Here is a 72,089-nt window from a genome sequence, read left to right on the forward strand (position 1 = left end):
CTAAGACAATCAAGCAAGCTTGTCTGCTACCTACGAACAGACCTCATGAATGCCGACTTCAGCAGTGTAGCCTGACAAAAGCCATGAAGTAGATTTGCCTTTACTTCGAAATAAGGCAAGAAATATACATCAGGCTTCAACGTGTCCTATCCAGGCTCTCGAATAGCGTTGAAAATCGTCCCAGTTTTCTTTGCTTCCGCCGGGCTGTTCAAATCCTGCGTTCGCAATTACCATTGCGTGGGCCTAAACGCCAGCCCACCCACGAAAGCACTTACCGTTAAGAGGACTGCCATTACCAATCTTTTTAAGTGACGATTGAACAATGAAAGCAGCTGCACTGCTGCACACACACACACACACACGCACACACAAAGCTTGGGGAAGCGCAGTCGTCACGCTATTGAGATTTGCTACGTCTGTCTCAAACAGGTGGCTTATGCGGCATTAAAAGTCAAAAAGAGAATGAATGAATGAATGAATGAATGAATGAATGAATGAATGAATGAATGACTAACGAACAAAGAGAGGAGGACGAAAAGCCTGGGGGGTAGAGAAGGAACGGATTTGTAAAGGCGTCGCAAATTAGTTGCAATGGAACATACAATGCTCAAGTGTTCTCATCAAGGCAGGTGGCTCCCGATGTTTATTTGGCGTTGCATTCCCCTGTGGTTGAGAAGGAGTCCGGCTAGGCACTTTGTGTTTGGTGCGACCAGAAGGAAGCACCGTACCACCACCACCACCACCATCATCACCATCATACTCATAATCATGTCTACGCCAACTGCAGGGCGAAGACCTCTCCCATCGGTCTCCAATTGTCCCCGTCCTGTGCTAACTGCGTCCAATTTATGCCCACGAATTTCTTAACTTTTACCCTGCCCCGCTTGCCTTGTCTCGGGGTCCAGTCTGTTACCCTTGATGACCAACGGTTATCCTGCCTTCGCATTACATGCCCTGCCCACGCCCATTTCTTCTTCTTATTGCTACTAATATGTCCTTAACACGCGTTTGTTCCCTGACCCACTCCGCTCTCTTCTTGTACCTTAATGTTAAAACACCTATAATCTTCCGTTCCATTGCTCGCTAAGTCGTTCTCAATTTAAGTTGAACCCTCTTAGTGAGCCTCCAAGTTTCTGCCTTGTAGGTGAGTACCGGTAAGATGCAGCTGTTATACACTTTCCTCCTTAGGGAGAATGTTAGGGTCCCATTCATTATCTCAGAATGCCTGCCGAATGTACTCCACCCTATTCTTATCCATCTAATTATCTTTGCCTCATGGTTGGGATCCGGGGGCCCTACTTTGCCAAAGTAGATATATTCGTTTACTGCTTTCACTGCCTCGGCACCTATCTCAAACCGCCGTGCTCTCCCGAGGCTATTGAGAATTGCTTTAGTTTTGGCATATTAATCTTCACGCCCACGAGTCTGCTCTGCTTCTCCAGTGCGGTAATTATGCTTTACAAATGTTGTGTTAAAGGAAGCACACCGGTGTTTAGACAGGTAATCGTTCATCCATTAAACTATTGCCTAAAGACCATTTTTTACAGCAAAGTCCGCGATCATCGCTATTGTTTGGAGGGAAAAATCGCGCGCTTTTCGCAGTTCGAACGCAATTATTCCGCCAACTTGCCACGATCGAACAGCTTCGATTTGCTTCGCTTCCGGCTGCGCCCCTCGGGAGCCGTCCGCACGTGCAGTCGACAGCAGTCGTTCGCAGGCTGGCTCGCATCGTTCTCGGCGGTGACGGTGATCAAGTCGCATGACTCCGGGTCATTACGCACGCAGCAATGACGCCATCGACGACTCTCTCGACGCCTCCTCTCCCCTCCCCAAATAGGCGACGCGTTTCCTCGTAGTAGCGCGGGATGTGTCGCGTGAAGCGGACTCGTGACCGCGGCCCTCTTCGAGCCGGTCATAAATCTCGAAACGGGAGTTTTAATGGTGGTGGTGGCCCGGAGGGGTCCGGCTCGCGCTTTTCCCCGGGCGTGGTGATCTTCGAGGGCGGGTGATATTAATAACGACAGAGAAAGCAGCGTGGTTGTGGTAGAGACACAAGGAAGAGTGGTCAGGAACGTGGACAGAAAAGGCGGTTGACGAAGTTGTGCGCGGGTAAGGGTCATGGGGTCGGGCGGCAGGCCTACGGTTGTGAACAACGGTCAGCCACGTGTTCTTGAAAGGACGCACGGCCTGTTCACTGTTTACGCTGTGCACCCCAAAAATGTGCACTATTGCACATTTTCCGGGTTATAAGAAGCACCGCGTAATGCCGCAGCTAAGTTCGCGTGAAGTAGTCAAACATGTGAATAAAAAATCTGGTCTCACGATGACAGCGAGGCTAAGGCTGGGGATTTATCAAAATTTGCGCACTAAAACTCGCTCAATGCTGAGCGGTGAGCACAGAAACGTTGTTTCGGGATGTTTGGAAAGCACTGGTAGCTCAGAACGAAGTTGATTGTACGAGGTGATTTATTGACCTCGACTGGCTCGGTAAGCCACGTATGGTACCACGTATTGTGTGGCTGGCAACGCGGCTATCTTATTCTAACGTGCAAAAAACTTATAGCGAAGGGTGACCCATTCAAAAGCAAGTTCAAAGCATTGGTCTGCTCGTCCGCCAGTCCACCTATGTGCGAAGTAAAACCTGTGGGGGTGCACTGACGTGGCAGCCAAAGGAATTGGTGGATCAGCCGGGAGCCTTTGACGACACCAACAGAGATAGATAGATAGATAGATAGATAGATAGATAGATAGAGAGAGAGAGAGAGAGAGAGAGAGAGAGAGAGAGAGAGAGAGAGAGAGAGAGAGAGAGAGAGAGAGAGAGAGAGAACTTTATTATGAAAAAAAAAAGAACGAAAAAAGCTCGTGGTCGGGTTCCTCAAAAGACTCTTTTCAAAGGACGCAGCTTGCATTCGGCCGTCAGGGCCCCTTTAGGGAGCGCAAACCCGCGTTCGCAGCCGCTAAGCTTTTTGATCCCATCATTATTTGATAGCGCATCGCAGGCGCACCGCCGAGGCACTTTGGCACAAGTGTCCATACAGTGGTTTGGAACTGATAGTACGAATGTGTTTGTTCCCGCACGTAAAGGGCCCCATAAAATATTTCGCAGTAGAAGCCCCGCAAGGTTTATCGGGTCTTCTACCGAGAGATATTTCTACCGTACAGAAATTTACGTTTTCAAGTTCCCGCACAGGGGAAACTTCAAAAGGGAGGTGATGTACCGATGTGCATCGCACCCCGTGCGGATTTTCGATATAACGTGTTTAACGGAGGCTTTGCACAGAAACTGCTTCCAATTGCTTTTACTTCAGAATGGGCAATTTCGGAACAAACGTTTTGGCCGCCGCTTGGAATGAAGAAACAGGCGTAATGTATGGGTGGGTTAAACCCTACCGAAAAAGGACTGCATCATGCATATAAATGATAACCATTCCGATGACAATAAACACGGTTATTTGTTCTTGAGTTTTTTTTATGCCTTCCCGCTTGTACTCAATTTCCGCTCCCCTATCAGTGCACACGCGTCATCCTGATGGTCTTTGTTGCAGAAATGCTCGTAAATCTTGTTGGGTCCTCAAACGGAGCTGTCGACGCGATAATATTTTAACGCTGCTCGGAGTTATGAATGCAAATTTCTGGAAAGGGAAACCTTTGACCATGTGCTTTAGAAACCACGTTGTTATCAAGTAGGTCAGCTTTAATCGTTACTAGAAATGTGTGAGAATGAAAGTGCCGACAGCGAACTGAACAAAAACACAGTGAAAATAAAATCAAATGTTATAAAGTACTTTTAGTTTTGGAATATTCGAGCATTTGGAATATGTAGAACGGTAAAAGGGCTTCGCGGATCGAATCCAAATAGCAGACAGCCTTTCCGAACCTTCAGATGTTTGGAATAGCCCAAAACCTACCTGAAAGAACAGTCAAGATTATCTGGACGCCTGCCCACTCATACCTTCGCGGCAATGCAGCGACTCACGTTCACGCCCGAGATCTTGCTCGCCGGGCACCGCAAGAGGACGACGAGAGGGCCAGACACTCACTCATCACAAACAACGACATGTCACCCAACGCTACATGCTCACTCGACGCCCCTTTCCGCCACGGGCTGAAAAGTTAACAAAAGAACAACAAGTCACCCTCCGACAACTCCAAAAACACACTTCCACACCCCACACATTTACGCTATTCACCCCACAACATACAACCCCCTAAGCCGACGCTGTGACAATCCAGCAACGTTCTACCATGTTATTTCGACATACCATTCAGAACCATACCTTACATCAATTTCTTCTCCCACACACGGGCAGTGGGAGAGGGAACTTGCCAGCTCGGACCTAAGTAAGCAGCTTTGGCCCGCTGAAAGGGCGAAGATGTCAGGCCTGGGCTGAGGACCCTCCCACTAACCATCTCGATCTCACAGTTTTCTCAACCTCCTCCTCCTCCTTACTGTTACGTGCCCTCGCTTTCACAGCACAAACACGTACCTGGAAAGCTAATAAATAAGGCGTTTTTTTAATGAGACATTTCTCCCTGACAACCTCCGCGCACTTGTGTATATGTAACTCGGCCACAGAAACGACATCCTCCTTGTTTGTGAAGTTTTGTAGATAACCTCATGGGCAGAGGAACTATAGGAGGAATCGGAAAATGTGCAAAAAAGCAGCAAACGTGAATGCAACGCCGCTTTTTTAGGAAGCTTTTGTGAGCGATTTGAACAGAGCCAATACAGAGAATTTTTCGCGCGGCTAAATTTGCTGTGGGCCTACGCTGGCAAGCCAATGAAAAAGGAGCTCTTTCACAAGTGCATATATTATACTGTTTTCTACGGAAATACGGATCCCTTCGTTTGGTGTTTTTTCCGTTTTTCTACCTAACCATATTTCGCTGAGGTACGAAATGCGATCGGCAGAGGTAGAAAGAAGCTTGTGGGATCTTCACAGATTCTATTCCGTGTTTTATTTGCTTTGCGGCCCCCTTCTCTCCCGTTCCGTTAAACACAAAATTTATGTTCTACTCACGTAACCTAATATAAGTTGGAAGCTGGTTTTCGAGACGCAAGAAAACAAAGGAAGTGTAGGAGTGCTGCAGGTGTTTTACACAGGGAGAAATGCAATTTGCATCCCTTTGCTGCTATTTCAAAAACTTTACGAATAAATTTAAAGTTTTGAGGAACCAACCAATCGCCGGTGTATTCGGAAAAAGAAGTGCCCCATATCGAAAAAATTAAACCTTCGGACAACCGGTGGAGGAACTCACTTTGGTAACCCCTAAATGCAGCGAACAGTAGTGTTCCCGAACTGGTGTATGGTGGAATTCTTTTTAACTCGTTGGTTAGGAAGAGCGCGATCAGATTTCTTTAAACAATGAAAGCTGCGAAGACAACAAGCAGTTGAAAGATATTCATACCCAGCTTTGTAGGTCAAAATTCCACCGTCTCAGGAACCTAGCAAAACCACTTCACGAAAATGATGTTTGGTATAACGCAAGAAGACAACCTGAAAATGAAAACTTGAAAAAAAAAAACTTTCCACGATTCTGAATAATTCTTGTGTGATTCGCTGTCAAATCTTTCTCCCCATGCATTTGTATGGAATAATTTCCATTGCTCGAAACTGTGCACAGAGCACGTTTTCAACCCCAATATTGGCTTTGCGAAAATACTTACCATTTCCCTAAATAACTACATAGTAATCACTGTTGAAAGGAGTGCCATGAGAGGGAGAGCTGCACATGTGTAATCATATATTAAGTTGCTGCAGTAACAATCATTAGCTCCACTGAATTTTATGTAAGTCCTGATTTCGTGGTATAACAGATAGGCCTGACAGTTTGTCTGTTGTACATAAGTTTTTCACGTAAGTAATATTCGGTTATATATCGGCCGCCCTATCCTTTGAGAAACCAGGAGAAAAAGCCGGCTTGACGAAGGGTTTTTCAACAATCGATGATATTGCTATGGACGTAACAGATAGTAATTCAGAAGGCATGCGAAATTCCCGAACCGCGGATTTCCAAACACTTCGCTGCACAGGGCACCCACCGGACATGTCTGTTCGCGTGATGCAGAACGGTAATTAAATGTCGCATTGGCGGCAACCCCAACCTAAAGACACCTTAAACATAACAAATCACTATTATAAAGAAAAACAACACGTTGATTTGTGCTTAGAAAAAAAATTAAATATGGGAAAAAAGGTAGGCAATAAAAAAAAGAAAACTAACAGATTGACCTACTGGGGCTGGAACCCAAGCCGTCAGAGCCAGTACTCAGTACTCTACATCAAGGCAACAGAGCCCGAATGGTGGGCTGTTTTTAGCAGGCGCTCAAAATAATAGCGCCCGCAATGACATCACACATGTCATGTGGGTTCTCTGTGCAGCGAAGCGTTTGAAAACATGCATCGAGGTGCGGAAAATTGGAACTGGTCAGAAGAGAGCCGGTAACGTCTTCCCCTGCTTCATCTTTTACGTGCCAGGGTGCGCTTCAACCAACACCACCCATCCATTCCCTCTGTCATAATCAGTACGCAAACGATTGTCGGCTGGCCACCGTATAACGGTGGGATACGGTACAGCCGTATGCGAGACTGCGTTTCCCTGTTGGTAGAAGCCTGCCACATCCTGTGCGCACCCAGCGCCATCTACTAGTTAGTTTTGAAAACTTCTTCTATTGTTTTCAACAACTGCTACAAGAACCCCCGCTGTACGGCAGGAGTAGCCTTGAGGTAGACTCGTGGGTTTTGACTCGAACGACCTGGGTTGGAGCTTTAGCAGTGCCAAAGATATGGGACCCTAGATTTCTTCTTTATTCTGAAATGTTCTTTTGGCTCAATTCTACGCATCCTTTCCGTGAATAAGGAGAGCTTGGTATATTTTATGTCGGTTTAAGGGCACAGAGCGGCATATTGCCGTGTTTAAGGGTTTACGAGTGGTTCTTAGGAGTGCCATAACGTTTAATTGAGCGGTATCGCCACTTGGAGGCGTCTATAAGACGTTATACGCGGCGGCGTTGTCCGTTCCTGCGGCAGTACTTCGCGTGACATGACATCGTTCGATTCGTCCCATTCAATAGAGTGCCCGTTTGAGAGCCGTTCCGAAAGCAAATGGACCATTCATGCCAATAAAGACGTTCGGGTACCACATCAATTCTGGAGAGGCAGCCTGTCGTCCTCGCACAGCCTTCTTCATCAGAAATCATCTTTCTTGTCTAGTTACATCCTGAAATGGGCCCCTATTTGGCAATCGACAATTTTACGTGAAGGAATCACAAGCGTGTCCCTAGAGCACTGCTTGGGAGAACATGTTTCGGTAAAAACTTGCTTACTCATACTGTCTCAAAGGCGGAATTTTTATATTGCTCCTCAAGCTCGCATTTTCCCCTTGATTAAGCGCTCGGAATGTCTTGGTACCAGAGCAAAAGGACAGGTTGTTTTTTCTTCAATGACACCTTTTAAACTACTGTTATCAACCGTAGCTCTAAATGAACCTTCGGGTATACTACTTCCCGCCTTTTTTCTGAGACTGGCTTTAATTCCTAGAAGACGTAACACATAGCTAAGCTCCTACGACCTCAATAAAACTTTATTGCGACAAATACCGCACTCATGAGCTTCGTATGATTTTATGGCGTCGTTAGACGTATCGACATTCGAATTCCTGGTTACAAAAACAAAGCTGTTTAAGAGAAAAGTGGTTAGCACGGGAAAATTTCCCCTATGCAACCTGAGTCATACTAACTGCTTCGACCGTGTCGCAATGCCGCAGTCGGATAGACGTCTCCTTTATTCCGCGATAGGCCCAGGTTGGATTCCGACCCCAGAAATCACGTTTTTGTTGAGGCGCTTGATGTGCCTTCACTTATTATCATGACCGTCTTGTGAAGCTCATTGTGTAAAGTTGATTTTCGTGCAGTGCATTGCGGCGCGACATCCAACGCCATCAAGTGACGCATCGAAAGCTTCGCTTTAAAAAAAGCAAATTTATAACGGCCCCAAGAACATTCGTCATCATTTGAACTGGTCACTAAAGTAATCTTTATTTTGTTGCCGGTAAATTATTTGTAATCAGTTGTTCGTGAAGTTCGTTATAGCTAAATTGTTGCCGCAGCCACACGAAAAAACGTACTGTACACTTTAACCTCGCTATGACGAACACTGACATAGCAAAATATCGGCTATAGCGAACTAAATACAAACCTTCATTGGTTACGCTTTATTTCAATGACACCTATTCTTCTATAACGAAACTGAAACCGCTAGAGCTGCGTGCGATGTCGGATATCACGAAGAAATATTTGACGGGGAGTCTGAGAAGCTTCTTGAAAAAACAAACCTGTCACCCGAAACTGCAGTAATGTACAGACCTTTTTGTTCGTGGACACTGTCGCAAGCATCAGCTAGCTCAGTGCTGTGAGTAGCCGCCAGACGAAGATCAGATCCTTCATCAAATAAATAAGGACGCAGGCGCGTTTTGTCAAGTCAACTCTGTTCTGTTGTAATTTCACGTACTCATGTTCCGGTTCATTGAGCTTCAAGTGTAACCAGGAGAAAGGTTACGGTTACCCTGTGTATAGTGAGTTCGAAGCCTTAAGAATGAATTTTTGTATGGAGTAATTTTGCGCGAGCAAGATTGTCGATTTGTTAGACCCAATATTTACCTCTACTCTTACAACGAATATCGGATATAATGAACTGATTTGCTGTCCCGACACTACTTTGTCATGACGAGATTCGACTGTAGTAGAGCTAGCTTATTTCCCATTTCCCTGTAACGCCCCCATGCCTCGCGGTTATAACTTGGTTTGGTGTTGCCGTCGGAGAAGATTACCACCCCGAAATCGATCTGTTGAAGCGATTAACCGGCTTGGAATATAGCTGTGGCACTCCTTTTGTTGTTTCGCTGAACCTCGTAATTTCCTAATGCTGGCATTATTCATGTCTGGCAGCCAGGCGAGCTTTCAGAAATATAGATAAATCACCAGAAGTGCATGTTTGAAAATTAATCGTAAAATGCAAAACAATTATCAAGTTTTAATTCATAGAACTAGGTCGGTAAATCTAGACCACGTGCAAATTTTTGTGAATGCGTGTATGCACGATGGAAGCATGAAATTCGAAAGAAGTCCGAGAACTCCTAAAGACTCGTCAAGGGGGCCATGAAAAAAAACTCAAGTTAAGTTCCTCAAAATGACTGCTTTATCCCGATAACAATGAGGACGCGGGTTCGATTCCGGGCCGCGGCAACCGCTTTTCAGATGTAGGTGAAAAGCGAAAACGCCAGTGTGTTCGAGATCTCGGCGCACGTTGAAGATCCCCAGGTGCTCAAAATAAGTCCGAACCCCTTCACTACGGCCCGCCTCAGCGCCTTTCTAGCGTCGGCGCGTTAGTTAAATGAATGAATGAATAAATGAATGGATGAATGAATGAATGAATGAATGAATGAATGAATGAATGAATGAATGAATGAATGAATGAATGAATGAATGAATGAATGAAAACTCTAACAATGACACCAATGTTGCTGCAAACTTCGAAGAACCAACGGATTTATCAAAGGAAATATGTGAAGCAGTGGCGACTACCCAACCACTTTCCGGGAATTTTTTGTGACGTCACAAAGTATTGTTTGTTCATTTGGCGGCCGCCGAAACACGCCATTGCCAAGACACATCACTTCGCGGTTTTAAGAAAGCCTTCTGATCCGTTTGGTCGTATAACTTGAATGCTCGAGGCAATTTTTTATCTGAACTGGCTGCACTGGTGTGAGCAGGGCAGCATATGTTCATTTTTTACGAATTGATATCCCCAGTAGCACTTTGCACTGGTCTGCATGACACTGCAGTAATCTGCGCCAGTTCACGTAAAAAAATGACCCTACTAGCGTGCAGTTAACACATTACAATTATGTTTTTAATGCTAATCCACCGTACGTCACTCTTGCCCATATCACGTCACCGCAGCGCAAAATTTAAACGTTTATTAATATTTCTTGCGTTTTTTTTAAACTTCTTGCGTGGCAGGAATGGAGTTGAGAGATGTACTGAACGCCAGTTCTTTCAAATTAAACAATGTTGTATTTTTCTTCATTGCCCTTTTAAGAGTTGTGAATGAGAAAATTCACAGCCACTTTCGTTCAAGAGAAAGATGATTAAACGCGAAACTTTTCCCCATGCACCCTGAGTCAAAGTCAAAGTAAACATCTAAACTGCTTTGACCGGGTCGGAATGTTGCAATCTTTTAGAGGTGGACCTGAAAACGCGAGGAACCCTGGTTGTATTCCGATCACGGGAAGCTTTTTTATGGAGGCACTTGATGTGCCTTTGTGGAAATCCATTGTGTAAGCTGGCTTTCCTGTAGGGTGTTTCCTGTGGGGCGAAACAATAACAGCAGTAAGACATAGAAAGCTTCGCTTTAAAAATTAGTGTTTACTTGAACGCCGTTGAGCGCTTTTTCTAGCGGGTGAATTTATGCTGTAGGGAACAGGAACTGGAGATTCGGCCTTCAGCATCTGATGGCAGCTCTCACCTACCTTGGCTGGCCCCTCTTAATGGGTATGCGAGAATTTAGGTTGGTGATGTTGACGTCGTGGCCAAATGAGAATCTCTGGATCGTGTGTGAGCTCCCGATGACATTCTCACCGGCCTCGGCCAATCTCCTTGAGGGGGTCTGTGAGAATTGTGGGTGGGTATGTTGCCCCCGCAGCCAGATCGGAATTGATGAAACAACCACGAGCTTCTGACGGCTGCTTACATCGTCACTGGCCGTTTGACCTGACTGGGTACGTCATAGTGCCCATATTCAACCTGAAGGTGTGATTAGCGTACTTTTGAGTCTACCGACGTTCCGCACAATGTCAATCTAGTTGTACGCCGAGTTGCGTGTCGTGGTCATCGAAGGTTCCTTAGACGGGCTCGACGGATTTACTCGGTTCACCTTCATCTTAACTGGGAGTGTGGAAGAATGAAGATTGAAGAAAAACGTTTTTGCATTAGGCGGAACACACATACTCATTCAAAGTTTTAAAACATTGCTTTCCTGGTGGCCTAATTAAAGCTGGTGATAAATAGGCATCGGGAATAGACTTTCAATTAGAGTGCTCGACAAAGTTTTCCTAGACACAGTGAACAGATATTCCTAGGAAAACCGCGCGGTAAGGAAGTTGAAAGATTCCGCAACCTTCCTGAGAAATCCCCATTGAGGCTTCGTGTTAACTTCACCCTTACATATAAGCAAAAAAGGCAAATTTGCCTTGCATTAAAGAAAAAAAGACCCTTAGTCCTGTCGAGGATGCGTGCTCGACTCACATTCTGTAGCACCGGGGTTCAATTGCCATCGTTGAAAATTATTTTATTTGTTTTGAACTCCATTTTTAAAATTTTATTCTCGTAACGTCATCGATATTTTAGGAGCCTTTTCGCTGCTACAGAAGCCCGTCGGTTGATTTTGTCCTAATGTTCTATTTATTGCTTCCCCATTTAAAATATGCACACCATCCCCGGGAAACAATCTACTGTCACACTAGTTGCTGAACGATAACAGCACCATTGCGCTAATAGTGGATTGGTAGAACGATGGCTCGATGCGTAATTTCGTGCCGTTGCTTTACGAAACTCGTATTTGTGACGAAAACAACTGGACGTTGCATCCTTACACCGAGTTGAACAAGCTGTGTTCTGCACTTGTTCCACCTGTGATGACTTTGGCTTTGGAGAAGCAGGAAAGAACGAGGTCAGGACTTACGGGATTGTTCCTATAAAATAGACTCGGTCGTTAGTGGCTGAAGCCATACCTCCTGCTCGACGTTTTCACAGCGCGATTAGCTCGTTTGTTGTTCGAAATCGCGGGGCTAATCCGGAACTACTTGATGCCACTTTTTGAATCTCCGTCTCAGGTTGACAGGTCATGAATGGGAAGAAGTCCAGCTCTGTTCTACGGGGCTCAGCTGCCCTACCGAACACGAAGATGGCATGCCCTTCCGTTTATGGCACCGAACGAGGAGCCGAAGCCTTGTATTTTTGATTCTCTAACAAAGGCAGTACTGAAAAAAATATCAGTACTGACAATTTTATGGAGTGATGTAGATTTTTACCATTTCTCCTGTTTTGTAAGCTTCGTTCTGTGAGGGGTGCGGAGGTGGCTTTTGGGTTACGTGTGGTAGGGCAGGGTTTCGCGTTTGAAATATTTCAGCAAGCGTCATTTTCAAATTAAGCTATCCCAATTTAATACAACTTCAGCCTCTGCTCGGATGTAGCGTGAAAAGGTACAACTCCTCATGTAGCTATTTAAGACACATAAGCTCCAAAAATCCATAGCATAATTTGCTGGGGTGTGTCAACGCATTCAAGGGAAAGACATTGAAGACTAAGGAAAGACATTGAATAATCGGGCCATTTAGGGGTACATTTAAATGGCAAATTTTGCCGCCGAGTCTCGGACTACTTCTTTCTCCTGAGTCAGCTACCACGGCCCTCAAAATTTTGCAAATTTTACTTCAGTATTTGAGGGTTTTTTTTTAAGTAGCGTGCACAAGAAATTTCTTAAGAGGCATCTTTTCCCTTCGAGAAGCCCTGAACTAATTTTTAGCAATAGACGCCGCACCGAACCCTTTTCAGTCAACATGTTTTCTATATCATGCTTTGACCGCGTAGCTGTCCAAATGCTGACGTATTATTTTGTTTCACTTCATAGAGATTTTGTGTTCAGCGGGGTTGAAGTCCCATCAGTAGGATAATGTCTGCGGGACGTGTTTTCAGCCACCGATGTTTCCACCTTGACTTCCCTTTTGACTGACGGCGAATCGCGCACGTCTCATTTGGATAGTAATTCCAGAAATATGAATCACATGTGTGCGGAATCCAGGTGTTGTTCCGGTGAAAAACACCGCTGAAGCAATATAAACGTACACGTTGCCGGCGAAAGCGCTACAAGGGTACATGATATTCGGCCGCCACATTTAACCGCTGCCGGCCACTCCAGTGTGTACAGTGCCATAGTCTGGCGAGCTTCTCATTCATGTCGCGTTCATCTGCTGAACGTTTGATCGTCATCTCACGCAACCCCGGCAGCACACGCCGATGGAAGATAGCATTGCGCGGTAAAAGAGCGCCGTAATGTGTGCTCAATACGACACGCAATGCAAGGCAATGATCGTATCGAACCCGGCGACCCCCTGTGGAAATCATCATCGCGCGCAGTTATGCAACGCTGACCAGTGTTTGCTTCTCCCATAAGCAAATATTGGGGAAAACGATTCCAGATGAAGGATCACGGGAAAAGCGGTGGGAGTGATATGAGATTGTTTAGGGAATTGCGGTGTCGCGTGGGATCCAGTGGTCGAGGCCGATGAACTCCTCCCGCGCACGTAGACGAGACGCTAAAAGTGCTTGGTTTGTTTTTTTTCCTCATTCACTGCAAGGTGGGTGCTAAACAGGTACTTAATCCCAGCTCAAGTATTTCTCGAGAAGGATGTAAAAGGCCATGGAGGGAAATTTAAGAAAGCGTGCCGACACACTCAGAAGCGTGACATTTCGCCTTCGGTTCGCTAGTTAGAAGGGTCATTATTGAGCATAGGTCGAAGAAGATGCAGCAATGTCCGCAATCTCGGGAATAGCTGTGCTTGCGTTTCTTAGCTTATTCGTTTCCTGTTTTTATTTTGTCTGAAGTTCGCGGTAGCCGTGTAGTACGACGAACTGACAACAGGTGGACCATGAGGGTAACAGAATGGACACCGGGAAGACCATTACCTTGATGGAGAGAAGAGATAAGAAAATTCAGTGGCGAAGAATGGACTCGGGCAACGCAGGGCACAAGCGGGTGGAGGCCAATTGGAGAGTGAGTGAGTGAGTGAGTGAGCGAGTGAAGACTATTAAAATCGCCTGCAGGCGGCCTCCGTTACCGAAGCGCCGTGACGCGGCCCTACGTCTTCCCGGCTGGGCTCTTTACTAGGCCGCTCCCTCGCTACTCGTGTCGAGGTCCTCCGGCCTTCCCGCGCTGGGCGGCCGGGCCCTCTCGGCTTTCGCTCGGGCGCTGCTGTTCAAGTGCCGCCAGGATCTGCTGGACGGCCTGTAGTTGTACGTCCTTGTCATTGCTCCGCGCCGAGGTCAGGTACCACGGCGGAACCTTTGTCTTCATTGACGCTTCTGTAGGTCTTGCCGAGCAGTCCCACAGGATGTGAGCCATCGTAGCCCGCCCACTGCGGCACACTTTGCACGTATCGTCCTCGTATTGTTCGGGGCACACATGCTTCATGATGACAGGGGTCAGTACGGAACCCGTCTGCAATTGTCTTAGTACCACCGCTTGCTCCCTAGCCAAGCCGGGGTGCGGCGGCGCCATTTCTCTCCTTCTCATCCTATAGTATGTCGTGATTTTGTTGTATGTCCCCATCCTGTCTTTTGTTTCCTCCCACAATTCTGCAGACGGATTTGCTCCGGCCGCGCGGCCCGTTAACACTCGCGCGGTAGTGCTCGCCGTCTCATTGTGGTTCAGATATTGTTCGGACACCTCGTTCCCCGCGTGTTCGGGGAACCATTTCACTGTCACGTGCCTGTTCGCGAAGTCCAGCGAGGCGAGCAAATACACTGCTCCACGGCACACTCTTCTTCTTGCGAAGTTCCGCACGGCCCCTTTAGAGTCGCACAGAATGGTCCTGGTGTTTGGATCTGCGATGGCTAAGGCTATACCCACCTCTTCGGCACATTTCACCTCACGTGTCCGGACACTTGCCGCGGTGACTGTTGAGCCAGTCTTGGCGTCGATGACCACCGCCGCGTACGTCTTCTTGCCTCTATATTCTGCCGCGTCCACGTACCTCGTGCCCGGCATCTCGGCGTGTAGCTCGACCATGGCCTCCGCCGTGCAGGGCACCTAATAAGGCTTATGGTGGTGATGGTGATGATGATGATGCTCTTAGGGGTGTGGCGCATCGTGCGAGTGAGGTAAGTGTACTCTGTATACTGATGTAAATTATCTGTTTACGAAAGAGAAACCCATGAGATACGGCGAAAACTACATTCATCGTGCTGTGATGATTCGAGTTCGCCCTTAAGTGGTTCATGCTTTGATAAACTAATCGTGAAAGACAAAGTGATTCTCCAAAAGTTCATATGTTGGATACGGGGAATGGCGTGTTGTGGGGAGGGGTGGCCAGAAAATTTAGGACAGTTGGTTACCTGAAATGAATTGTTGGAAGGAAGCCCGTCTGGTCGGGGAAACGTATACCAATTAAAAACACACACCGACCACGAGTGTTCATAAAAAAAGAGAAGAAAGCTCCCGTACGGGAGCCGAAACATCTTTTTTTAGTTTTATAAATACTCGTGGTCGGTGTCTGTTTTTAATTGGTATCAGTTGGTAACCTATTTTGTAACGAGTACAACACAGAAGCATTTTAACGTGGATTATTCTTAGGGTGCTAGCCCAGCATTTTCCTGGTGGACGGTACATCCTCCAGGGGTTGACGAGCGACCGGGAAGGGCGTCTTCGAACCGCCGACCTTTCTTCCTTTTTTCCCTGTCTCTTAAGTTTTCATCTGCAATCGGCATTTTTGGTTTTTCTTCATTTTCTTGCCCATCCTCCTAGAAGTAAGTAGTGCTTGGAGAAATGTTTATGACTTAGATGTACAGCAGGTAGCTAGCTAGCTTCCATGATGATCAACTCCAATTCATTTTAATTCCATACAAGTAATTTACCCACTTACCACTCGAACGCATTGCACCCTGGAATTATTGCACGCCGTCCAGAGCAACTTGAGCCACGTAGGCATCACCCACCATGGAAAGTGCCCACAGTAGCGCAAGGTTCACTCAATGGGAGAGACTTAATCTAACGCAAGTATCCCTCAGCATGGGCCGTATTTTGTTGAGCGTGGCGTTCACGCTATATGGCGACGTAGAGCAGTCTCAGCTTCAATTTTCTTGCATACAGCAAATACCCCGATTTCCTGTTGGAGCGGATAGCTTCAATAAAATTTCCTCTTGTGCTAGTTCGTGCATTGCAGCCTGAAGAAATAATGCTGAAAACATAGCGCATAGAAAAGAGCGAATCCGTTCCCCTGTGTTTACAAGACCATCACTTTATGATGATGATGATGATGCTTAGCGGCTTCCCCTTCGGCGTAAATGCGTCTCCTAGTCAGTACAGCCAGTCGTCACCTGAGCTTGCTTATGGGGGTTGTATCACAGCATAAACGTACCTAAAGCGCACAAAACCCTTCGAACTGAAATAAATAACAGCCAAAACGAACCTGCAATGGTTGAAAACCACGATGTAGAGAAATGTTGAACAGAAATAGCAGAAACCGACATTAAAGGGGCTAACCCGCAAAAGCGTACAAGATGCAGTAGCTGAAACTGACCAAAAGGCAACAAAAATACTCGAAATCCCATTTACAATGCATAAGGATGTCATAAAGAGATTATATGCGTGATAAAAAATGTTGATATTCAAATATGAAAAACCGCTGAAAATGAAAAAAAAATGCGGTAAATGGGTTTGAACCCACTACACAACGACACAGAGCGGTTGTGAGCGATTAAACTTAGGGCCGCAAGCACGTGGACATAGCTTCAAACATGCCCCTAGATGGCGCCATGCGTCGCTTGGCTGTGGGAAACGCCGATACGCTCAATAGCTTAGGGGGAGATTGGCTACCTAGGGCGCTTACGAACTGGGTTCGGGCCCCACATTCCGAAGAGTTCTTTTTGCCCCATAATTCTTTTACTCTAAAATGTTCTGTTAACTCAATTCTACGCATCCTTTTTATAAATAAGAGTGGTTTGTTATATTTTAGATCGGCTTAAGAGGGAAGAGCGGCATAGAGAATTTGAGAAATTGGAAAAAGAATTGCGTAAGCGTGCGTTTTGTAGAATCATGTTTGTACTTTGTGCTCAAACATCCGTACTCACACTTGCGATGTCTCAGAAACTGAGGCAGCCGTATTTGTAAGTAATTACCAACGAGTTTCATTGACTTTAATCATCGCCCCGGAAGTGGTGGTTTGTACCTATCTCGGAACAGAATATTGCGGTAGAAATCGCGCAAGCGTTTCGAGTAAGTGGAGCAGTTACTTTCGTATCAAGCAATAGCAGTGATGACATTTCCAGGCCTACCGCCATTTTCCATAGGCATCTGTTTTAGATCCTGTTTACGCCAGCAAAGTTGAGCTGCGATTGTGTTAAATGCTTTTTTTCGCTGCTATTCAGTCGGAGCTGTCTATGTGGCAACTTCGCATGCTATTGTATTACCATGGTATTTGAAAAAGACATATTAAAACGAAGTAGGAGGCCAAATGTAGTTCTCAAGGTTGCTTTCTCAAGCACACGGTTCTCAGTCGATAACTGTAGCACAGTCAATAACGTGGTCATGAAACTGGGATGTATTAAATATATCCTTTAGTTAAATTAGGCGTAAACTCTATAGGGATTTTTTTGGTCCCGGCGTCGCTATAATGGGAAGTTCAAAAACGTGCCTCCGTACTACGATGAAACTACAGCTCGTGGAGTGCAATTAAGCATGCTACGAACGATTCACTATTCAATGTAAAGTGACCTCGATCCCGTTTTTCCACTCCACAGCTCCGCAGATCAGTAAGAAGCGTGCCGTTTGTTGTTCCGTGTTCTTGCTGATAGCAACGGTGGATACAGCTCCTTGTGTAGTTGGAGTGCCGATACGAAAAACACATGGCTAGATTGCTTTTAAAGAAGGTTACAAAGTCCTTCCTTACCAAATAAGATGATACTTGAGCCATACTAGCCTGTTTTGACGTCGTATGACACGTAAATGCTGTGCAATTTAGCTGAGTTCAGCTTGGTTTCATAAAACGATAATTGGAATCAGAAAGCCTAAATATATAAGGTAAGGAATAAAACACGGCCAGTGATTTGACATTTTATTTGCGATCAAACGTCAGCGCGGAATCGACTAAAGTATAAAAACATAAGTTAATGAATAGAAAACAAACACCGACAGGGAACACATAAACGCTAAAAACTAAGTAGTATAAAAGCACAGCTAAAGATTGCATTGTCCCAAACCGCGAACACACTGGAAGGTGAGCCTTAAAATTGCCGAAGTGCTGCTATATAAACGGCCCCAAACGTTGGTACAGAGGTGCTCCACTTCACCGGTGCTATCACATGTAACCCAGTGTGCGAAATGCTCATTTGAACTTTAAAGGCCGCGGGTGCTCTGTGCTCCAGATGTAGTTTAAACTGTCGCCATGGTCCCGGTAGCCGCGTGGGTCAGGTTCCTGGGAGAAGAGAAAAAAACACAGCAGTAATTTACAGCGCTTCAGGAAAATTATAAAAAAATTACAGAAGATGTGACGGTGCAGTGAATATCGTGCGAAATTACCCCGGATTTAAGCTTATAACGCTCGGTGCGCTACGCCATGGCTGGTATATACTGGTGTTTCCAGTCTTCAGAGTACGCACGAAGGATGCAGAGCATGAGAGCACACATTTCTTGGGTGCAGCGCTCTCACGGCTTGTGGTCTGATTGATTGTCCGATTGAAAGTATTGATGCAGGCAGTTAAACTGCTGAGCTGAGTGGCCATCGTATACAGCGTTGTCGAACACACCTCTGCAGTTAAGAGCCAGCTTCGGTGAGATTGATTCCAGTTTCAGTGGACATCTACACGTGGGGAGTTTGAGATGAGACCCTTAAAGCGTCAGCAAAGACCTCTTCCTTATGTGTCTCTCCTGCTCGCCACTACTGTGACTAGCAGCCTTGGCCAACCTCTTTCGTTAGCTCTAATGTTAAGCTTAACGGCCTTCAAGCAACGCCGAGCTCATTGAATGCAGGGCTGCGGCTACCATTGAACGAAGTTAGACATCCTTCCACGTGTCTTGCTACACGCTCGGCTTGCGCTATAGTAATCTTGACGTCATGGTTAAGACCATATCTTGCATCACCGTAGTCTAGGGCACGGGTCTAGGGAGGTAGGGTAGGAGTGCTTTGCACAAGACCTGGCGCGGTTGCTCAGTGGCTAAGGCGTGCTGAGCCCAAGGACACGGGCCTGTTTCCGGCCTCGGTGGGTGCTTTTCCGATGGATGCGAAAAGCCAAAACACCGTTTGTCGAGATTTAGGCTACGTTAACTAAGATACCCAGGTGGTCAAAATTAATCCAGAGCCCTCCACTATGGTGCCCCTTATAGCTCTGGTGTAGCTTCTTCATCGCGTTGAACATCGAAATGGAATTATTTCAGTGCTTTTGCACAGGAGGTGTTTTTACGCCCAGTAGCGCGTGAAACGTGTCTGTGAAGAACTAAAACCGCTAACCGCTCTAGGACGGCAAGGCGGATCCTCCCCTTAAGCGCCGCACCTAATGATGCCGTCATTTTTGAGTGCTTCTAGCAATAAGGTTGTTCCCCACAGTCGTAAATACTCAAATGTAAATTAGAAGCAGGGTCACATTTTTGCACTCATCGATTGAGTTAATAAATATTCATTTAATCGAGCAAGGCACCGGCGTTACGGGCCCTGCTGTGTAAACGGCGTCCTTATACCAGGATATCATGCATTTTCGTGGTTATTCTCGCACTCGTAACCAGGGTGGACTGTATGGAGGTATCCATACTGCCCAAGGAAACTTTACACTGCTTAGTAGATAGGTTAGCTATTGGAGTGAGGTGGCAGTTGCTAGCTTGGGGATCCCAGTTAAATGCAGTTGGCCCATGCTTTGACTGAATGGAACACATTTCAGAGGCCAGCAATAAAAATCCAGAAGAATACCACCGTAACAGGCAGTCTTCCATACGTTTTGGCACGGTTCATGCCGATGGGGACGAGAAAACACAATCACACTATTTTACACGCTTCAGGCGCAGGTGCTCTCTATGCTATTGTGAACTCTAAACTTACGTCTATGCGGCAGGTGCGAATTCACAAGGTCGGTTCTGGAAGTACGTCTCAGAATAAGTTGCGCGGGGACACAAAAATGACTCACGGCGAGCAAAGAGGCAAACAATATCGACTATAAAACATGCACCAGTCGATCCACCGCAACCGTGGCGACGCGAAGATTTTCCCGCCAGACATATATTATTGTGATGACGAGGATAGTGTCACAGTAGACGATCACATCAACAGGACGTAGCGCAATCACGACATACCTTCCATTACACACAGACGATCAAACAGCTTTAAATAAAATGTAGTGCTTTTGCATTCGCAACTTAGGCAGTGTTAAGTCTCCGTGCAGTTTTTCTTTAAGAGGCGAAGCGATGATGTTCGTTCCAACGAAATCGCAGGTGTGCATGGTCGCTGGAAAACCTTCAGCTGGAACGTACGAAAACGAAGGACGGTCTAAAGAAACACGGACACAATGCTGTCCGGACAGAATTGTGTCCGTGTTTCTCTAGACCGTCCTTTGTTTTCATACGTTCCAGCTGAAGGTTTTCCAGCGACCATGAACCAACTCGCCATTCTGGGTGTTACTCAATAATGTTGAATTCGCATCGGCCCGACGTCGGAATAATTTAGCGTTCTAAAGTACAGCACGGAACGCACTTTATGTGTTTCCTGCCACCGTACACTTTCGCAATCATTTTAAGTGCGGATAACTTTTGGGGCTCGGCTTGTCGTCGTAGCTCGTCCCATGTCACGCACCAAAGCAAGGCACGGCATCGCGCACCCAATCAGAGACTTCGTAAAGAAAACCGCTTCCCCTGGCCGGGATCGAAACTGGGTGCTTCGCCTATTGAAGACGATGTCGATCCAATTGCGCCTCAGAGGCACACGTTCCTTATATGCAAACTATATGGGGGGATCTTTTCGCTGCGCCATTGGCAGGGCGCAGATAAGTACAAGTTAAGGTAAAATAAAAAAAAAATCTTGAATTCACGCATTTTCCCCCCAAATTAATGAAAACTCAATCCAGTGTTTTTTAACGATCTTTTCCGGGGCTGTGACGCCATCTCTTGACTACCTTCGGCAGCAACACCAGGATGATACTGAAACCAGTCAAGATAGTACGGGTTCACTATCGGCCTGGTGTTGATACCGAAAGTAGGCAAGAGAGGGCGTTCGGCGCACGTTAAAGGTCCACAGGTGGTCAAAAGTAGTCCGGAGCCCTCTACTACGACGTGCCTCATCGCCCGTGTAGCGGCGGCGTGTTAAGCCTCACAATCAATCAATCAATAGAGGGCAGCACAGCCCCTCCTGGCGGGCTCCGCATTTCCCTACAGGTTCATGCTTAGTGGAACTGCTTTAATGTTTGAGTCTGCATCTAAGAAAATGTTTGTTATGGAGCACGCGCAATATGGTGGGCTTTTCTCTTTGCAGAACTTCTTTCCGAGAAGAAAGCGTTGTCCCCCGAAAGGACTGCCAGCATTTTATAATTGCTATACGCAGATTGTGCGAACGCCTTTTCGTGGACTTGTGGAAGAGTTTCAGTGGTGATGGCGGCGGCATCAAGCAGTATGAGGAGTAAATACAGAAACCATCGCGCCCAAATACGCACCTAAATTGCCCTTCTGAGGTCAGCAGATCCGCAGAAAGATGACTGGCTCGCATTCCTTGTAGCAGCACTGCTCCGCAAATTCGTCGTACGTTATCACTGTGAAAGAAGTGCGAAAGCGCTCGATCAGGTTCCCGCTGGTCGACAAGGGTCAAGTAACTGACTTCATTAGTAGAGAAGCTGTTGAGCTCTCCTCTCTCTTTACTTACTCTTGTTCATCTCGGCCTCGTTCTCATCCTTAAGCGTGCTTCTCAACACAAGCTGTCTGTGGTTGCTCCCTTTTCCGCCACCTGTACAACGATGAGGGCAACGAGCATTATGATGATGATCATTTTAAGACATAAAAAAACTCAAGCAATTTTTATAAAAGCTGCTCCCTAGCACGGGGGTTTTTGCAGAATTTGCAGAAGAAATGGTAATTTGACCAAAATGTAGGCTGAAGACAAAGTATGTTTATGCATATTTTATGTTTTTATAAGAAATTTCAGAAGATTTTGCGGATTTGGTGGCGTTTGCTGTCATGAGTGTTCGAAATAGGTTTGGTTTTCCGAAAGTTTAGTTAAGTTTAGGAAGTGTTCACTTATGTATGTAGTATATGTATGCAGAATATATAAAAAATAAATTTCAGAAAATAAATTCAAAATTTTGCCAGTACATCATACGCACAGTAGTCAAGGTTAAAACTAATGTGAGTATAATTTTGTAGCAAGAAAAATAGGCGCGCGTTGAAGCGAGAAAGAATTCGCATGGGGCAGGCGCCAACGCCATACCGTCCGTGTTCGTTTTTTTTGCTCTCGCCACTTTTTCACTGCGGGAAATATTGTGCCAACTATCGGATTACCAACTTCACAACTTTCCGTTTTAATATATGTGTGGATTTGCAGAGACACTCCATTATTGATTCCACAGCCATAAATTATGTAAATAAAAATACTTGTCGCTTCAGCTGCAATTCCGCGAATGTTGTGTATGTGATAAAGTGCTCACTTTGCACAGAAAGAAGGGTTTCAAACAACAGTTCAGCCTGGTGAACATTTGAGAACCCATCACCGGAAGGACCAGGCTTCTAATTTACTGCGATGTCTGCGGATGGTGCAGACAGGAATATAACGTATACTCAGGCTTGACGTTGGACTAGTTAGAAGTTTTTGACTTCTTCCGTCCTTGTCTCTGCGCATATTTTGAAATGTTAAACGGTCATAAATAACTAAAAAAATGGGTCACGTGTATTGTCACTTTGCTGCTAATGTTGCCGAAAGACGAAAGGCTTCTGCTGCTTGTGCCAAGTAAATGCCTCTTTTCTCTCCCTTCTTTTAGAATCGCCTCTGAAGAAATCTTCTCGATTGATTGATTTGTTGAGACTGCTAATGGCAACTCTTTCTACGTGGCTAATGACGTATGCCATCTGAGTAAAGCATGTGACGTATCTAACTGTAGCGCAGTTTTTTTTAAATTGCGTTAGTGTACCCTTTGGCATACAGTCCTAAAGGTAAAAGTTTTCCCAGAAGAAGTGCAGAAGACAGCGCTTGTGGGGGACCAACAGCCATGGTTTAAGCACTGCTATTAGCGACATAGAAATAAAATTTTGTCTGTTACAGGTGGTAACTATATTAAGAAGTATCCCGCTCTTTGCCTTTCGTTCACGGGTATTCTGTTCTTCGTTTAGATGTTTCCACAGCCTTGTTGTTTTCTGTCTCTATGCTAGGTTTCACACTACTCTACAGAAACCGGTCTAGCGCGATCTGTTTTGAGCTTCCAACTACGAGCTTCTCTTCTCACTACGCGGCTTCTACCGCCTTCTGAAGGGGCCCGCCTGTTTCTGATACAACTTTCAAGATGTCTCAGGCCGCAAACACCCTACCTTTTACTCCGACTTCTCCCGCTTGTCCTAGAGTATTTCTGCCAAAATAAAAACTTTCTCGTTCGAAGCATGGTGCTTCGGGAAGGCGAATGGTTCCGTCATGTGGATTTAAATACAATCTCTTTAAAACACAAGTGCCGGATTTTTAAAGCGGAGATTTGCATGCCTAACTTGTGCCATAGATTGTAACACGAAAAAGCCGTGCAGGAAAGCCAACTTTACACAATAAGTTTCCGGAACATGCTCATGATGATGGTGAAGGTGATGATGAAACGCGAAACGCCTTAATGAAAAAAAAACGCTTACTGTGCTCGGACTTTGCGTTTGACTCAGTTTGCATGGAAGACAGGTTCGTGGTTTAACCCTTTTTCTCTGAAGAAATGGTTTAAATTTTTTACTAGCATTTCGCAGACCATGTATAGCCTACCATTTTAGGTGTATTTTCCACGAAGCCTTTCATTCGCAAGCAACTTAATCTATCCTTAAAAAGAATGTGCTGCATCGGATTTATTAGAGTGCTTTTCCTTCATGACACCAATTTTTGGTGTGGAAGTTCTGACATCATCATAGCATCGCTAATGGCTTCCGTATACAGCACAGCACCACCGTGGACATTTCTGTCGGGGTATAGGCGGTATTCAATGAAAAGTGTAGCGGGCGATTAATACGCCTGGCAACACTGAAAACCGCCATGTCGGTGGCCACCGTGCCAGCGCATGCGCTTTGCGCCCGCATCTCGAAGAAAAAAGAACACCGGCGCACATCGTCTCCTGCGTTTCAGCCAGATTATCAGTACTGGCGTCAACAGATATAATATCATTCGCACTCACATTAAGTGGTGGCGCTCTACCTACCCGCGAGCACTTCGAATCCACGGAGGATGAAACCGCGGCTGCGAACGGCGCGTATAAGCAGTATAAGTCCGACGCTGCATTTGGCTGCATGCGCGGGTGTCGACGCAAGTGCACACGCACCACATCCACGACGTTATGTCTGGTAGGTGCCCTCTAATACGTGGTTGAATACAAAAACCGAATAATTTCTTCAGAGAAATGTTTCACGCGTACACCGATTTAGCCCTGGCTTTCTCTGCGCTAAATGTTTCACACCCAGCAAAACAACTCACGTCTGACGTTAGAGCGCGGCGGCTGGCAATCAGCCGATCTGCGGCGGCTAGTTCATACGCGTCTGGCGCTAGGTAGATCGTGCTGGGCTGTACTCAACAGCACTTCGCGTCGAGGTATTACTTTGCGTTCAGAGGGCAACAGTTTCGTAATGATGCAGTTCCTGCTGTCAAATGGGCCACTGCGCTCACGTTGCAAACTTTGTGCCACGACCGACTCGCACTCGCTCGTAGGTGAGAACTAATCGAATACGGCGACCCCCGCCTCATCCGAAACTCTCACGCGCGGAAGCGGTGACATATCGACAGTTATGGACAGGGTCCCTTCTAACCCCGGTGCTAGGTGTACATGTGTGCCCGAAGAATACGAGACAGATGTGTGCCGATTGTGCGCGAGTGCCAAAGCAACTACAGCCCACATCCTGTGGAACTGTGAACTGAACCCGCGGGAGGCTGCCACACAAACGCAGCTTCCCCCAAACATTACGAACGCGATGACCTCGTCGGACTACAGCACCCAACACCTGGCCGTCCAGCAAGTGCAGGCGGCTCTCGAACGCCACCTGCCTAGGATCGCACCCACGGGTACGGGACGCCTCCCGGAACTCGGGGCGTGCGGTCTGGCAGCGGCAGAAAGAGCACGCCGACACGACGTCGTGGCCGCGTCTTAGAGGCTCGCCCCTACGGGGCTCGCTCCCAATTGCAGGCTTTCAATAAATATTGTTCTCTCTCTCTCTCTCGCTCGTAGGTGCGCGCGGAGGCTGGGGTTTAATTGCAGATAAGGTTGTTCCACTCATGAGCGGAATCGTGACTTTTCGCGTAACCAATGCTATCGCGGCACAACTGACTATCGAATCACTCGCACACGCCTTGCACGGGAACCCAAGGTCCCTCGCGGCTAAGATGCGAGGGAAACGGCTTTTGAAACACAACCGGCAAGCTGACAGACACATGTCGTAGAAGGGGTGCAGCGTTCGCGACTCGCTGGCGACTCGCGAGCAGTGGCGTAAGGAAATATGTCTGCCGGCGCGCGCCACATAGCGGATAAGTGCCCGAACTATGCGTCCCTACCCGTCCCATCGAAAATCGCGCGACGCGTTAGGCAATGTTTATACAGGCGGTGTTGATACATAGTCATTTACGCTACATCTCCCTTCAGGTCCTAAGTGACGCGAGGAACAGTTCAGAGGAAATTAAAGAATACGAACGACGCTCTTAAATATGCCCTGTTACTCATTCCAATTACAGTCGCGGCCACTGGTATCGGGAACACGGAAGTTCGTTGCCGCGCTCTTCGCAGCGCCACCGCTGGCGCTGCGGGACTCTTGCGGCACATGGGAAATTTCTAAAGTGAGGGCTAGAGGTGGAGGTAGGTGGCACTGCTTGCGCATGTGCCGTAAGATTCCCTCAGCGCCGGGGGTGGAGCTCCGAAGATTGTGGCCACGCACTGCTGTTCCCGCTATCAGTGGCCGCGACTGTACATGGTGTTCTTCGCACAAAACACTATATGTCTATGTGATAGGAAGCTGAGCCATAACAGCTGTCGCAACCCAAAAGTAGGAGAAGACTCCTGTCTTACCATATGCAGCTCGCCTCCTGCGCCAGCCGAGAGGCGTCTGGCAAACCTTGGTCACCACATCCAGCAGCGACAAACTCGAACAAATTTTCACAGGCTTGTAGAGATCGATCGTCTCGGCGTGACTCGACACGACCAAGAACAGCACCACTGCTACGGATAGCCGCATCTGCACCGACAGTGTGACGCAGAGGACATGTGGCGATGAAAATGTCTTCACATCAATGTTTAAACGTATCAAAGCGTCTTAAAACACGCGGGAGTAGATTATAAATAGTTATTTTGTGATTCGTGAAGCTTTGGACGCTCAGATAAACGTCAGCTTAAGCATCACGCCTCAGTCCGCAAAAAAAAAAAAAAAAAAACGAAAACGTTCATGCTCTACAGACCTGCGGCGACTGCAACCCTATGGACTTCTGCTTCTGGCAGCGGATTTAGCACATGAATAACCATAGACAAAACGCAATTTACGTTCGGTAAGAGACTCCCAACAGCGAGACGTTTTGAAAGACGCTGACAGAAGCTGAGGCTACGCGGCGTAATTGAAAAACATCCTTACGGTGTTGGTTTAAGTTTAGCGAACAAACTTTGTTAAGTCATGTTGCTGTGAACACTGTTTGCAGTGTTTGTCTTTTCTGTAGATACTGTGTATTAGCAAACAACATTACGCAGTTCTGCCACAGCGTTTGGCAAGGTGATGTTGCAGAGGTAGTGAAAACAAACATTTAAAGCGGCTGTTTCTGTTCAGCCATGCAGTACTTATTCGGTTATTTTGCTGTAATCAACGTTTTAGGGTCTCTATTTTTAAGATATTTTATGTCCGTCTTCAGCAGCACACCTTAAATGTAGTCACAAGGACACGTGAAGACTGCCATTTAATGACGGAATCAAGCTTCACCGAATTCAACAGCGCGTCTTCACTAGTGTATGCCACGAGACTCTGGTTTATGACAATAGACATTATAGGGCGGGTAAAGAGAATGCTATATCTGCCATCGGGTATTGGATATTTTTAAGGAGAAAAACGTTACTCAAACAAATAAACGCGGGCGCTTAAGAAAGGATTGTGAGAGCCCTGCCGTGAATTGGGGGAATATTACGAAGCTTTAAAGGAGCCATGAAGACAAAATACAAGTTGGGTTTATTAGAAAGACTGCTTAGTCCCGATAACAATGATACCAATATCATCGCAATCTTCTAACAAATAATGGAGATATAAAAGAAAACTGTGATGCAGTCGTGACCCCCTAGCCACTTTCCCGCAACTTTTATATGACGTCACGGAACCTTGTTTGTGCGATTGGCGGCCGCCTAACTGACCTGTCGCGACGACACATGACTGAACGTCTGTAATGGGGCTTATAGTTACATTTAACCGCATCACTTGATTGCTAACGTGCAGTTAACGCACTGAAAATTATGTTTTATTGTTGGCCCGTATGACGTCATTCTTGCTCATAACACGTCACTGTGGGGCAACATTTGAAAGTTTTAAATACGTCTTGCTTTTTTTTTTCATTAAAAAACATCTTTTGTGGCTGTCATGGAGCCGAGTGAGATACTGAATCCTAGTTATTTAAAATTAAACGAAGTTGTATTTTCTCTTCATGGCTCTTTTAAAATAATTTCCAGCATTGAAACTGGAGTCGATTGATTTATGAGCTCGGTAGCGCACAGCAAAGCACGCAATATGGCTGGCTGTTCGGGTCAATTTCTGCTGCATGAAAGCTACAAGACGAAGGCTGTTTCTATGCACAGACTGTTTCAAGAGCGAAGCTCATTATCAACGTAATTTTTTGTGTCCGCAGTTAAAATACCAAGAAATTGACGAGCGCGCGCACGTAAGCGCGGGCCTCGCGACGACCGTCCAGCGTCCCCTGCGCACGTTTGTGAAGCCAAGAGTACCCTTTGGCAAAGACTGTGGTGAGTGACCGCCCAGCAGTTGAAAAAACCAAGAAAATGTCCAGCGTTCGTCTGTGCGTACCTCGCGGCGACCGCCCTGCGTCATCGGAGCACGTTTGCAAGCCAATCATACCCACTTGAGAGATTGGCCAAGATTGACCGAAAAACAAAACACAGAAAACAAAACCAAGTACCTAAACAAGAAACCAATTCTGAAATGAAAATTTTAAAATTCTTTTGGATTGCAGGTTTTTGATCGTGTTTGTTTTTCACACGCACATTTGAAACTGACTGATAATTGTTGTAAAGGCAGACATTGACGACCGGTAAGGCTTGTAATAGGAGGTTGCGAGAGAGAAATGAGTATCAGCCTCGGTATTTACGTGACAGCTTTAATTAATGGCCTTTCCCCTTCCCTAGCCACTTCCTGCGTACGCCTGAGTCGTGCACCCACATGCATACAACCCCAGCCTGCTGTCGCCATCTCTGATGTCCGTGGTGAAGTCAGGCGTCACAGTCAACGCGGGTAAATTTGGCGCGTTATTCGAATGCAGCATGAAAATGGTGTTTGCAGTGTGTTCGTTTCGTGGGGTCACTGCGGATTGGACGAAATTAGAAAGCCTGGTGGATATTGAGATACTGTGTGCGTATTAACTCTTAATAAAAATGTCGCGCTTTTTTAGTAAAAGGATGGTATATGAAGAGTTCCCGAGCGTATGTTTCCAGAGTTCCTTCAATCTTGCCACGTAATGAAGGCGGTATGGATTTTAACCTGTGCTCACTATTTACTCGCGTGATTGACGCACGCCGCACGGCACAGCAGCACATACCCCGCGTACCATTTTGGTAGCGAAGTTATGAATTTGCAGAACTCAACAGCAAACAGAACTGCACAGCAAATGGAACGAATAATGATAGGAGTAACAATCACAGGTCGGCGAACTCACTCATGAGTCCACTCACTCAGACAAATTTGAGCGCGAGGCTAGTGTGCCATGGTGAGTTTGAGCTTGAGTGAGTTTGAGCCGAGTGATCCCGACTGAGTTTGAGTCCGATTGAGTTTGAGTACGCCTGAGACCTAGTGAATTCTGAGTCCATTTTGAGTTCTGAGTACATTTTGAGTTTGAGTCCATTTTGAGTTCTGAGTACATTTTGAGTTTGAGTCCGTTTTGAGTTTGAGTACACTTTGAGTTTGAGTCCATCTTGAGTTCAGAGTACATTTTGAGTTTGAGTCCATTTTGAGTTCTGAGTACATTTTGAGTTTGAGTCCGTTTTGAGTATGAGTACACTTTGAGTTTGAGTCCATTTTGAGTTTGAGTCCATTTTGAGTTCTGAGTACATTTTGAGTTTGAGTACATATGAGTAGCCTAGCAGGCAGCTATGGTTGGCTGTTAAGTTTCATGCGTCACTGTGGGCTCGGAATTCAGGTTACCTGCGGGTACGGCACCAATCGTGATCTGCATGATCGGTTGGGAGGGAGGAGTGTCTGATTTTTTTTAGTTTCTTGTTGAATTTTGATGGCTAGAAGCACTTGCTGTATACCTAATTTTCCCGGCTGGGCGCGTGAGTGATAATTGACTGGCGAGGTCATAAAAAAGGGTTGTCTTAACTTTTCCTCCTGACGGATCCACTAAGAGCGTGGGAAAGGGTGGTGGGAAAGCACACGGCGGCACTGGCGTGCTGGTTGTTCGCCTGCTACTGTTAACGGCTTGATATACTAGGGGTCACAAAGGAAGAGGTGAGAGCCGGGGGGAAAGGGGGGCTGGGGCTGTCCTTTCTGCTGTTTCAAATGAATTAGCTGAATTGACTGGGCAGCGCCCCTTAAGACAGAATAATGACCACATTAGATTGGGTGAAAAGTGAAACTGATGAGGCTAAGGCGTGTAAGGTATCAAATAAAAGGTCCGAATTAACGGAATCAAGCGGGGTAAATAAAAAAATGCTTCCTTATTGTAGTCATCAGGCAGTCATAATGAGTCATAGATTGGGTTAAAATTCAAAATGACGCTGCGAGGGCATGTGGGGAATCAAATTCAAGGTCTCGATGTGGAGAATCATTCGGGACGAAAATGAGTTATGGATATATCATGACGTAGTTATGGTAAGTCATAGATTCGGTTAAAATTCAAGTTCATGACGCTAGGGCGTGTGGCGTATCAAATTAAAGGTCACGATGAGGGTAATCACGTGCTTCCTGATTATTATCATGACATAGTCAAAATGGGTCATAAATTAGGTTAAAATTCACAATGATGCCACTAGGTGTCCGGGGAATCAAATTGAAGGTTCCGATAAGGGAAATCACGTGGGACAAAAATGTGGTAGGGCGATATCATGAGATAGTCATGGTTAGTCATTGATTGGTTTAATTTCAAATTGATTCCGCTAGGATGTGATGGGTATCAAATTAATGGTCTTGATGAGCGGAATCACGTGGGAGAAATACAAAAATGCTTCCTGGTTAAACCATTAGATTGTCATGGCGAGTCTTATATTGGGGTAAAGTTTGAAGTGACCCCGCTAGGGCGGGTAGGGTATCAAATTTACGGTCTTTACGAGGGGAATCACGTGGTACAAATAAAAAAAGGCTTCGTAGTTCGAATCATGAGATAGTCATTATGAGTCATAAATTGGGTTAAATTCAAGGTGAGGGCGCTGAAGCATGTGGGACGTCAAATTGAAGGTTCCAGTTAGGGGAATCACGTCGGACACCTAAATAAGCCGTCCTGGTTACAGCCATGAGAGTCATGGTTATTTTGACTGGTATGAATTCCATATGACCCTGCTAGGATGAGGGAGGTTTACAAACTAGAGTAGAAGATATCATAGTTGAAATAAAGAAAAAGAATGGACTTGGGCTGGCCATGTAGTGAGGCGAACTGAGGACCGGTGGACAATTCGGGTAACAGAGTGGATACCAAGAGATGGGTATACAAAAAAAAAAAAATTGGCCGCGTATCTGCTCCTTTCGTTGCAAATGTCGTCAAAAGACGATAGGCTTTGTAGACATTTGCCGAGGAAATGCCCCCCTTCTCTTTCCCGCTCACCTCTCATACTGTTCCTGTTCCGTCGCGCTCATCCCAAGGTAAACACACTAAAGGTTTGCTCAAGCCGATTTGAATTTACTGCGTTCCACTGCTACAGGCCGCATTCCTCGATGTCAGCGCTGCAGTACGGCGGAGACGCGCGTGAATCGAGGCGGCTGAATACAATGTTTATATAACCGCGTGGCCGTGCTCCACGGTCGTTCCAAGCAGAACATGAAACCTTGCTCGTGGAACCTTTCGTTGCTGTCGCCGCGTGATTTTTCATATGCCGCCAGGAGGTGGCGGTTTTCTGCAGTAGTTGTAGAATATCATGTGCTATCGAAAAACCAAGCATCCATGAATTTTTTAATAAAGGAACACTGTAAGTATCCCCTGTGTACTGATTTCCTGTCTTATATTTACGTAATGTCTTGATCTTGTTGAACAAAGTTGACAAGTATGAACATATAAACCGGGCTTAGACATTTACATTTGGCTGTGAGTATATAACACTATTGCGCAATATCAATTTTACTTTGGCCGGGTGGCTGAATCGAGTTACAGACAGACAGACAGACAGACAGACAGATATACCAAAATTTCTGGGTTTAAGTAGCCCAAGAAAGACTATCGTCTTTAAAAGGGGAAAGCCAATAGCACGATGGGGGGATGGAATACGGAACTTCGGGGACTAAGCTGCGGACTGGAGCAGCGCAGGACAGGAACACTTGGAGGTGAGTGGCAGAGGCATTCGTCCTGCGGTGGACCTGAGCAAGCTGCTGATGACGATGATGGTGAACAACAAATGAGTTGACCCAAACCATCAGTTTACAATTATGTGCCGAAGCAATGCTTTGCTGGCTGCCAGTTAAACGCTCAAGTATGGTTTTTCCGTTAGCTGACACTTTTAAAGTTCTATGGTCACATTGATGTCGACCCACATTCATGTGAATGCTACTCAAGCTATTTATCAGTATATCGGGCATTTATATGCTGTTCTCAGTGATGTAATGGTTGTAATTCCTCCAAGCAACGTTCTCCTAATATTCTTTCACCATAGCTGCAACGAGAGAAACTTGTATAGGGCTGAATATTTCCGCAATATTTCCAATTAAGGAGCGAGCTTTCTGAGCTCTCACCGGAATCGCGTAGATCATTGAAACCACGCTCAGGTTGAGGGAACGGAGTGTTCATCTGTAGCTTCCGACACACAAAGCGAGAGTCACTATGCTACCACACAAGTATGTAAGTCTACAACCCTATGCTGTGACTCACTGGCTAAAGCGTTGTGCTGCTAAGCCCAGTGACGCGGGTTCAATCTCTGATACGGTGGTCGCTTTTCAGATGGAGGCAAAAAGTCAGAACGCCATTTGTCGAGATTTTGGTGCACGTTAAAGTCCCCCAGGTGGTCAAAATTTGTTGGCAGCACTCCACTACAGCGTGCCTCACACCCCGAGCGCAGCTTCGGCACGTTAAACCGCATAATATGATCTGTAAATCCACGAAGCAAAATAATCCCCTACCTTGTTTCAGGTACACGTAAGTAGATGTCTTCAATCAAAGACGCTGGCGCTCAGCCGCTTAGGTGTTCAGAGAAGGCTCGCCGGGATAGTTGACAAAGGACGAGCTGCAGTCAGAATCGGAGGTGACAATGCCACTGCCGGTTTTTATACCGGAGTACGACTGCTTTTCTTTGCTTGCCGACGGTCGGCGGCAGACTGTGCGGGTTCTCGGCGGGTGGGCCCAGCCACCGGTCTAGAGGTCACTGGCGGTCAAGAGCACGCTATGCAGGTTCCTAACGCCGCAGGCTTTGGTTCTGCAGTCAGGCTGTGTGGCAGAGTTGTGCTTCAGGAGCAGCTGGAACGACGCGTCCCCACGAACTGTGCCTGCGAATGAATTAGTTTTGTCGTCGCCTGTGCACTTCCATTACTGCTTGAGTCCTTGTAGTAAACCGCGTTGCCTATTAGCTACTGCGTACTAGACGCCCCTATTCTGAGCATCAGCGGCTGTCGGTAAAGCGAGAAACCATAACGAAGTTCCGGGTTAGTGCTCACCCTTTCTATTCAGAAAACATTTTGCAAAACACGTTCAGGGGCACCTGAATAACTTGAAGTCGTGGCTATGTGGTTCTACTATTCGAAAGACACGGGTGTTGATGGTGTATTAGACATCACCACAACCTAGCAATTAAAGACAAGTCTTGGACTGTTTTAGTCACTAATGAGCTTTTTGTCTAAGAAAAGGCAAGTATCGGTTAAAACTAAACCTTTCTGCTTTTATTTCTGAGTATAGTACAAAATATATTATTACGAGTAAATCTTCTGGACCCAAGGAGAAGGTCACAGGGGGGATGGCCCTAATGTGAGCAAAGTCAATATGGGCATCGAATCCTCTAGGGCGGTCTATTGGATTACGCAATGCTTTTATTATCCACCTCTTACTGGTTCCTTAGGGTGCTTACAGAACCCGACACGTTTGTTTATTTCTAGAGTTTACTGCCCCATATCTGCTGTATGTTGTTCATCGATGGTCAGTTCTTTTCTTCTCATATGTACCGGGCTGTTGCGAAAACCAGTCCAGAGGTTTGTTCACTGGGACGATCACTAAGTGCATGATCATTTTCAATTTTAGTCTAGTGGAGTGACTAACAGTGCATAGAGAGGTTATGCACTTAGCTGGCACGTGACGTCAGTACAGCCTTTTCTGGTGCGCCACTATCAGCTTTCTCAGCGTTATTCTATATAAGGCCATCAGATAAGCTCACAGCCTTTAACCGGGCATGCAGTTGACCAAGAAGAGAGCTACAGTGACGTAATTGAGAGCTATGCACACGGAAGTGCCCATAAAGCTGTGAGGGCCTATCGGATGGTTGGTCTTGGCCTTCTCACTAGAACTTAAGATATAGCTTTTAACAGTGTGTCGAATGGCTTCATTTAAATGCTACACAGTTTTAAAACTGATCAGTTGTTCAAATCTAAACTTCGCTACAACGCCTGAAGCCGTAAATAAAAGAGAGGTGGTTACACCCCAATTATTTGTCAGCTTAAAAAAATGAGGTCGTTGCGGTCCTGGTTGCCTGAATATAGTGAACTCCATCCAGAGTTCAAAAAATCTGGGCCGAGAGTAGCAAATCTTTTCTCACGGAGGACGTTAATATCCTTCGTTTTCGGTTTGGTTCACACACTAATAAAATCATGGCTGAGGTTCTAGTCATTCCCGAAATTTCTTACGACATCTTACGTGTCAGCAGCCTCGGCAGTCCTGGCCCCATTTCTAACACTTCTAAGCTTTGTTAAAGCGGTAATATGCCAATGGTTCCACCTTTCGATGCAGTCTATAGATGTAGTGGATACTGACGACGGACGTAGTGGGCTCGCCATTGAAATCGTCGTTCAAGGTTTCCAATTTTGTACTAGCAACGCTGAGGTTTTTTCCAATTTTGCGGACGGAGTCTAAGTAACCTCACTGACACTGGGAACGAACACTGCAGAAACATTTACTAAACGACTTTTAAGTTGGTCGACTTATTTGAGTCAACTCGTCATGTGCTAGCAACATTTTTTCGTCTTTAATGTAATCGCCAGCACGTCACGGTACGTATGTTCGTAACATGGTCGCTAATAGTAATACTCATGTGACTAAATATATATACTTCACTAAGAACCATGTTATGAAGTTATTGAGAAAATACGCTAATTAGCATACGTTCAAAAGTTTACATTCATGACAAACAGACCTACAAGTATTTACAAACACACGTAGTTAGCATACCCATTTATCTGAGTTTTGAACTACAGCATGCAATTTAGTTAAGAGCTGTTACAATGGAGCGCAAGGTAAGGAAACTACGAAGAATGTGTGAAAAGGCGCCATTTTAAGAAGGCATCTTAATATTGCCTCGGGTGCGGAGGCAACGCCACCTATTAGTTGAGCAAACAGCGGCTTAGAAAGTTACAGCACAGATATTCGCTTATTTTTAAAGATTTAAATAGAAGATTGATGCTACCTACAGAAAGACGCATCAGCTAAGAAATGTTGAGCTTCAACGGTTTATCAGCGCTCGACATATGTTTTTGCTTGAAATGGAGTGTGCGCATTTCAATGCTATATTTCTGCCAAAATAGCTCGCCGCATCAGATTTATCAATAAGCTTCTCCCATTCAAAAATAAAAATCATCATCAATTTTAGGTCTTAAATTACTACAAGCGACATTTTGTTTATTGAGATTGCCACTCATCAGTAGGCTGCGTGTGCTGTTTGTCGTCAAACGTTACTTGATGCCCGTAAATATACACTCGAATTCTAAACGGGAACCGCAAAAAGAAGGATTTATCTGATAAGTATTTTAAGATGGATATAACTACGATAAAATATTAATGATAACGGTAGACTGAACATACTAAAATAGAGAAATGCACACTCACTTTTGGGGGTCGATGTGCGTGGGCGTCCTATGAGTATCAGCTGCCGTTATTTTCTTTGCTGCCGCCCGAGATAACTGGAGCTCTTCACGAAGCAACGATGAAGGTTGGAGCTTTGTTTCAGGGATTCACTGAGGCTTGGCATTCAGGTTCTCTCCGTGTGCGGCCAGGCCTTCAACTGGACCATGCTCTCCGGACGCGCCAACTGTTCTTCCCTGCCAGAATATGTTTCCCACCCTCCTTTCCACGTGTTCCTCTCCCTCTCGTCCACAGTGACACCCGAAACGGTGCACAAGAATGAAAAAAGCGAGGCCTCGTGCTCTGTTGTAATTCTCGTGTGCATTGCTGGCGGGTTGTCAGTTTCAGAGTTGCTGCGTGCGGTGTTTCTTTACAAAACACTCAGGATGCTTCAAATGCCGGCCATAGCGATCAAGGTAGCCGTATTCGGATCCATTCGTTTTTTCCTCCTAGCTTGCAAGAAAACTCTAGAAACGGGCTCTCCTTATTTCGGGGAACCCGAGCAAGCGATCGTGCTCCAACGCCATGAACGCACGTGGCACATCGGTTGCCGAGCTGAACCGCATGCCATCGGCGAGAGGACGTGCCTAACGGGGCATTGTTTCCGTCAGGCATTTTTCTTTCTCTTGGTCATTCATATACACCCGATTGAACCGTGAGCGACGATTGCTTTCAGCCAGCCTTTCGACCGCATGTTTCACGAGGAAAAGTCAAGTGAAAGTAATTCTAGATAAGTTACGCGCGTGACTCAAGACACTTGCTTTGCGCCATTTGGTGCCTGATTGGAAGATCCCGCTAATCCTGTCGTTAGCGGTTTAGATCACCGAAGGTCCATGGCATAAGCAATGTTACCGTACTCCCAAGGGACCCTAAAAAAGGGTTACTTCGAAAAGCACCGCAATAGATGCGAACGCTAAAGTCTTATTGTTGCAAGGCAATAAATAGGTTGACGCGGCTTCCTGACCCGCGGCACTTGGTCGGCTATATATCGTGCGTTATTACTTCGAACTCAAAGTATGCAATCCATATAGCCAAAACCAAGCCCATAGAGTATGTATACTGTGTGGTCGGTTGATGGGGTTGTTGGACGGTGCCAATGCAAAGTTGTCCAAAACAAAAGCTAGCAAGCAGTCGTCCTTCTCAGGCCGCGCAATGTCAACATTAAAATCGGTGATGATAACCGCTGGGGTGTTTCTGCTGGTTTCAGTCATGAGAGGGGCGTATGCATGAAGGTCTCGATGCTTGTTTCGGAATTTATGGGGTGATGTACACAGAAATGATTAGCATGTTATCACTGGCTGTGGCCCCCAGGCATCCAAACAGGCGGTGGCATTGGTATCTGTGTCCAATAAACAAGGACATGTGGGAAGTGTTAATTTTGGTCACCTTGTGGTCATCTAACACTAGAGCGAAACGGAAACTCCAGAGAAAAAACTAGGCCAATACAACTTCGGGTAATAGGCTAACTTCTGGTATGTAATACGGCACTCGGACAAAATAAAATTCCATGGCAGTAATCGTTGTTAAATATACCCCTGCCACTCTGCGATAATCTATAGGTATGTAGCTCTGCGTGAAAATTAGCACTGGCATGAACAAAATATCCCGAAGCCGCCATACCTCGGGGCCAGTATACCCTGGGACCAGTGCACCTTGGGTCCAGTATACCCCTGCTCACAGACGCTATGGCCTTTGTCAGGTAACGCTAATGTTCCTCCTAACGACATTCCAAGCAACATCAAGCAAATTGGGCGCCATGCAGCGGGTACCTGTGAACGTTGTTAGACCTAAAGAGATGTAGCGTTAGGCCTAACGTTCATAACGTTGACCCTAAGGACGTCCCAAGCAACGTGAAGATCTTTGTACGGCAAGCCAAGGGTGTGTTTTAAAGTTTTGAAGCTTCAAAGCGTAGTGTTAGGCGTAGCGTCGGAGCATTTATGAACAGATCACAGCACGCATGTGTTGGATGAGCAAGTTCACTGTATGTAACACTATAGGTTTTAGCTTGTACAGGGGCGGCAAAAAAACCCGACCAACTGGGCAGTAACAGCATCGCTGTAAAAGGCAATTTATGCAAATATTGAGCTGAACCACAGCGAGAGCTGAGGTGTGGCGGCGAATCCGCTTAATAGGCCTTCTGGGGGAGGTGGACGGAATGAACTGAAAGTTATCAGCGTGCATCTCAAAGAACGAGTGCGCTTTGGTTTGAACCTTTTAACCTTACGAACGAATATTTCACGGTGTTTCTGAACTAATGATGGCGTTTTAAGTGGAGAGCATTTCGTGTTGTGTTGAACATAAATTGACTGCCTAGTGATAATTGCAGAACACTTTGAAACACTTTAATGCATCGAATAGAGGTTTGTTCAACGCATCTCAATTTTCCCGCCTTATGGCTGCTCGCTCGACAACTGTTGACGTAGAGCGTAGAGCGTATCTTTTTGCTTATCTTGTGTTTCTCGTTCTCCGTGGAATGGAACCGCATGAGCGGGAGCAGCATCTTTTGTGCTTGTTTTTATATCGCACGAGCTGGAGCCTGCCTGCGCCATTTTTAGCCCGTTGTTTTCATTTGATAGCGTTAAAGCCATCCCAACGTGTCACTTCCACAAAACGAACGTTGGGACTATCGGCTAAGTACTTCGAGTTTGCCTCGAACACGCCAGAGACTTCCTGTGTGTTAAACAAGGGGGACATACATAAATCACGACCACAGTAGTTTAAAACAGTTTTCTCCATATATTTTTGGACTAGGTGTTCCAACTTTTGCTCAGGAAGCCGAATCGAGAGGTGGACGGGGAGACAGACAGACAGACAGACAGACAGACAGACAGACAGACAGACAGACAGACAGACAGACAGACAGAAATTTTGCCTTCAAGTGGCCCAGAAAGACTATCGTCTCGAGCCGAACGTGGTCGTTACCGTTAACGACGTAGACATCGAGCCCCCGCAGCAGCTGCATATACTAGGTCTGTGGCTACAACGAGGCGGCAAGGCGGCATCGGCCATCGCTAAGATGAAGACGGCCTCCGAACAGGTCATCGGATTGATCCGACGCGTTGCGAATTGGAACAGAGGAAATTAAAGAAGACGACGCCTACCACCTGGTTAGGGCATTCATCGTGTCTCGCATCACCTACTCGCCCCCGTATCTGCAGCTAACAAAAGCGAACTGGAAAACGCTACACACGATCGTAAGGAAAGACACCAAGACGGCGATTGGCCTGCCCCCGTACTCGTCTACGCAGAAGGTGCTGGACATAGGGGTACACAATACGATAGGCGAGCTCATAGAGACTCATAACTAGGGAGTGCGACTGAGCCAGAGGGAGGGCGGCCGAGCAGTCCTCCGGAAGATCAGCTGGCCCATCGAACCACAGACACCCAATCAACCTCTACCTCCGCCGTGGAGGGAAGCAATAAAGACCCAGACCCTGCCGCGCAACATGCAGGCCGGCAGGAACGACGAGAGGTGCGCTACGCGGGCACAGGCACTCACCCGGCAGCTGGAAGCAGACCCCAGGGTCCTCTACGCGGACGCCTCACTTCCCCAGCACAGCAGCAAAGCAGTGGCCGCCGTCACGACCATTGACAAGCCGGTGACCAGTGCGTCGGTGCGGATGACGGAACCCAGCCAAGCATAAGAGGTGGCCACCGATCTCCCTCTCACGCACAGGGACGTGGAGACGATCGTCACAGACTCCAAGACGGCTTACGGCAACTACCGCAAGTGAATCGTCTCTCCCACGCGGCCGTAGCAATTATCGCAAAGCCCAGCCCACCGGAACGAGACGTAGAGCTCGAGTGGGTGCCAGCACACTCCACAGTAGAAGGCAACGCCCTCACCGACCATTACGCTCGCGAACTAGCAGACCGAGCTGAGGATGAGTCGGAGGTAACGCACCCGGTTACGAGCTACCGGGAGGTTACTCGGCTGAGCAGGAGCTCCAGGTGCAGGCTTCCCGGGCCGCACCGGCCACTCGAACGCCAAGAAACGATCATGCGCCGCGCACAAGCGGGGTCACTGGCGCACCCAGCTTTATTGCACAAGATGTTCCCGGCAGACCACGACCGTAACGTTTGGCTGACGGACAAGGCGACGATCAACATTTGGCTGGGCCTTGCCAAGACGAAAGACCCCCGGCGGTTTCTTTTCTGCGCTTAAGTAGCCGTGTTCCCAGCGCGGAAGGGGGAAAGAAAGCCAGGAAGGAAAGTCAAGCAGACGGAAGCGGGGAGAGGAGGACGAGGCGATATCGCATCGGGCGAATGCCGATAGCAGATAGTCCGGTCTGCTACAACGATCGCATCTGCCCGTTCAGCAAAAAGGCTCAACGTACTCTGCCGCACATACTGACGGAATGCACTCAGTTCAAGAATCCCATACCTTCCCTCCCCCCTCTCCCTTCCCCCCTATCCGAGCGATGGGAGCTCTTGATGTCTAGCCCCGACCGGTCGGCGCAGCAAGAGCTCGCGTCCTGGGGCCAGGAGCTATTGACTCGTATGGAACCCGTGAATAGGGTTCCATCCCGTCTGACGCATGCGAGCGACACCTGAAACGTGCTCAATAAAAGTTGCTTCTCTCTCTCTCAAAAGAAGAGAGCTCGATCTGATGCTGTTCAAGCAGGCGAAGAAACTAAAGATGAAGAGATAGATGCGCGCTGTCCGAGCATGTGAAGGAGGGAACATTGAAATGCATTGAAGAAACATCCATTGATTTCATTAGATGAGGAGGAAGAAGGAGAAGAGCTTGATGGGTGAGAGCTGACAGCAGAGGAGTAGTCAAGTGGCAGGAGAAGCAGGGGAGCATCGTCCTTTGATGACATTTGCGTGAAGCAGGCAGATAGGCCTCAAATTTTTCTTGTTGCTGATCTCAGAAAAAGTTTTCCTTGGTTGTCAGCAACTCCTTGGTGTATTCATTTCTGCTCTCCTCCACATTAATGCCAGAAGGCCTCAAGGTACCAGATAAAGAAGAAGGTACCAAAAGAAGAAAGAACTAATTGCGACAAGCCAGTCAAACTAGACGTATTGATAGAGTTGTCTGAGTATCATCACCAGTATGTTTTTATCCATCATGCACATATTAGGTTGAGAGCTACAGACATTAAAAAGAAGCTGTAAAAAATTTTACCTGTCGGCGCGACGCGTCGATGGTCGGACATCAATCACCGCCGCAGGGTACTTATATACCTATATACCTATAAATCTATATGCGGGGGATACCTGTATACAGTGGTGATATCACTGAGCACTTTCTGTGTTCTTCTCAATACCAACACCCCGACAAGGAAAACCCAAGAAAGCGGCCAATTTTGGGTCAGTGTTTCTTGCCATTTTTATTCAAAAGTTTCAACATTTAATTCGCCCCTACAATTCATCGTTGTTTGGCGTACTCGGTCGAGATTCATGAAGAACCTAGACTTTGATATGGATGTCGTACTCTACGCAGCCCACTGTTTTGCCTCCATCTATAGCCTCAGTCCGTATGTGGAGGTTACCATCCTGAAAAAAAAATACCACAAAACATCAAAGTCGTTCTTAAAATCCCAAATTGGCTAAGCCACTCTCTTATTCTTTCCAGGTACTTCAAATGAACTGTTCTTTTCCGGAACGAAAAATCTTTTAATGGGCCCATAAATATGTCTTGATGTACGGGTGTAACAGCTACAAACACATTGAGAGTCCTCCAAAAGGAAATTTCTTCATTGTATCAATTATTTAAGATTTAGGGCCCTCGTTATTGTGTTCGACACAGTGAGCAACAACATAGTGAGATTTGATGAGTTATTTTAGCTTAATGTTTGACATTTCGAGAAATGAATGCGTGAAAAAACCTTTGCTTCAAAATGTCTTTGCGTCAAAAAATCTTTGCAGGAAAAAATCCTAAAATGCAATGAGCGAGAGCAGCCAGCGAGGACCTGGGTTTTCCAGACTAAAGACGCTCCCCCCCCCCCCCCCCCCGCCCCCAGAGGAGGTGTCCCTAACATCACCCCCTAAAGCTCGCCCTGAAAAAAAAATTATATCCATCAATCGATCTGCTCGTAATACATCGATATTTCGTATTTCTACTGTGTAATCTTTCTGAACCCGCAGTCTTCTCATCCGTAAATTTTTTAGCAGGAGCAATCATTGAAGGGTGCCGAAATGTTAACGAAAGAATAAAAATAACAAGAACGTATCACTGAATTGAAAAGAAATACTAAAAAAATATATGCTACAACGGTCCCCGCGCAACGAGTTCTACAGACCTATAATTATACGTCATCAACCCGCTATGTTTGCCTAATAACAATGATCCACGAAGTCTTCAACTGTGAGAGGGGTGTCAATAGGAGAAAATGGTTGCCCGTCTGACCCCTCCACCTCGACGTTTGCCTGCCTGTGCAGTGAACTGACATGGAAATTGAGGCCTAAGATCACAAGGGCAGCGTCATCGCAACTAACCTGTGGGGCAAGGACACTCAGAGCACATCTAAGCACTTTCTGGGCCATTACAGGATTAACCCCGTAATGCCCAATGCATGATATGTGACACCCAATCTTTCGGTTTTTTTACTCGCACCTGGGCCTGTCGACTGCCAAGAAATGCCAACCGTATCAAACGTTTTCAATGTTTTCAATAAACAATAGTTCCATAACTGGCCTAATCGTGCCCCACATACAGCTTGAAAGATGGCTGCCTTCATCGTAAGCACTTCTGCCGGGTCTACACGGAGTTTGATGGGTATATGATACATTATATACCTATTTTTACATGTAGGTATACATATATGAACATATAATGGGGTAAATAATACATCATATACATCACAAGCCAGCTATCTTTGGTTGATGTCGCCTTCATATACTATAATGATTGTATCGGTTCACTTTGTCGCGTGTGCACTATGAAATCGCCTTTTCTTTTTTCTTGTTATCGTCTGCTAACTTCAACTTATATCTGCAAACCTCGTCGCAATTCATTGTGCTGCTATGCTTTGTAACGCGTGAATAAATTTTGTAGGATCTGTAACACTTCATCAATTACCTCCCTTACTCAATGCCGTGTAAAGGTGCCTGTAAGGAATTTCAAATAAATAAAAATGAATAGTATATATGTAGGCAGACATAGACCTACTTTTTATGGGCACATGGCACATTATGTAATTTGATAACTTCTGGAGAATAAAATTTATTTTCGCGTTTTTTGGTGTTTTAATCACAAATGATAAGATATAAAGAATTAGAATTTTTATGTATTGTTTTCCTTGTTTGGGCATTACAGGGTTAAAGTTTTGAATGCGAAAGCAATAATGTACATCTGAACGCTAGAGACGCTTTCCCTTCAACCGGCGTTTTCGAAACAATTCGCTGTCTTGCAGCTGGAAACAACTTGCTCTGCAATCTGCTGCCCCTTACGCTTTCGAATGGATTCGATCTGTCTCCCACGCGTCGCGCCGGTGCTGGGTCGTGCGATTACGTTTTGAGGGAGCTGACGACGATCGTGAATTTCACTGCCTGCCTGTTCGCTCAATTGCCCGCGTTCTTCCACTGGCTTAGTTAATATTCTGTGGTGTCCTGACGTGACGTCCAACATTCGCTACTGCCGACTGATTTCTCTTGAAACGGAGCGCCTTGCGCTAGAGATGTAAGTTTTCATAAAATTTTGAAGGGGGTAAAAAACAGCTTTCTTATATTTTCGAAAAATATAAAAAATTGAAAAAAGACGATTGCGCACAGGTGTATAAAAGACTCAACATACTTCAGGGGAAAGCATTTTGATTTCTCGTCAAACGCGAAAAGTCACCGTAGATGCTGGCGACTACAAGAATGAAACCATTGCAGCCGCTGTAATAAGAAAATGAGTAAGTAAAATTTACCAAGCGCTTATTTTTGTTTGAATGGGATTTGAACCTGGGGCGCCGGAGCCGCAGACAAGTGTCGTAGCTACATGGCTAACCCAGTGCCGCGCCAGGCCGGAAAAAGAATGCGTGCCGCATGAGAGGTGATCCTGACAGCACCGCAAATATCATGGAGCAGTGAAGAAGTCTTCGATAGTCGTTGTGTTTCGCCTTCAAATCACTCAAGAGACTCAGAGTTCCCGGTGGATTTTTCCGCTAACACTGAAAAGAATACATTTGTTTAATGCTGTATCAAAACGTACCAGCAGAGCTTTTGCTCTCAAAATCTGCTCACAATTTCAGGTCAAGGCTTTGATTTCAGAAAGCGCGTTTCGCACTGGGGGTTGGTCACATCAGAACAAATTTCTCTAGAGAAGCTCTGTTGGTTTTTTTTTTGAATGCCATTCTGGTCTAACAAAATGAGAGAACCCTGTTTTTGCCAAATATTTTTGTTATTTTTTCAACCGCTGACATCTCTGCTTGCTCCTCCAATAGACGCGAGGCCTCGGGAGAAAGAGAGAGAGAGAAGGCTCTTTATTGAAAAAGCAGAGAGTTTTGCCGGCGTTTGTGATCACCTACATGCTTCTCTGCTAGGGGTCGGGGATGTAGGGAGAACAGGCCCTAGAAAGAGGTGGACAGAAAAAAAAAAAAAAAAAGAGAGCGAAAGAAAAAACGAAGAAGCAAAAAAAAAAAAAAAACACTGGCGTGGTTTGGCTGGCTTGGCGGACTATTTTTTAGATTGTGTTACAGAATTTACAATTTTGAAATGTGGCCCATGTCCTCCAAATATGAAAACAAACTTTTTAGGGCCTGACGCTGCTTCGATGGGCTAGTCCATGGTCCTAAGATGGTCTTCAAAGTTACCGGCCCTTGATCTAGGCGTTCAATATCTTCAAAAAAACGGGATCTTGGTGCCAAGTAGGCCACACATTCTAATAAGATATGTTCGACGGTTTCTATGGAAGAACAGTTATCACAGTAAGGGTTGGTTGTCAGTCCGAGGCGAAAGAGGTAACTGTTGGTGTAGGCCGAGTTCAGTCGTAGGCGATGATATAATGTCTCCAGCCTACCCGTATGGGCCTTAACCACCGCAAATACCGCAAAGTGTACTTTACAAAAACAGACGCTTCCACCATGGCCCATCGCTTTGCAGTAAGTGAAAGAAACCGGCTATGGCGCAGCAACGAACCCAATAATGAAGTATTTTTGCACGCGATTGACCCTGATTTGACATCAAAACTTCCTAGAGGCCTCGGGAGGTCCGTATGGATTCCTTTCTTCTCTCGACAAGGACAGTAAAATCTGTAGAAATCAAACTATGCACAGCTCAGCTGTAAGGGCTAGTCTGGTGCAATGAATGGATTCGTCTATACAGGGCGGGAATGAACAGTTGGAACTCTATGCATAAGCGATGTCTTTGCACCACACTGGAGGTAATACCCTGCTGCTCATAAGATCAACGATCGTGATGATGCTGATCGACTCCACGCTGTTTTTTTTTTCAGCGCCGAATTTCTGTTGTGCCTCTATCATGGTCACAATGATCACTCCGGGCAAACGCGTTACGTTCACAGGAGCCAAGGGTCAGACCGGGGGAAACTGAAGGTAGAAAATCGCTTACGCCAACTACGAGTTTCACGATCCACGGGAGCTTGAACGATGTGTCTCCATTGTACTCCTTGGGTTTGATTGGGCATTTGTTATCCCACGCCGCAGCGAACAACTGCTCAATTTCGGAGTCCCCACCGCACATCTTGTACTCGCTGCGCAACAAAATAGATTATTGAGAGTTTTCGTATCTTCGCAAATAAGTGTGTGCAAAGGTTTCGAACGTTGCCAAGCTTTTTGTGAAACTTTCATCATCAGCAGCAGCAGCCTAAGCTAAAACCAAGAGAGAGACTACTTATTACATTAATAAAGCGAACGACAAAACCATTAGCACACCATCTTTTTCACTCTTTAAGATAACCGAATCTTATAAAAGGTTAGTCTAGTCACAAGACTTATTGGGTAGATAATTTTTAGCGTCCCTTTTTTATGCCTTGAAAATTTTGTTGTGTTGTTTGTGACATAAATTAGGTTGTACTTTCATAAAATAAACAGTTGATAGTCAGCGCCTGTATGTGTTCTATGTGTTTTCTAATCCTATACAACGTTCTATTCGCGCTGCTACATTTTTTAAGACTGATAAATCATTTGAAGGCCACAATTTCACCCCACCCCCTAAACAACACGCCATTTTCAGACGGCGACATTAGAATGTCGTGGTAAATTATCGTTATATGAAGGAGAATTTTTTGTTCTAAACAAAGCATGCATTACAGCGCGGAAAAAAGTATCGGTTGATTGATTCTAGGGTTTAACGCGCCGACGCAACGCAGACGATGAGGCGCGCCGTAGTGGAGGGCTCCGGATTAATTTTGACCACCTGGGGATCTTTAACGTGCGCCGAAATCTCGAACACACGGGCGTTTTTGCTTTTCGCCTCCATCAGAAAAGCGGCCGCCGCGGCAGAGAATCGAACCCGCGACCTCGTGCTCAGCAGCGCAACGCCTTAGCCACTGAGCCACCGCGGCGGGTCAAAAAAAAAAGTATCGGGATTATTGTTCCGATTGGCTAGTGAGAGATCCATACGAAAAATGTACATACTTAGTGATTCGTACATCAAAAGGGAAGAAAAAATCCGGTTGGGTAAACGTAGTCTTCACACAGAATGTACGTATTAAACGCGTATTTATTGCTTCCGAGACATTTGGTATCCAGAGAGATCTATTCTGACTTTTTTTCCTCCAGTGAACGTAAACAAGGCTCACACCATAAATGTTGATATTTAGTAAAAGAAAATTGTTCATTAAGGAATTTAATGTTGTTTTCAAATACTTTTGATCATAAACTTCTTCAATTTTGTATCTCGCTGTGAATATTAAGTGTTCGAATTCGGCTTGGTGGAAATACAATGAATTAAGTTTTTGGTGTCAAAAACTAGCTTGTTTGCTCTGAACCATCCTATTGTATTCCGTAGTTTCTCATTTGCTATATATTTTGCTGGTGGAGTGTCAGATCAGCTGTATCATTGTCGCAACGTATACCGTCAACATTTCTGAGAGGCTGCTGGAAATCAGTAATCAATGAACAGAACAATATGGGACCGAGAACCGAGCCTCGGGGGACACCAGTTCATACGTATTTAGGGGAGGATTTTTACTACCAGTAGGACAAATTAACGGTGATCTCTTAAGTAGCTTCAGGAAAAATGAACGGCAACCCCCAGAACCCATAGCCGTCAGCTATCTTTACCAGGTGATTCTGAATTACAGAGTCTAATGACTTTTTGATTTCAAGAAAAATGGCTACAGTAATGTATTTTTGTTAAGCTAGTTGGGCACTATTTCTGTCACAAAAAGGACTGCGGTAGCTACGAAACACGTTTTTCTTGAATACAAGCTGATGGGGTGCCAATGAACCGTATTTTTGAAGAGAATAAACGACGTTTCTTGGCACTAGCTTCTCGAGAAGTGTGTCTATGTGGAACCGAACGGTAATTAGAATATACTTCGCAAGTTTGTGCGAATCATCTGCTTTGTATGCAGGCACGACCGTATTGATTTTAGATGCGACAGCATCTCATTCACTCGCCTTGTCCCTCCATACGGCGTTGCCGTTGTCCGTCCACACCCCTCCCCCATTCTCCTCGCCGCGCGAGCTGCGCTCTCCGCCGCTCACCCCCTTTCCTCTCCGACAGCGAACACTCTCTGGCGAGGGGCATTGAATTGGATTGGATTTGGATTGGATTGGATTAAAGTGGATTTTGTTGGATTGTGTTGCGTCATAGCCGCGCCACGTTGCGTCATAGCCGCGGCAGGGGGTTCACGGCACGTTTCACACGATCGGAGAATCAACCTAACGGAAACAACAACGGAACCCCCTATGCGTCGCATCTATACAGGGGTTCCCGCGGGGGGAGGTGGGAGTAATTTTTTTGTCTGTGTCGAGTAAATTCGTGATAAAAATTAAACATTGAAAACGTTTTTCAGTGGGTGGCAAAATGTCGCAATATTACCCTTCATGGCTTCCACAGCAATGCCTGATTGAATGATTATGAGGTTTAACGCGCCGACGCAACGCAGGCGATGAGGCGCACCATAGTGGTGGGCTCCGGATTAACTTTGACTATCTGGGGATCTTCAACGTGCGCCGAAATCTCGTACACACGGGCGTTCTCGCTTTTCGCCTCCATCAGAAAAGCGGCCGCCGCGGCCGGAAATCGAACCCACGTCCTGGTGCTCAGCAGCAGCACGACTCAGCAATGTCATCATACCCCACATCTTAGTGGGAATAGCGTTATCTAGAAATGCTAGTCATTTGATCAGTTATTTTCCTCAAAATAAATGTATTATGTAATGGAGGTAGGTTCGCAAGCAATGAAACTGCGGTTAACTGCTGAAACATTATTAGCGATGGACCATAAACATGTGGGAAAGGCTTTGTTGTAGGCTTTTTAATGAGCCAAATTCGGCTGAGTACGTTTTATTACTGAATTGAATATCTTCCAGATCTGCTTACTATATATATCTCATTCATGATAAGAGTGCTGTGCTATTAATTTTTCAGCGACACCGATGTAGGATTACGTCGTGCTTACACTGATTCTTAATCGTCATACTCAAGCAAATCTGTGGGACGACCTTTGGTAGCCCCGTCATGAACTAAGCTACTTGGCAGAATCAATTGACGTGTCAGTTATTAGGTAAACTAAGCAGTCTTCTGTCACAACGCGCAACTTCTTTCGCGAAACGTCTTGAAATATTCCTTTTGATAAGTATATATGGTGATGATCCAGCTTGCATGTGTCTTTTGCACGGTCGACAAGGTGGATCTGTAAGCTTAGCGCGAGGTTTTTGCGTGGTTTAGTGTGGTGTGTCAGCGCTCACGCAGTATTTGTTTATGTTGAAAACTTCACCTGAGAAAAGTTCACCAACCCCACGACAGGTCATGCACTGTTCAAACACGCAAACCACAACGCTTGTAGTTTGAGTGGCGGGTTGTTTTTGTTTGGACAATACAAACTCACGGCGTTGAGGACCACGAACGCTTGTTTAAAAACTCCCCTTTCGCAATAGGTCGCTTTGGTAGCTGTGTACACCATAATAGAGATGTCACGTGAACGAGTCCGATTACTGGCAGCGTTTGCAAAGCGGGTGTTATTGCAGAGAGTGTGTAAACGAGTCCCGCATGTTTTCCATAGCTTCCTAAAACCTTCTTTGTCCCTACCGCGAGCTCTACAACTACGCATGTACTCGGCCTATTATACATTAACGACGTCGGGTACAATAACGGTACAACCCCGAAATGGTTGTGTGGATAGTTGTACACTAGAATAGAAAAATACCTGCTGTGTTGTTGCGGAGTTGACACTTCCACGGCGTGTTCACAAGCTTGGTTGATTATGAAAGATCAAGAAAGGTACAGCATGGAGAGTAATACCACATGCAGTCGAGTTTTGTTTCAGTGCAACAAATTTCTAATTCCCTCAATGAAACTTTCTTTTGTTTTGTCCTTTTGGTCACACTAACCTTAAGTTGAACGATGCTCCGGACGGCCGAAGTTGCAACTTAAGATTGTTAACACGGGCTATGTGTAGCCCTCCCGCCTTAAAAGGATCACCCACAAGAAGTCTAATATACACTCTAGTCCACTTATAACAATATCCAAGGGCCAAGGACATCCCATCGTTATATCCGATGATTGTTATATGCGGGCTGCTAAATAGAAAGACGGAGAAGAGCTCAAATTTTTATTTGCAGGCAAGCAAGGTTGTACTGCTACCTATTTGTGGAAAAGAAACCATACTCGGTTAGCTTTGTTTGCTCCACATGAAGCTGGCGCACATCTTTTTCAAGAGCATCTATAGGTGCTTCACCTAGCTGAGCGAAGGGTCCTTGGTGGAAACGAAGGCCCTGAAAGACTATCATGCGTTGGGCCTCCTGCGAAGATGCTACCCGAGTAGGCTGTGCAACCGCGTGGTCAGAGTTGTCACTGCCACCGGTGTCCTCAGCACGTATCCGCGCAACGATCCCCTCAACAGTGAGGCACTCAGACGTTTCCAAAACATCGGCCCTGACGTCTGATCCACGGAAAAACGGAAGTAGTTGAAGAGGCACCCAGTCAAATTCAAAGCAGCAGGCACGGGGACGGGGCCAAAGAGGCGGCATCGGGAGGTGTTTGTAAGGATAACTGTTCCCCTCTTCCTCTCGCTTCCTCGTACGAGGCACTGTTGACTCGTTTTCTGAGGGGTGGATGGGATGCGAAGCGCATCGCGGCGCATGGTATCGGTGTGGTTGGCGTGGAGAGCCGGCGGCAGCTCGCAGTTGCGGGGCTTGCTGTAACAGGATTCAATCGTTATATCCGATATCGCGGCACTGGAGCATTGTAGTAAGCGGTTTAATTTCTCACGGAAAGCATACAAAAGCGGATGGTGCCATTGCTGTTCATCGTTATATCCGATGTATTGTTATAAACGGTATCGTTATAAGTGGACTCGACTGTAATTAGTTCAAAAGACTGCGTTGTAGAAGTAACAAACCCTGATACCAACGTTTATGCAAGAGTTAAACGATTAGTCCAGATATTAGGGAAAATCGATGAAGCAGTAGTGACCCCACTTTTTCACCTACTGTTCATGACGTCACAGGGATTTGATTCTGCGATTGGGGACCACTGGCCAAAGCCTCTGCCAAGAAATGTGACGGCAACTCTAGTGGCGCCTCTAGTTCGGTTGCCTCATTCCTCTTGAGTGCACATGGTGTCAACTATTTGCGCTGTTGCGTCAGTCCGCACGTTGTGTAGCACAAACCGCACTTTTTTGGGTGCCGTTTTTCAAGTCATGGGTTGAGTTGAATGAGTCGCAAAGGCTAATATTTTTCGTATTACAAAAGCTAGCCCTTTGTGTTCAGGATCGCCTTAAAACTGAACGTTGCTGGAAACGGTATCCACGCGGCCCTAATATCAGTGAAATATCAGTGAATGCAAAGAATTAAGAAGGTAACGCTGGCATGCCTCTGAGGGGTAAAACGCCCGTGTATTGAGACTTCGGCACACGCCAAACATCCCCAGGTGGTGGTCATTTCTTCAAGCCCGTTCACGGCGCCGTGGCGCATTGTTGCGGTTGAGCTTTGGCGCGTGAAATCACCATTTGATTTTTAGAATCAAGGTTACTCATTTACATTCGCGGTGGTTAATCTAAAAAGCACAAAGAATGAAAAATTAATGCGTATAATAATTCAGTTAAAATTAGAAAAGATCTGTGGAAAAGAACCGAAAAGCGAAAAATACACGCAAGGAAGCTGTACCAGAAAAAATGTCATTTTTGTAGAAAATTTTTCGGTGCCTTGAAAACGCGCTAAATGCTGCCGACAGATCGACGAAGGAGGAGGAAAACACTCCATGGAGCGCGTTGTTCCAGGTTACACGCCTTAGAACCTTCTTCAATTGGGCGTCACAGTGATGTGGCGCAGCGGAAGTCGGCGTTGTGGCCGCAATTTGGCGGTGCACCCTCATTTTTCTATAAAGAAACTCCCGTCATAACGAAGTCATATCTATCTATTTCTTGCTTTATTCGATGTTTTTTCTGGTCCCACTGCATGCAGGGTTCATTTTCCTAGCTTTTCACGGAGCATAACCTAAAGCGAAACAATTTTTCTTATCTGCGGACCTAGTCGTAGCGAGAATTTGCTTTGTCTCATTTTAGCGCAGTTATTCTGTTGATTTTGCAGAACTCTTGCCATAGCTTCAGAATTCCCCACAAAAAATGAGACAGATTTATTTGTTCAAACTTCCAACAGGCGAGCGCAAAATGTCCTTGTATGCACGTCTTCGAAAGAAATCTGACATATCTGAGCACCTCGTCCGATGCCCCGGAAAACCCTTCACATTGCCTAAGACACACAGGAACACTCCTTGACTCGATTTGAATGCGTGGTTAAGTTATCCACAGGGGGATACACATGCACCACAGACTCAATTACCTTAGAGGGAGACGTCGTGATGCTGAAGATGACGAGGTGCGGATGCCGATACGTAGGAACGACCAAATGTTTTCTTGAAGATAGGAGTTCATCATATTGTACAATGAAATACGGAATCATATTAAGCGCAAATGATCCACTATTTGTGATCTCTTGATTGCCCGAACAATCAGCGCAAACGCCGAAAATACAGTGCACATTTTCTCACGCAGGGCTTTTGTAAGCAGCAAACATTGGACAGCCATGTCTCCAAGCACGGGGCACAATGGTGGCATCTTTATTTCTAAATTATTCCCATAACAGTGCTTTAAGCAGCCACCAAACAAACGAGCATTTTAAGCCTGAAAGCATTTAGTGAGACAAACATCAGAGATAGGTTATGGGAAGTGCAGAAAATGCTCGTTTGGGCAAGATGCCAAAATGAGAAAACCCCTTACGACGTACCAAGAGCCGAGGCCTAGGACGCACGGGAGCTCGGAACCCGAAGACGTCTTTATGGTCACCTTGATTTTGGCGTTTGCGGAGAGCTTCTTTTTGACCACTACGGTTGTTTTGACCGTGGGTGTCTCCCCTGGTACCAAGTCCGACACTTCGGCACTCTTTACGGTAATGTCCTCTGCATTTGAGTGGTCTGTAAAGAGAAAGGCGCCTTATTGTGAACGCACCACGGAACTACGTTGCAGTGTTGCAAAGCAGAATTAGAGGGCTTCTATGTTCAAACAAACAGTCTGACAGCCCAGACCAGCGCACGCTTTCGCCATCTTTTGCTGCGTATTGTTGATGCATAGCGAACGGGGAGGCATCGTACGTGTGCTTACCCTGCAGTAAAGGCCGGCAAAAGTATTAATATGTTTTCTGGCTGTGTTGTTATGTCACACCCTGTGGGCTTCCCTTATTGTAAGGCACCGCCCAGCGCTACCCGACACCTCAATTTCTGGCGTTTCGGATTTTTAAGTGCAGAGCACTTTAGGCGCTCGCATTGTCGCCCTAGCTCGCTCGCTCGACCCAAGTATATAGAGCACCAAGGCGGCGTCCCTGGGTAACGCTGGCGGTTTTGATGCATCTTCCCGTTGTTTAGCGCAAAGAAAACTATAGATACATTTGAGGAAAAATATTCGTAAATAACCGGCTGCGCCCGCATTCTTTTAGTTAAGGAAGCCCGTTGGGTTGGTGTTTACGATAGTAAACGCAAAATGTGGCAGTGAAACGCCGGCACGTGCGAGGAAAAAAGCACCAAAAGAACAAAACTCCCGCTGGCGCAGGTATAGGTAGGGGGCACACGAGCACTGCGAAGGCGGGAAATTTGAATTGCATGGGCTGGTAGCAGTAAGCGGATAACGGCGGTACAGCCCATTAGGGCGAATCACTGCTCTGCACTTCCGACAGCTTTCACATTGAGTGGAACGGCTTTAATTTTTGTAACTGTGTCCTGTGCATTTGGGTGGTCTGTAATGAGAAAGGCCTCTGATTGTTAATGCACCACGCGACTACGTTGCTCGTGCAATGTTGGAAGGCAGAATTTGATGGCGTCTATGTTCAAACAAGCACTCTAAGACACTCCAGACCAGCAGACGCTTTCGCCGTATTTTACAGCGCATTGTTGATGCATAGCAATCGGGGATGTATCGTACGTGTGCTTACCCTGCCGTAAAGACCGGCAAACGTATTAATATGTTTGCTGGCGGTGTTGTTATATTACACCCTGTGGCCTCCCCTTATTGCAAGGCACCGCCTAGCGCTAACCAACACCTGAATTTCTGGCGTTTCGGTTTTTTATAACTGTGGCTGGGACGAATCTTTTTTTGTTGCACAGGGGACTCATTGGTTCCTGAAAATCAAGTAGAGCTCATGGTGATAGCGATTATGATGATTACAATGAGGAAGCGGAGGAGGAAAGGGTTTGCCTTTGAATAGAGGTGATGGCAAATGGCATCGTTCCTGCGTGTGTTGTTTATGTACTGCTGGTGAAGTCTTGCAGCTGCGCCTTATTCCCTTTGGATGTCACCTAGGGGCTTACTTCATTGCCTTTCATGAATCCGTCGGCCGTTTTTTCTCCGCCAATTTTATAATCGCTCTTGAATAATCTCTACTGCTCACCAGTTACGCTGTCTTAAAAGCGTTAAAAGCGAAAAACTTCACGAGGAGTGTTTTGACACGGCCATTTCTTTTGCATTTCATCCCTAAGTGCTCAGTCGTCTCCGCATCTTTTTACTCTATCCACAAGCATCATCCCGTGTGGAGTACCTGCTGAGGAAAGTCTTTGTCCTCAAGCTCCCAGCTCGGGCCCCAGAAAGCAATCAGGTCTCATCATCATCATCACCACCACCATCATCATCATCATCACCGTCATCACCTACACCGTCATCACCCTCACCACCACCGCCATCACCACCACCATCATCATCATCATCATCACACCACAACCACCACCACCAGCCTATCTACGCCCACTGCAGGGCAAAGGCCTTTCCTATTAATATCCAATTATCCAGGTACTGTGCTATCTGCGACCAATGTATCCCAGCAAACCTCTTGATCTCATCCGCCCATCTAACGTTCTGCCGCCCCTTGCCACGCTTGCCTTCTCTTCAACTCCGTCACCCCTAATGACCAACGGTTATCTTGCCTTTGCATTACATGCCCTGCCTACGTCCATTTCTTCTTCTTAATTTCTGCTAATATGTCCTTAACACAGGTTTAGTCCTTGACCCACTCCGATTTCTTCTTGTCCCTCAATGTTACAACTAACATCTTCCGTTACATTGCTCGCTGAGTCGTCCTCAATTTGAGTTGAACCCTTTTAGTAAGACTCCACGTTTCTGCCCCATAGGTGAGTACCAGTAAGACGCCGCTGTCGTACTCTCTCTTCTTCAGACAATGGTAAGCTGCCATTCTTTATCCCGAAATGCCTGCCGAATGCACTCACCGCATTCTTATCCTTCTGATTATCTCTGCCTCATGGTTGGGATCCGGGGTCGCAACGTGGCCTAAGTAGATATATTCTCTTACCACTTTATAGTAATCTCTTTGTCGTAAAGTCTCGTTATAGTAATCGCTCAAATGCCCTATGCTGATCTTTTGTTCGCTTTAAACCTCAAATGTCGCTTTGTGTCCACGCTTTCGGCCTACCGAAAAGTGCGCGTTTCTATCAGTTTTTTAGGTGCCGTTAGTATTTCGTTCGCTCTTATAATTTGGTACTTTGCCGTTACCGCACCCGTCCTCGTCCGCATTCAAGCGAACTCTTACTCCCAGTCCTCCCTTCTCCGCCGTTATTTACCCCGTGCAATACTTTAGCACCCGAAGCTTCTACCGACTGCTCCTCACCATGTACCATCTGGTCTGGGAATGCTAACAATCCCCTTTCTAAAGAAAGCTGGCTACCGCGGTACGACCGCCTCCAAGGAACCCTGACAACGAACAAAAATGTGGTACCTGCCACAGCAACTCTTTGACCCCCAATCCAAGAGGAGCAAGTCTCATCGAGCACTGAACCGAACTCTTCATTTTTAACCGCGGAGCTGTTTTAGCTTGCAGTAATGTGTGGCCCGTAAGGCGTAACGCGTTAAAAATACCAAGAAAGTTCCGAGCGCTCGTACGTGCATGCCTCGCGTCGACGGCCCTCCGACCCTGATATACGCGGCTTTAGCAAAAAAGAAAAACAAAAAACAAAACAAAACTGTTGAAAACCATGAGGAACAAAAATTCCCCGCATTTCCCCGAGGGGAAGAATGTGAAAGTGCGAATGCACGAGTTGAATTTGCGCGGTTCGGTAATGTTCGCGAAAGACAGATCACACACACACACACAACTACAAAGAAAGAAAGATGCATTTATTCACAGACACCTATTTGTGTTGTCGTTGTACTTGATTGCTAGAGCGGATCTCAGCTTTAAAATTTCGTGTCAGTACTCCTTTAAGCGGGTGCATTAGCCCTTCTCACGCCCGATTCCTGGCCAATCCCCCACGTGGGTATGTGCCATGTCAGCGGCCAGGCAGCGCGCGCCCATCTCCCCCCGTTGCCAAGGAACACGAGGAGATTCCTGGCCAATCCCCCACGTGGGTATGTGCTATGTCAGCGGCCAGGCTGCGCGCGCCCATCTCCACGTGCGCGGACATCGCCGGTGGACGCAGGTTCAGGGTCGCTTAAGAAGTGCATTAGCATTTAAAAAATGTAGTTTAGAACGAGTTGTTGTTGGGCGAGTTGGTGCACATTCTCAGGTGTCAACTTCGCTATGGAAGACGCCGCACAGAGAGAGGTATACAAGGACAGGTGCAGACTTGCAACTAACGTTTATCCACGCAGAAACACACATAAATACAGACCGGCATATCATTGCGCAGGCGCAAAAAGCTGCATCAACTTGTGAGCATTTTCACAAACGCTCGTCGATAAACATCATCTCACTGTTGTGCAGAACAACTGACGCATCGCTGACACTGCCATTTCCCTTTTTCCTGATATGTAAGCCTCGCGAATCTCTCTTGCTCGGCTATCTTTGCAACTACACAATATCTTAGCTTGCTTGAAAATTGGCTTTCAGAGAGGCTTACAAGTCCATGCCGAGCAGTAAATAGGGTCATGTCGGTTTGCGTGATTCCTAATTGCAAGCGTGTTCGCGCAACCTCACGTTCACACGTCTGCCAGTCGGTCCGACGTAAACTTTGCCGCATAAAAGGGGAATATGATACACTAGTCCAAGGCAGCAGTCAGCGTAGGAATTGGTGTGCTTCTTTCGTCACCCTTGCGGCGTATTGTTTGATTTGATTGATTGTAGGGTTAAACGTGCCGACGCAACGCAGGCGTTGAGGTGCGCCGTAGTGGAAGTCTCCGGAATAACTTTGACAACCTGGGGATCTTTAACGTGCGCCGAAATATCGTCCACACAGACGTTTTTATTTTCGCCTCCATCAGAACCCGCGACCTCTGCAGTCTATTGTTACCCCATTTATTTTGCAAACGCATCCCCGTAAGATTAGCAATGTTTTTTTTACCAATTAGGTCGTTTGGGCTGCTAAAAAATGACACGATGCTGTCCTGAAGCATGTCAAACCAAGCCTTTATAAATGGATTTCTCGGCACAGCTGTAATTTAGGATTGCACAGAACAGAGAGCCCGCGATTGTGGAGATTGGCTTGTTGACTGCTCGGACGAACAGCTGCATTCTTAAACCATGAGCATCGCCGATTCCTGGCTTGGGAATAGACACAGCTGTGGTGGAAGATTGATAGCCCTTAATGATTGTCAACTACAGGGTTACAAGGAGTCAGGCGCAGAAGAATTCGCTGCATGTCCAGCATTGCCTGCTACGCAAAGATGAAGTGATCGGTATGACAAAGTTAGATGTACATGTGAATGATACAAGCGGGGTTTACTGGTACGTATTTTTTGTATATCAGAACTCCGCCATAAGGAGGAGGTAAAAATTCTACCTGCTCTTGTGCAGTTGACTGTAGCAAGAATATAAAATATTAGGATCTCATACGCCGAAGTGATACCCGGGCTTTGACGGCCACCGTAGTGGTGGGCTCCGGATCAATTTTGACCACCCGGAAATCTTCAACGCCCGCGGAAATATTGACACTTGTGCATTTGTGTTTTTCGCATCTAGCTGAAAATCCACTTGCAGAGCTGCGATGGAAATCGCGTCCATGGGGTCAACCACTCACCCACTGAACGAACACGACTTGTACACGTTGGAATGGAGAAAATACGAAAGAAGAAATGAGAAAGACAGTCTGTTCAAATATTGCAGAAACGAATGCTGGCTTTCAAAGTTTTCTGAAAACATCCAAGCAAGGTCTTTGTAGTAACTCCTATTTATCTGTTTGGGCGCAAACGTAGAGCCTTCATTGCAGGTATACGAGGCGAACGTAGTTAAAAGATTACTTTCAGCAGCATTTATAAAGAAAGCGGCATCGGTACATTCGCGCGTTATCTAAAACATGTAAATCCCTGTTTCCGTTTAGGAAAAAAAAACAGTTTTTGAGAACCACAGGAAAGCTTCTTAACATCGTTCGCTAAAGTTAGCTTTCAACAGCCAACGCCCGAGTTTAGGTTTCGAGAGAAAATGCCCTGAGCCGAAGGTAGTATAATGTTCAGCGTAGCTTTCTTCGGCTATATCAGCTATTTTCGCGCCTTTTGTGTGGGTGTTAAAATTTGCAAGCAGCATTACCTAGCTCACGCACAATACCAAGAAACCTCAAAGAGGTTTAGTAGCACAGTTAAAACTAGAAAAAGATTGGTGAACATCTTGTTCTCCCAAGCTTTTCAATCTCTTATTTATTACCCTTGGGCACGAAACAAAAATTATTAACAATTTCCTGAGTAGAAGAAAGGTAATTAGCTTATTTTCAACACCCCTTACTGTCTGACTCCTTATTCGTCAGCTTCACCGGCCCACAAATGAGAAGTTTTTGCGGCACACTAGAAAACGAACAGCTCACCTGGGCACTGTTTGACATCTACTTTATGCATCTGCTGTGCTACAGTGACTGCGGCAAGCGCACATAGGACCAGTGGAGTCCACATCGCTGTAAAGCACCGCGTTGAACAACCGCTCCCGAAAAGGTCTTCCCGAATTGCATCTTCCCGCACCTTAAAGCCGCCACGAAAGGGCTTCGCTGTAGCCCTCGTCATTACGAAGAATCATGATCAGATCCAGGAAATAAGGCCCAGAAAAAGAAGAACATTTTTACCAGAAGCCCACTCCGAGCCTCTACGAGGAACGCAGAATTCATCGCGGAAGATTTACACCACCTGGCCCGGATTCAGAGAATCGTTTCTTCTGCTAGTGTCGTTCTCGCTTGTTAAGCATCGAACATTTCAGCGGCGGACATACATAAAAGTGTGCTCTCGTAAAAAAATCCCTAGATGTCGTGTATGTGCTGCGTTTGTCTGTATTTGTATTAAGGCATCTCGCGTGCTCATCAACAGACCCAGCGAAAGACAAACATTGCGAGCGACTCCGACTATCGCCAATCTGCTTAGATTGTTCCGGAAGGACGGTTGCCTTAGACTCCGTGAAACACTCCGTTGTGATGACAGCCAGTGAAGTGCATGCTCATCTTGCAGCGTGGGGCTGTTGACAGCTGAAATACGGCCACAGTCACTGGCTCCTCAAGGGAAATCTTAAAGTGACCATGTTTCTCGAGAAAACGTCGATGAGCATGTCACCAGAGCTTTTATGGTGCAAGAATGAGGGCCGAGAAGTTCGTGCGAAGTTTCTGTGTCATTGGTGGTTGCGTGTCAAGCTACATGTCACTGGAATGAAGCGAAGGGAAATCAGCGCAAGAAAGTTTTCTTTTTGTGTGGTTCTGTTGAACGATTTCAGTGTACGTTGTACGGCTGATGTATGCTTTGTATGCTCCACTCCTGCGATAGCCCCGTGGGGCTGCAGTATGTATAAATAAAAAGAGATGTGACAATGGTGTACGAAATAAACTTACACTGAATAACCCTCTTTTCGCAGACACATCAGCCTGCCGATGAAAATTGTTTGATTGCGTCAGTATACCTCTAGGCCTTTTTGAGAGCAGTAATTTTGCATGTGCTACTTGTTTCTCTCCTGTTCTTATGATTGGTTAACGACTACATCTTGACCGCAGAAGTGGCTAGTTGTAGAATTCACTGAGATATGTGATGGATGTCATATACCCCTGTGTTGTATGTGCTCTGCACCTAATATTAAGGAGAACACCGTTTCTAGAACTTTCCAATGATTCCAGTTCTCTTTCCACGCACGTCCTAACAATAATATAGAAATAGAAAGTGTCGAGGAGCATGCACTTCATCTGCGCAATGGCTTCAAACCTGTCGGAGAGTTGCACGCCTACGAAGTTTAATTGTTCAGTGAATGATTTTTTGTCCGTCTTTTGATTTGAAGCAGACACCGACTGCGAGCTTATTCCGGGGCACTATAAGCGTACTTAATATAAATCTGGTATTACAGATATGTAAATGTAAAATTTCTCACATAAGTAGCTGAATCGTTGCTCGAAGTAACTGTGCTATCATTTTAATCTTGAGGCTCGAGTAGCAATAGAAATATTATTATTCCAAGTTAAAAGTAGCAGAAGTATACCCCGAAATGCAAGTTTTCCCTTCGGTTCGACAGTATTAAAATTGTGACTTTTCGGCTTTAGGTAAACGAAGAAAGATTATCGTCTTTAAGAGCTATAGACATTGGAGTCTGTCCTAAGATAACTAAGCGAGTGCTCTTAACCTTTGCAAGCACAATATTCTGTCCAAAGCACGTACTGGCTTTAACTTCTAGAGATATATTTATGTAAAATTATCAGCTTATGAGGTGAGAAAGAAAAAATAAATTAATTTAATGAATCTTAACATCTGCATCGAACACATCAATGCAAGTTCCGCGGACGAACAGACCTACAGGCATTAGCATCATCCAGTTCATCAATTTAGAATAAGCAATCAAGATTGCAAAAACGCAGACAAAATAATGCAGCGGCCGCAACCCTTCAGAATAAGATCATATACACCATAACAATATTCTGAAAGGAAAATTTGATATTGAGGTTTTATTCAAGTTATTTTCTCTATTCATACTCATCACTAAAATCAAGAACCTTATTTCTTCGGGCACAAAGTACTACGCGGGTAACAGAAGTTTAGTGCTCATTGGATTCAAAGTAAGCCTTCAGTTGCTTTGTAATTACAGATATATGGTTGATGAATATATTGAGGATATGTTAATGTCTGAGTAGAAGTGGTGGTGACACTTAGCAGTCAGTTAAAAAAAGCTATAACTGTTCTCGCCGCCTTCTGGACAAGATAGAGTTTTCAGGAAGAATAAAAAAGTGTATCGAAGGAATGTACAAAGATTTAAAGATTTTCAAAGAATTTATTTCCTCACAAGTACGAGCAGGCAAGCTAGGACTAATGGCTACAAAGCCTGGCAAAGGCCCCAGCCACCCTTGGTACATTACAATGAAGAAGCAAAATAAACAAGCTTGAAATTCTAATGTTTGAATTATAAAAATACAAGCAACATGTGGAGCACCAGACATTAAAGAAAAATATGGGAAAGGTACAGTAAAGTACATTAGAGTACAAGAGAGTAAAGTTAGACAATGTACTAGTGGGCAATCAGGATAGAAGTATGAGTTTTAAGAATATGCACAGGTACAAAACGTGGGCATTAAACAAGCCTAAACAACCCCCACAGTTCTAGCGATTAAGCAGATATTCTCATTTAAGAGGTATTCTTTTGCATGGGTTTTAAGTATGTTTCTACTGCATTTGAAATCAATGTGGTCTGCAACTTTCTTGATTATGTCGGTGCGTTGAAACAGAAACTACTGCCTGCCGTAGTTTGTTCGCACTTTTGGTGTATGTATTTTGGCACACATAAAAGAGCATATACTCCTAGTGTCGTTATGTTTTCCATGGAGATTTTCTTTGTGTATAACTTGTAAAAGACCCGTATAATAAAGTTGGCATACTGCACTGAAGAGATAGTGGACCTCTTCTCAAGTTGGCATAGTGTCCATGAAAATTGGCAAATAAACGAACTCTTTTTTGTAAGACTGTTAGCCGTTTGTAATTTGTTTTGTTTGTGGTTCCCCCTGCTAATATTCTGTAGCGAAGCCTGTTATAAAGCTCTGTTATGAAGCTCTGTTTTCAACAAAAGCGGTAGTAAACCTCTCAATCTGTAGAGAACGCGAATATTTTTTGAAATTTGATTGCCTAAGTGTTCTATATGAGGATTCCAAGATAATTCTTCATAAATCCATAATCCTAAGAACTTCTGTTTCTTGATGTGGCTGATGATATTGCCCCGATATTCAATATGAATTGCTTGATCTATCTTCTTTTTAATTGGTCTAAAAACGATATAGGTAGTATTCGATGCGTTTAGCTGTAAGTTATTTTCGTGCAACCACTTTGACAACATTTATAAATATCTGTTTACTTCATACTAGAATTCTCTTATACTTCTACTGAAGAAAAACACGTTCGTGTCATCTGCATACATGGCTATCTGGGGTGTACGAGGTGTGTTTGCAATATCATTCCTATATATTAAGAATAACAGCGGTCCCAGCTTTGATTCTTGCGGAACACCCTGTTCTATTTCCAATAACTCAGAAGAAACAACATTAAATTCAACAAATTTCTCCCTATTACTTAATTACCTCCGTAACAAGTCAGCCGCTACTCCGCGTATTCCTAATCTTTTTAGTTTTCTCTGCAATATTTCATGATTGATAGATTCAAATGCTTTTTGTAGGTCCAAGAATAACCCCAGTGTAAATTTTTTCCGCAATATTTCTATTATACTGTCCTTAATATTAGGTAGAGCTTGCTGTGTTGAATTTTTTTTGAAAGCGCTACTGATATGGTGAAAGGACCTGGTGTGTGTTGAAGAAGTTTGTTAGTGTATTATATATTACATGAAAAGACAGTCAACACAGATATTGGCCTGCAATTGGACAACTGATCGCACCGTTGTGAATTGGCCTAACTCCCGCTACTTTCAGTTTTTGAGGAAAAAGTCCATTAGATAATGTCGAATTAATAATACAAGCTAAAACATCATTAATTTCAGGGGCGATGTGTTTAACAGGAAGTGGTGCAGTACAATCGATGCCAGATGCGACGTTGTTTATAAGTTTAACAAAAGTTTGCACCTCGATAGCGTTTGTCGGACTTAAAAATATAGATAGCGCTATTTTTATCTTCATCGACCTTCGAAATTAGACGAACTTTTATTTTTTCATCTTTTACATTCATCGACCTTATCTTCAAAAGTAGACAAGGCGAAGTGCACTCTCAAATATGAAGGTCTATTTAAAGAAACACACACTATAGCTAACAAAATTTCTTGATAATCGTTTAGATATCGACATGTTACATCATTGGCGCGGTTGTGGGGAACTTACACAATTATATTTTTTTAGATGCGAAGCAGATTATGGTCGCGCCTGTTCCCTCCACCGTTGTGTGGGCGCGGTTGTGCGGCGTCCACACTCCCACTGCGCATGCCTGGCCAGGCACCGCTGATGATGATTGTGGCAGGATGCCCCTAGGGATTGGCCAACCAAAGAATCCATCACGAGATAGCTTCGTGTTGAACCACCATCGTCATCTTCCCGTAGGCGAACCACCTCCTGCAACGCCACGATGAGTGCCGCGGGCAACGCCGCCGGTAACGCCACCTGCAACGCCAGCGTCAACGCCAGCGTCAGCGCCGCAGACAGCGCCGGGGAGGAGAGGGCTCGAGCCGTTGCCACGATACGGCAGCGGCGACAGGCCAATCCCGAACTTCGGGCTCGCGAAGCGGAAAGGAAACGTCAACGCCGCCAAGCAGCTGCTACTGATGCAACGAGGGCTCGCGCAGCCGAAGCCACACGTCAACGCCGGCAATGCTCGACTCGAACATGGGCCTCCAAGTGGTCTTCCAGCATTACGCCTGCGCCTCGTACGTGGTATACTACGTGAACAAGGCGGACCGCAGCATGTCCAACCTCCACAAGGCGGTCGTGCAGCAGATCATCGGAGAGAACCCTGACATGAACTACGCCGCCGTGCTCCGCATTTTGGGCGTCACCATGCTCAAGGGAGTGGAGATGTCGGCGCAGGAGGCGGCCTGGTTCCTAGTAAGGTAGGAAATGTCCCAGAAGAGCCGGGACGTCGTCCACATCCCCACGTGCATCCCCGAGGAACGCGAGCGAGTGCGCAAGACGAAGGAGGAGCTGACCAAGCTCAGCGCGTCATCCACGGACGTCTGGAAACCCAACATCGCCCAGAAATACGAGGCCAGGCCACCGCAAATGGACGATGAACTGAAAACTAATGGGAACTTGAGTCGACCCCATGGCTGCTTCGCATACTACTCAGTGTTCCCCTACGGGAAGATGGTGAAATTTTTCTGGTGTTTACAGAGAGAATGCCTCCTAAAATGCTTAAAGTTGAGTCTTGGGCGAGTTGGTGTTCCATATTCTTGAATTCACAGTGCAAACAAGAAACGAGAACGGTAGGGAGAGCAAGACACACCCTGCTCTCCTGCTCTCCCTATCGTCCTGGTTTCTTGTTTTCGCTGTGAATTGTAGATTCTAAAATGCAAACTAAGTTTTATCGTTTGCGTATCCCGAGGAATGTGTTTGTCCTAATCCACATGGGCACCCTGCATTCAATTCACTGCCCGGAAGTCGTGCCGGGACGTTCTCTTGACCATGCGTGTTTGTCCTTGTTATTCATGCATGCTAGTGCTGCATACCGTATTTGCATGATTCTAACGCGCACCATTTTTTTCTGCAATTAGCCTTCAAGTTCGTGGTCCTGTTACTATCGGGCACAAAGCCGAAATCGGCTTCCAAGCAGCCAGCAACATTGCCATAGACACAAAACCCTCCCAAATCATCATCATTATCATCATCATCATCATTATTATTATTACATTATCAATTTATTTATCATCATCATCATCAAAAAGAACAACGACAACAACAACAACAACTACACCCCACTCGGTCCACTGCAGGACGGGGAACTCTCCCACCGACCTCCAACCACTTCTGCACCGCACCCCTGGAGTCCATTCTTTAAGCTTCCTGAATTTGTTGTTTTGTTCCCCCATCGAGTGATTGGCCTTCCTCTTTTTCTAGAGCCGTCTCTCGGTGTCCACTCGGCCACTCAGATAGTCCACCGATTGTCATTTCGCGAAACTTATTTACCATCCCGAGTCAACTATGATGTCCTTTACTATAGTTTGATCTCCGATCCAGGTACTTCGTTTCCTGTCTATAAGTACTACTACGATTGTTCTTCCTTCTATGCCCCGTTGAGCCGATCTAAGTTTGGTTTTAGGTTGTTAAGTAAAGCTCCAAGTTTTCGTTCCGTATGTCATCACCGGGGGTACGCATTGGCTGTATATGTTTTTTTTTGTTTTATAGAAGTAGCTGACTTTTCATTATATGGGAGTGTTTGGCGAATGCAACTCAGCCCATACAAATTCTGCGCCGGATGTTCGCGAATGCAACTCAGCCCATACCAATTCTGCGCCGGATGTGTTTCTCTTGGTTCTGATTAGCACAGGTGGCCTGACCGAGGTAGTTATTACCTTCTACTTGTTGTGTGTTTCGTTATATACGCTGAACAGGGCGCTTTTGACGGGTTTATAAATCACGGCCTTGATTTCTGTATTTTGTTCGTCAACCCTTTTTTGCAAGTGGTGTTCTGCAGAGTTGCTTAGCGAGACTACGTCATCTGCAAACCTCACTTTGCTCCCGTATTCTCCGTTTATCCGTAATCCCGTGTTTTCCCAGTCAAGCTTTCTGAACACCCCCTTCAGACAAGCTGTGAACAATTTTAGGAAATACTGTCCCCCTGTCGTACTCCCTTACGGATTGAGAATTTGTGGCTTAGCGTTTGAAGGGTTATACTGCCTGCACATCCTTTATGTATGTCGTCTAGGAGTCGTATTCAGGTGTCCTCTATCTCCTGGACTTTCAATGCTTCGAAGACGGCTGCGATGGACACTTAAACACTTGTTCGTAGTCTTTAAATGCCTCATAAAGGCGTTTACTTCACTGTTGCGATTTTTTCTATCACTTGACTTACGAAGTGGATGTGACCCATTGTTGAGTATGTTCTCCTAAACCCAGCCTGTTCTCTGGGTTGATGAGGACCTAGCCTCTCGCTTAAGCGAACAATATCAGTTTGGTGAAGAGCTTGTAAAAAACTGAGAGTAGGAAAATTCACCTGTAATTTTTAAGGTCTTTGTTATCTCCATTTTTGTGAATCAAGATTATGTTGGAATTTTTTCAGGCTATGGGCACTATAGGAGTCCTTAAGCATTTTGACAATTGTGCAGCAAGCTTTTCCAGCCCAATATGTCCTCCCTCCTTGAAAAGATCCACGGTTATACCGCCGTCACCTGCAGTTCCACCTTTTTATGCCCTTGAAAGTTTTTTAAACTGCGTCTTTGGTTATTATGGGGACTTCGTGAGCTAAGCCTGTACTCCAAGTTGTTTCCCCTAGTGTAAGTTCGGAGGCACATGGCCTGTTTAAAAATAGTTTTGGTACTTTATCTCGTCCATGTTGTGTGTAATTTTACTCTGCTTGTCTTTGAGTGCGCACATTCTGACTTCGCCAAAACTGAGTTATTCTTCGCTGATCTTGGGTTCCTTGTATTTACAGGTTTATTCGATCACTGCCACGTTGTACGTCCGAAGTTTGTTTTGTTTCTGGTAATTAAATTCGACAGCTCGGGTACGTCAGTCTGATCCAACGTACTCAGCAGTTTCACTTTCTTGCGTTTCAAGCTTAGTTCGTCCGTTTTGAGAGCTAGCTTTCCAGTGGGTTTTCTACAGAATACTTGTCCCACAGCTACTTATGATTCCATGATTTCCGTTGTTAGGATATCATTCGACGTGTCTACTTTTTCTACACTATCCTCCTCCTTCCCGGTTAAAAGTGCGAATTTTTGTGAAGGGATATTTCAAAATCCTGCGCCCTGACTCTTACTGACTCCATGTAAGTAAGGGCGTCGCACCAGACGCGTATTCCGGAGGGTGTGGATTAGAATCCCGCCCGGCAGGCATTTTTTATCCACTTTCTTTCGGTCTTTCCAAATTCGTCATCTGTTTCTATGACCTACCACATGCTCCCGTTTGCTTTCCGAGGTTTTCTTGACTTCCAAGCCTTATTTCTGCCTTAATTCAACGAGCCCCTAATTTTCCCATTCTGATTCGCTCCACACACACACACACACACACACACACACACACACACACACACACATATATATATATATATATATATATATATATATATATATATATATATATATATATATATATATATATATAACTGGCATGCTGGCGATGGGGCCGAAGGCGTGGTGAACACAAAGTAAGAAACCGCGGTAACAGCAACAGAGGAGGGTTTATTTCGACGTTTCGACTTCGATACAAGTCTTCTACGGGAATGATCGTGGAAGACTTGTCTCGAAGTCGAAACGTCGAAATAATAAACCCTCCACTGTTGCTGTTACCGAGGTTTCTTACTTTGTATATATATATATATATATATATATATATATATATATATATACATATCGATGTTGCAGTCGTCATTGCCAGTGCTATTCGGCTTTTTTTTTTTTTCGAAATATTTAACAGGGCCGAATGACGTGTGCTTGTCACGTTTCTTTGATTCATTGATAAATAAGCGAAAATATAAGTCGCGAAAAAATCCGCCGTTTTCCGGGAGCGTCGCTCCCGGAAAACGGCGGATTTTTTCGCGACTTATATTTTCGCTTATTTATCAATGAATCAAAGAAACGTGACAAGCACACGTCATTCGGCCCTATTAAATATTTCGAAAAAAAAAAAAAAAAGCCGAATAGCACTGGCAATGACGACTGCATTATTGATATGTATCTTTACCGAGTCCCTCGTCCCGTATCTCTCTGTTCTATATATATATATATATATATATATATATATATATATATATATATATATATATATATAAATATATATATATATATATATAAATATATATATATATATATATATATATATATATATATATATATATATATATAGATATATATATATATATATATATATATATATACATACATACATACATAGAGATATACTGTCACGAAGTCAAAGACAACGAAGTCTTCAAAGAAAACGAGTTTATTGGAGCGAATTTGTGCTGCCCTAACAACTCAAAGAATACACAGGTGGCGAGACAGCAGTAAAAAAAAGTGACGTGCGTAGGCAAGCGTCGAGAGTCGAATGCCGCGGCGTCTGCTCTGCAGGGTTTTATCTTTCGGCGCGAGTGTTTCTCGTACCGTCGAGTTGCATCCAGAACATTGTAGATCAAAGAAGATTCTGGGCTAGTGACCTTAGGGCGAAAGAGTCTGGTTATCTGAATGAGATAGCCCGTGCGGCATAAAAATAAAGAATTGAAGACGGGCTTCGCTTGGGACACAGATAACACAGCCGGGCGTGGCCGCGCAGTAAAAACAAACAATAAATAAACTAACCCATACATGGTTCGCGGCATTACCCCCCCCCCCTCTAAGAGTGTATCGACCTGATGCTAAAAAGAGACAGTCCGAAGAAACAACGAAAAAAGTCCGTAATTTTCCATAGTAAGGTTTCAAGCGAACCACGTGGACGACTTCGGGCCGCGTGCGTCGTCGTGATGTTCCGGAATCACCATCGAGGATCACCTCATAAGCCCCGTTTACATTGACCCGACGAGGGCGCGTTGACTTGAAATGAACAGGTTTTTTGGACTCGATGCACTCATGTATAAGCGGACGCGGTAAGTCGAAAAGCCGTCGGGGCGAGTCCGTTCGACTCGCAGGCCGGGGGTGCGTTGACGCGCTCGTCGGGCTGAGTCGGCGAGCCGTGGGCAGCTGAGACCGTATTTGCAACTTTTAACGCGCCACCGATTGTACTGCGCGGGTAGGTTCGCGCAGGAAAATCCGAAAAAATAATTGGACGTTGGCTTTACCGCGCAAGTGTAAAATACATTACACTACTTACCTAGAAGAAGGAGATTTTATTTTGCGCGTGCAACTGTGGCAGGCTAAAATAAATTGTGCTTCGTAAACTTGCTTATCCAGCTCCTGCAGGGAATAAAACTATAGTGGGAAACGTTGAAGCTGTTTGTGATTTCAAGTGTCTTGACCTTCATAACTCTACGTGTGACGGGCTAATTACAATAGTAGAAAAATGTGTAACCGCTGACCAAGGTTAGTCATTCAGGAATGAGCGCGCCGAAATTCACTCACGTGATATTGACGGAATTTTTTATTGGATTGAGTTAGAGTTTGGGAGGACCTCGTGCCTATGGCAATGTTGCTGGCGATTTAAAACCTGTTTCAGTTTTGAGCCCGATTGTAACGCGCACACAAATTTTAAGGCTAGCTTTTAGCAAAAGAAGGTGCGCGCTAGAATTGTGAAAATACGGTAGGTCCTTCTCTGGCAATCCCGCGGCCCCCTGGCCTCGACTCTTTGATTGGAGCTCATATATACGCGTGAGGGGTCGAGGTAGCTGAACCCGCCAGTCGACTCGACCCTCCCTCGTCGGGTCCATGTAGCCGGGGCTATGGGTAAGTTGGCCGCAGTGTTGTGCGGAACGGCGTTCCAAGGAACGGCGTTCCTGGAACTAGTTCCTTTTTGGAGGAATGGAGGAACGCCACCATTCCATTAAGGGTCGGTGGAACTGTAACGGTAACTCGTTAGGTTTATGAAGGAACGGTAGGAACGGCGTTCCTTTTGCAGGCGTTACATTGCTAGGATTTGGCTGTTTTTGATGCCAAGGCCGGAGTACAAAAATCCACAAGTCGCTACTGTGTTCCTCTTCCTACAAGCTGGCCAGTTTGCCCGCGCCCTTCAGCGGAACGTGCTTTCTCGAAAGTCAAAGGCAGAAGAATAACCACGCAGTGGGCCGCAGCTTGTGCTTGCTTTCATGGCGGCGGAGCGTACGCGGCGTTCGACGGGTGAATAGCGCAGCCGCGAGAATGCTTTTCACCTTTCCTCGTTTCTCTGGAAAGGCCAGGATGCGCGTCTGGCGGACAGAATGGTTCCCTGCAGGGAAAGGTTGTCGAAGTCCGAGTGGCGCTGCAGGTTCCTTGGGAAACCACCGGATACGTATATTGTCAGGGGTAATTACCACAATAGTGCGCGCGTGGCGCGGGTGCGTTGCCGTGCTATGCTATGAGGTTTTGAGGGTGGGGGGTGGATGGATGGGTGAAAAGGGCCCGAAACTGTCTGGTGTGGGGTGCCGATGGGGGAGTTGCGCTCGCTGTGAGGTCATTCGAAGTCTCACCGGCTATGAATAAGGCTGGGCGCGCCGCAGTGTCTCCGGATTATGTACTTCTCGAAGTTACAAAGTACGCATGAAGTTCGTCATGGTGCGGTCTGTGGGTAGACGGGAACGGTCGACGGGAGTGCCAGGACCTTTTGTATTGCATGCGTCGTGTTGGCAAATGACAGGAATTTCGTCATTGTTGGCATAATTTTGTCGCGTGCCCTATGGACAATACCTGAGAGAGGCCGCCGGAACGTGGACGGCCAGCGTTCAGAGTTGCTTTAGTTGGTCTGTTTCAACCTTGCTTTGATTTTTATATGTAAATGTTTTTTACGCACGTGATTATGCCCCGCGTTATTCCCTGTGCTTTTCCCATATGCGTATTTCTAACCATTTCTATTTCTATTTGTATTTTTGGTTGTTTACTTTATCTATTACCCTGATTGTGCTCGGTATACTTTGCAATTCTTGTGCGTAGATTTCATGTGTGACTACGCTGCTCACTTTTATTTTTCTTCTTTTTCTTGACTTGAACTTGTATTGTGAGCCTTGTAGCCATTACTTGTTCTGTTGTGTTTTGCTACTCGCAAATTTCTGCGGTATGATCCACACAGCTTCACTTTTGTAACCCTCTTACTCAATTCCCTGCACAGGGCCTGTAAGGCATTTTAAATAACCTGCAATATTGTAATAACCATACATAAACGCCTATGTATTGTTCCTTTCGACGCAGTTTTCTGTGCAAGAAATTTAATTATGTTCCTGCATGTAACTTTTTATTTGCACATCTAAAGCGCAGTAACCTTACTGCGCATTTATAAGACCGAAGTAGAAAGTGCCATATGTGTTGCACGCATGAAGAGGAGCACCAAAATCGCAGTTAGACATGTGTGGAGTTTTTCCGCTGCTCCCTGACATGGGGAGGCGTGGTACACTCAGAATTTGTTTGGATTCTTTTTATCTCCAGATAATCTGCTGCCGGCGGTGTTCCTATTCGTATAATATACGTAGATTGGTGTGAGTTTTAAATTTCACACTTTATTTCACCTCTGGATTACCCGACACTATAGTTTAAATTTAAAAAAAATGTAATGTAACGTTAATGTAACGACACGTTCCAATGTTCGAAGTGGAACTGCAACGCGTTCCTTTCGCAATAAAGGAACTTCTAACAGGAACTCGTTTCAAAATTAGGAAGGAACGAGGAACGAGCTTTCGTTCCTCTTTTAGAGGAATGTGTACAACACTGGTTGGCCGATACGTCGTAGAATCTGGTAGGGTCCGAAATACCGTCGCAGAAGCTTCTCACAGAGTCCGCGTCTTCGGATGGGAGTCCAAACTCAAACACGATTCCCTGGGTGGTAATCGGCGTCTCGGCGTCGGGGGTTGTAGCGCCCAGCATCCACCAGATGCTGTTCCGTTGTACGAACTCGAGCGAGCTGGCGGGCCTCCTCCGCACGCTGAAGGTATCCTTGGACGTCGGGGTTGAGGTAGCCCTTTTGTACATGTGGAAGCTTGGCGTCAAGCATCGTAGTCGGCTGGCTGTCTTCCGTAGACAAGCTCGAACGGCGTCATCTGTGTAGTTTCCTGGATAACCGTGTTGTACGCAAACGTAACATACGGGAGCACTTCGTCCCGAGTCTTATGTGCAACGTCGACGTACATTGACTGCATGTCCGCGATTGTCTTGTTCAGACGTTCCGTTAGTCCGTTTGTTTGGGGGTGATACGCCGTCGTTCTTCGGTGATCCGTGTTGCTGTAGTGTAATATTCCTTGCATAAGCTCCGCAGTAAAGGCCGTTCCGCGGTCCCTGATTAGGGCTTCCGGGGCTCCATGTCGCAGCACAACTTGGCTTATAAAGAACTTTGCGTCTTCTTGTGCAGTCCCCCTCGGAAGAGCGGCGGTCTCTGCGTAGCGTGTCATGTAGTCTGTCGCTACCACAATCCACTTGTTCACGGATTGGGATGTAGGGAACGGGCCCAGAAGGTCCATTCCAATCTGTTGGAAGGCCCTCGATGGGCCGGCGATCGGCTGCAGAAGTCCGGCGGGTCTCGTCGGTGGCGTTTTTCGTCGCTGGCAGTGACGGCAGCTCCGGATGTAGTGAGTGACGTCGGTCGGGTGTAAGGCGGGGCCAGTAGTACTTCGCCTTGATTTTTCCAATTGTGCGTGCTGTGCCGAGATGTCCGGAAGACGGGTCGTCGTGGCACGCTTCTAAAATTTCGTCACGAACGTCTGCGGGGATGACAAGAAGATAATCCGTTCTCGTTCCGGGGCTGAAATTCTTCTTCACGAGAAAAGAGTTTTTCAGGCTGAATGCTGGTAGGTTGCGTTTGAAGGTTCTAGGCACGGCGACGTTGCATCCTTCCAGGTAGTCGATTATGACGCGTAATTCGGGGTCGGCACGATGCTGGGCGGCTAGGTCGCTCTCTGTCACGATTCCGAAGGACGCAGTCTCTTCATCAGAGTCTTGTGGTAGTGGGTCAACGGGAGCGCGGAAAGACAGTCGGCGTCGGAGTGTTTACTGCCGGATTTATAGACGATTGTAATGTGGAACTCTTGCAGGCGCAAGCTCCACCTCCCAAGACGGCCTGAGGTGTCCTTCAAATTTGCGAGCCAACACAGAGCATGGTGGTCTGTCACAACCTTAAATGGTCTACCATACACATATGGGCGAAATTTTGAAATCACCCATATAATAGCGAGGCACTCTTTTTCAGACGCTGAGTAGTTTTTCTCCTCCTTCGACAGATCACGGCTGGCGAAGGCGATTCCGTTTTCGCAACCGCAATGGTTTTGGACGAGGACGGCACCCAAACCTATATCACCGGCGTCCATATGCATTTCTGTTTCGGCGTCTTCGTCGAAATGAGCGAGCACGGGCGGGCTTTGCAGGCGTTTTTTGCAGCAGGCAGAATGCTTTTTCTTGGTCGCTTTCTTAACCGAAAAGGGTGCTATATTTCGTCAAGCGTGTGAGTGGCTCGCAATGCGTGCGA

At 45.8% G+C, this 72,089-nt stretch overlaps 1 protein-coding gene across 2 annotated transcripts; it reads right to left on the reverse strand.

Annotated features, from left to right (window-relative positions):
• Window positions 1-17,911: 17,911 nt before the first annotated feature.
• LOC144141633 (uncharacterized) lies at window positions 17,912-35,589 on the reverse strand. 2 transcript variants are annotated; one of them, XM_077673171.1, is made up of 6 exons: window positions 35,374-35,589; window positions 32,472-32,834; window positions 26,024-26,189; window positions 21,670-21,750; window positions 21,464-21,559; window positions 17,912-18,249 (listed from the first exon to the last, which is right to left on the reverse strand). In XM_077673171.1, the coding sequence occupies exons 3-5, from the start codon at window positions 26,187-26,189 to the stop codon at window positions 21,483-21,485; spliced, it is 324 nt and encodes a 107-aa protein (XP_077529297.1). In that variant the 5' UTR covers window positions 32,472-32,834; window positions 35,374-35,589; the 3' UTR covers window positions 17,912-18,249; window positions 21,464-21,482. The 2 variants fall into 2 exon arrangements, with proteins under 2 accessions (XP_077529297.1, XP_077529298.1); XM_077673172.1 differs by lacking the exon at window positions 32,472-32,834.
• Window positions 35,590-72,089: the final 36,500 nt, after the last annotated feature.

The sequence above is a fragment of the Haemaphysalis longicornis genome, unplaced genomic scaffold (assembly GCF_048455015.1).
Source record: "Haemaphysalis longicornis isolate Haplotype H1 unplaced genomic scaffold, Haemaphysalis longicornis Haplotype H1 scaffold_6, whole genome shotgun sequence".
NCBI lineage: Eukaryota > Metazoa > Arthropoda > Arachnida > Ixodida > Ixodidae > Haemaphysalis > Haemaphysalis longicornis.

Bases quoted from the DNA above. Each gene is read 5' to 3' on its own strand.
- LOC144141633 (XM_077673172.1), bottom strand. From the start codon at position 26,189: ATGCGGCTATCCGTAGCAGTGGTGCTGTTCTTGGTCGTGTCGAGTCAC. The intron at 21,751-26,023 runs GTAAGACAGGAG...ATCGTTGTACAG, and splicing joins CAGGAGGCGAGCTGCATATG to GTGGCGGAAAAGGGAGCAAC. The intron at 21,560-21,669 runs GTAAGTAAAGAG...CTTCTTTCACAG, and splicing joins CGAGGCCGAGATGAACAAGA to TGATAACGTACGACGAATTT.